Consider the following 72,089-nt stretch of genomic DNA (forward strand, 5'->3'; position numbering starts at 1 on the left):
TAATTCTTCCAATCCATGAATGTGGTATATGCTTCCATTTGTTTGTGTCTTTCTTAATGTCTTCTTCAGTGTTGCCTAGTTTTCTGAGTACAGGCATTTTACCTCCTTGGTTAGGTTTATTCCTAGGTACTTTATTTTTCTTGTTGCTATATCAAATGGAATTTTTTTTCCTGATTTGTTTCTGATATTTCATTGTTGGTACAAAAATGCCTTCAGTTTCTGAATATTGACTTTGTATCCCACTGTTTTGCCAAATTCCTTTATTAAGTCAAGCAGTTTTTTGGTGGAGTCTATAGGATTTTCTATGTACACTATCATGTCATCTGCAAACAATGACAGGTTTGCTTTCTTTTTTCTCATTTAGATTCCTTTTATTTCTTTTTCTTGTCTCATTGCTGTGGTTAGGACTTCCAATACTATGTTGAATAGAAGTGGTGAAAGTGGACAACCTTGTCTTGTCCCTGATCTTAGTGGGAAAGCTTTTAGTTTTTGCCTATTGAGTATGATGTTGGCTGTAGGTCTTTTGTACATGGTCTTTATTAGTTTGAGGAATGTTCCCTCTAGTCCCACTTTGCTGAGTGTTTTAATCATAAGTGTGTGCTGTACCTTATCAAATGAGTTTTCTGCATCTATTGATATATCATGTGACTTTTGTCTTTGCTTTTGTTTATGTGATGTATTATGTTTATTGATTTGCAAATATTGTACCATCCTTGCATCCCTGGGATGAATCCCACTTGGGCATGGCATATAACCTTTTTAATGTATTGCTGGATGTGGTTTGCCAATATTTTGTTGAGAATTTTAGCATGTATGTTCATCAGCGATATTGGCCTGTAATTTTCTTTCTTTGTTGTGTCTTTATGTACTTTTGGGATTAGGATGATGCTGGCTTCATAAAAAGAGTTTGGGAGTCTTCTGTCTTCTTGGATTTTTTGCAGTAGGAAAGATAGGGGATAGCTCTTCCTTAAATGTTTTGTATAATTCTCCTGTGAAACCATCTAGTCCAGGTCTTTTATATGTCAGGAGTTGATTGCTGCTTTAATATCGTCAGCTGTTATTGGTCTGTTCAGGCTTTCTGCTTTTTCTTCATTGAGTTTTGGAAGATGGTATTTTTCTAGAAATTTGTCCATTTCACCTAGGTTTTCAAACTTCTTGGCATATAGTTCTTCATAGTAATTTCTTACAGTCCTTTCTATTTCTGTGGTATCAGTTGTAATCTCTCCTCTTTCATTTCTGATTGTGTTTATTTGGATCCTCTCTCTGTTCTTGATGAGTCTGCTTAAAGGCTTGTCAATTTAGTTTATCTTTTCAAAGAACCAGCTCCTGGATTTATTGATCCTTACAATTCTTTTAGTCTCTATGTCATCTAATTCTGCTTGGTTATTTCCTTCCTTCTACTTGCTCTGGGCTGTCTTTGTTGTTTTTCCTCCAATTCTTGTAGAGGTAGGGTTAGGTTGTTTATATGAAATGTTTCTATCTTTTTTAGGTAGGCCTGTATCACTACAAGCCTCCATCTCAAGACTGCCTTTGCTGTGTCCCACAAGTTTTGGACTGTCATGAGTTCATTTTTATTTGTTTCCAGAAACTCTTTGATTTCTTCTTTGATCCCATTCTTAACCCATTCATTGTTTAATAGCACGCTCTTCAATCTCCATGAATTTGAATGTTTTTGAGTTTTTTCCTTGAGGTTGGTTTCTAGTTCAGTGCCTTGTGGTCAGAGAAAATACTTGATACGATTTCAATTTTCTTGAATTTGTTGAGACTTGTTTTGTATCCTATCATGTGGTCTATGTTTGAAAATGTCCCATGTGCATTGGAAAAGAATGTGTAGTTTGCCTCTTTGGGATGAAAGTTTCTATATATATCAGTGAAGTCCATTTTATCTAGGATACTGTTCAATGCTGCAATATCTTTGTTGATATTTTGTTTGGAAGATCTATCCATTTTTGACAGTGGGGTGTTAAAATCCCCTAGTATAAGTGTGTTGCTGTCAGTATCTTTCCTAAAGTTCTCCAAGATTTTATGTATTCAGGTGCTCCTATGTTGGGTGCATATATGTTTATAATGTTCATGCCTTCTCAATGGAGTCTTCCCTTGAGTATTATGAAGTGTCCTTCTGGGTCTCTTTTTATGGCCCTTGTTTTGAGGTCTATTTTGTCTGATATGAATATTGCTACCCTGGATTTTCTTTTCTGTCCTTTGGCATGGAATTTTTCCCCCAACCCTTCACTTTCAGTCTGTGTAGTTCTTTTGTTCTGAGATGGGGCTCTTGTAGGCAGTATATGTGTGAGTCATGTTTTCTTATCCATTCAGCTACTCTATGTCTTTTGATTGGAGCATTTAATCCATTAACATTTAAGGTTATTATTGGTAGGTATTTGTTCATTTTTCCCTTTTCTACCTGTGTTCCTCTCTCTTTCACTCTTTTCCTTTCTCTTCTTATAGTAGTCCTGTTAGTAAATCTTGTAGTGCTGGTTTGGTGAAGATGTATTCTTTCAGCCTTCTTTTGTCTGGAAAACTCCTTATTTTGCCTTCCATTTTAATTGAGAGCCTCACTGGGTAGAATAATCTTGGTTGCAGGCCCTTGTTTTACATTACTTGGAATGTCTCTCACCATTGTCTCCTGGATTGGAGTGGTTTTTTTTTTTTTTTTTTTGAGATGTCAGATGGTAGCCTTATCAGAGCCCCTTGTATGTTACTTCTTGTTTCTCCCTTGCTGCTTTTAATATTCTCTCTTTGTCTTTAACATTTGGCATTTTAATTACGATATGGAAATGGCCTCTTTGGGTTCATCTTGATTGCGACTCCCTGTGCCTCCTAAACTTGTATGGTTTTTTCCCTCTCCAGGTTTAATAAGTCTTCTGTCATCATTTTTTCAAACAGGGTTCTATCCCTTGTTCCTTTTCTTTTCCTTCTGCTATTCCTATTACTTGAACATTGTTCTGTTTCATGTTATCTTGGAGTTCCTTTTAGCTATCATCATATTTTCTTAGTCTTTTTTGTGTGTGTGCAGCTGCTGTACCTGGGTGTTTCTTTCCACCTTGTCTTCCAGTTCACTAATTCAGTCCTCTGCTTCATCCAGCCTGATTGTAATTCCTTCTAGTGTGTTTTTTATTTCCAAAATTTTATTTTTCATTCCTTCCTGGGTTTTGTTTATAGTTTCTATTTCCTTTTTCATATGTTGTAGTTCTCAGTTCCTTGTAGTTGTCTGTGAGTTCCTTGAGCATCCTTAGAACCATTATTTTGAATTCTATATCTGATAGTTTGCTTACCTCCATTTCACTTAGCTCTTTTAATGGGGAGTCTTCCATTCTTTTTAATTGCAGGGTTTCTTTCTCTTTTTTTGTCTCCCCATCATCAGGTGGCTCTTTTTGTGTTTCTCTGCTTCCTGATGTTCTGCTTTGCTGGCTATCTTTGTAGGGTGAACTTCTATGGTAGGAATTCTATGGGACTCGGTGATGTGGTGTCTTTGATCTCCTTGTCTGGATGCTCTAGGTTTGCCCTTTCTCCTGCCTGTGTGGACTCTCTTATAGTACTTGGGTTTTTACCTTTTGGTGGTTCCTTTGTTTGTGGGTTCTCTACCCCAGCAGGTATACTGATGTTCACAGCTCCCACCTAATCTTGTATGTGATAAGTGGCAGTGGGTAGGCAAAATGGATTAAGACAGCTGGAGAGTGTTCTATGGGATTTAAAGTACCAAGAAGTAGAGAAGAGATAGGAGATCCTTTAGATAAGTATAATGTTATACTTATCCAAAGTATAAGGATACTTTGGATACTTATATTACTATAAAATTAACTGTGATTGTTCTCCCAACTAGCCACTTTTTATAAAAGGTGAAAGAGAGATAAGACTCTTGTTAGAGGGGAGAAGGATTGTAAGCTGAACCAGAAAACAGAGCACTTGTGCAAGGTTAGACAATGAGATATAGTGAGAGCAAAGGATAGAAAGTAGGCATAGTGTATGAGAGAATAGAGTTAACCACAATAATAAAGCTCAGGAATATAGTGAAGTGGGCTAAGATCAGGGAGGGGTGCTGTATAGTATTTAAAATTGTATGGAACAACAATAATATACAAGAAATATATGATTTGGATAACAAGAATAGAAAGTACACTATAAAGAGTAGTGTGTCATTGGAACACAAGTGAAGTGAAAGAAGGAAAATTAAAATACAATATGAAAGAGAGAATAAGGAAAATCAGTCAAACAATGCAATTGAACAAAGAAATAAAATGAAGAAAACTAAACAGAAAGAAGTTAAATTAAAAATAGTAATAAAATAAAAGAAGTACAAATAATGAAAAAAATAATAATATAAATAAACAATAAAATGCCAGTTCTGTGGGATAACAAAGTGAAATTTGTCTGAGTTTCTCAGTTGTTTGGGTTAGCCTTGTGTTTCCTCTTTGGATCCGTCTCTGGACCTTTCATTGCTCCAGGTCTTATTGTCTCACTTGGGGGAAGGGGAAAAAAGGAGAGGAAAGAAAAAAATAAAAGCCTCCTGCTGACTTTAAACCCACTGAGTGAGTTCTGCTGGTCTTCCTGGATGCCACTGGAAGAGGGGAGCTGGGCTTCACTTTTCTCCCTTCCTATGGTTTTGTGAGGATGGGGGCCAGGTCTGGGGGCCAATATTCACAGTTGCCAAGCCTCCAGCCCAGGTCTTCTGTGAGCTGCCAGGTGCCCACTGTCCATCTGTGCCAGGCCAGTGCCTTTAATCCACCAATTGTTCTGAGGTCCATGCATTGTGCCTCCTCCTTGCTCTTTGTGAGCCCACCATGGCTGGAGCCCACCATTAGGTAAGTGGTACCAGTCAGCCACTGGGCAAGCGGCTTGAATCAGCCTCCAGGTGAGTGGCTTGAATTAGCTGCCAGGTGGAGCAGTGAGAGCCAGCCGCTGTGCAAAAGTTCCTTAAAGTGTAGCTGAGAGCCTTTCTTTCCTTCCTTCCTTCCTTCCTCCCTCCCTTCTTCTTTCTTTCTTTCTTTCCTTCCTTCCTTCCTTTCTTTCCTTCCTTCCTCCCTCCCTTTTTTCTTTTTCCTTTCTTTTCTTTCTTTCTTGCCTTTCTTCTTTCTCTTTCTCCTTTCCTTTCCTTTCCTTCTTCCCTCCCTTCCTTCCTTTCTCTTCTTCTTCTTTTTTTTTGTAAAAGCCTCTTGTTTAAGGACACCATTCTTAACAAGTGTCCACCTTTCCACACAGTCAACTTTCTAACCAGGCCAGAGACTACCCAGGGCAGGGTCCAACATGGCCCAACTCCTCCCTTCTCCAGATGTCACCCGGCTTGCCAGTTTCTCTAGTAATGACCTAGCCAGCTTCCACAGTCCCGGTGGGTGTATACCACCTGTGTGTGTCTCCCACTTCTCTATTCCCCACAGTGACTTCAAGCATCCAGGTCCCTCCTGGTGCTGGGTTGCCCTCCCTGTTTTGGTAGGGAAGGGAGCTGGTGATCTAACTTTCTGAGTATCCTGAAGCAGACGCCTTGGTCCCTGCACAGATCCTAGGGACCTCAGCATCCCAATACAATGTCTTTACTGTCTGTTTTTCACTGTCCTCTACAATTTTTGGCCTCCAAATTTCATATAAACTAGGATTCCCTTGGCTGTTCACTCTGTTCCTCAGAAGATCAGCCAGGTGTTCCAGCAGGGCACAGGGAGAACTGAGATCTGCTCCCACCTACCTCACTGCCATCTTCCCCAGTCAATCTTAGTTATTAAAACCATGATTTGAAACTGGTCTTGTTGATTTCATGCAAAATAAATTTTATATCCTTACTCATTAAGAATGTCAAATTCTAAAGGGCCCAGGTAGGGACAAAAAAAATACAAAGCAAAAAGGAAAATCCTTGTCCTTCCAATATCCACCAAAATTGTATTTCCATGCCTTAAATCTTTCATTACTTTATGACTTGGTGTGAAGTTTTAATTCTCCCTGGGAAATGCCAATTTCTTTTAAAAACAGAAACAAAATAATATCCAGAGGAAAACAGAATTCCAAAAATAAAAAATAAGAGGGGACGAAAACTAGCCTTAGAATCTTGTCTGCCAAGAAACTAGCCTTAAACCTGTCCCACTAACTGATCACAGAGATGATCTTTCTCAGGTCCCAAATAGCACGAAGCACCAATGACATAGACATTCTCTCACCCCAGCTGGCTCCAACTGGCACCAGACAACCTTTCCTAGGTCTCAAATGGCATGAAGTCCCAAATGGCAGAGATACAGGATTCCCAGTGTAAACAAAAAGTTAAGGTTCCTAAGTCCCCAAATGATAATAAGGTAAGAAACAAAACAAAACCTAAAGCAAAGAATAACTCAACCCAATCATTGAGGTTTCTTTCCTTTCAAAAAAAAGTATTCCACACTTTTCTGTGTCCTCTACAACCTTCATAGACCTTCTTACTCACTTGGGGATAATCATAACTCACTTCCTTTTTTTAAAATGGACATTTTTGTCTTTTATTTTAATCATATTTTATTGATTACTGTAATACAGCTGTCCTGATTTTTCCCCTTTGCCCCCCTCCACCTAGCACCCGCTACTCCCTCAATCCCCCTATCATTGTTCATGTCCATGAGTCATTCCACATAAGTTCTTTGGCTACTCCATTTCCTATTCTGTACTTTATATCCCCATGACTATTCTGTAACTACCTATTTGTACTTCTTAATCCCCTCAGCCCTTCAACCATCCTCCCCTTTTCCACTCCCATCTGGCAACCTTGTGGTAACTAACTTCTTTTCTCTTGCTGATTTCAAGAGTCTCTCAATATCTTTAACCTTTGGCACTTTAATTATGATGTGCCTTGGAGTGGGCCTCTTTGCATCCATCATAATTGGAACTCTGAGCTTCCTGAACTTGTATTTCTTTTGCCAAATTAGGGAAGTTTTCTCTATTTTTTTTCAGATAAATTTCCAATTTCTTGCTCTTTCTCTTCTCCTTCAGGCATCCCTGTGAGGCGAATGTTGGACCTCTTGAAATTGTCCCAGAGGCTGTTTATGCTATCATCATTTTATAAATTCTTTTTTCTTCTTATTGTTCTGTGTGGTTGTTTTTTGCTTTCTTATGTTCTAAATCATTGATTTGATTCTTGGGTTATCCATACTGTTGTTTCCCTGTAAATTGTTCTTTATTTTTAAAGTATTTTTTGTTGATTATATTATTACAGTTTTTCCAATTTTTCCCCTTTATCCCCCCTCCACCCTGCCCCCCAACCTTCCAGCATTCCCCTCCCCTCTTAGTTCATGTCCATGGGTTGTACATATAAGTTCTTTGAGTCTTCTGTTTCCTATACCATTTTTCATCTCTCCCCATCTATTTTATGCCTACTAATTATGCTTCTTCTTCCCTGTACCTTTTCCCCTCTATTCCTCCCTTCCCCTTCCCCACTGAACTCCCTCTGTGTGATGTCCATTTCTCTGGTTCTGTTCCTGTTCTGGTTGTTTGCTTAGTTTTTGTTTTCATTGTTTTTCTTTTCTCTTAGGTTCATTTGTTGATGGTTGTGAGTTTGTTGTCATTTTATTGTTCATATTTTTTATCTTTTTCTTAGATAAGTCCCTTTAGCATTTCATATAATAAGGGCTTGGTAATAATAAACTCCTTTAACTTGACCTTATCTGGGAAACACGTTTTCTGCCCTTCCATTCTAAATGAAAGCTTTGCTGGATAGAATAATCTTGGATGTAAGTCCTTGCCTTTCATGACTTCAAATACTTCTTTCCAGCCCCTCTTGCCTGTAAGGTCTCTTTTGAGGAATCAGTTGATAGCCTTATGGGAACTACTTTGTAAGTAACTGTCTCCTTATCTCTTGCTGCTTTTAGGATTTTCTCTTTGACTTTAATCTTGGCTAACATAATTATGATGTGCCTTAGTGTGTTCCTCTTTGGGTCCAACTTCTTTGGGGCTCTCTGGGCTTCCTGGAAGTCTATTTCCTTCAACAGATTAGGGAAGTTTTCCTTCATTATTTGTTCAAATAAGTTTTCAATTTCTTGCTGCTGTTCTCCTTCTGGCAACCTTATAATTCAGATATTGGTACATTTCAGGTTGTCCCAGAAAATCCTCAGCCTCTCTTCATTTTTTTATTCTTGTTTCTTTGATATGATCCAGTTGGATGTTCGTGGAGTTTTTTTTTTTGGGGGGGGGAGCAAATACCTGCCACATACGCATGATCTTTATTCTATATGTGATTTTTTCCAATATATTTTATTGATTATGCTATTACAGTTGTCCGATTACCCCCTTCGTTCCCCTCCACCCTGCACACCCTCTCCCACCCACATTCCCCCCCTTTAGTTCCTGTCCATGTGTCATACTTATAAGTTCTTTAGCTTCTACATTTCCCATACTATTCTTGCCCTCCCTCTGTCTACTTTCTACCTACCATCTATGCTAATTCTCTGTACCTTTTCCCCCTCTCCTCCTCTTCCCACTCCCCTGTTGCTAACCCTCCATGGGATCTCCATTTCTGTGGTTCTGTTCCTGTTCTACTTGTTTGCTTAGTTTATTTTTGTTTTTGTTTTTGTTTTAGGTATGGTTGTTAATAATTGTGAGTTTGCTGTCATTTTACTATACATGTTTTTTATCTTCTTTTTCTTAGATAAGTCCCTTTAACATTTCATATAATAGGGGCTTGATGATGTTGAACTCTTTTAACTTGACCCTCTCTGAGAAGCACTTTATCTGCCCTTCCATTCTAAATGAAAGCTTTGCTGGATAGAGCAATCTGGGATGTAGGTCCTTGCCTTCCATGACTTGGAATACTTCTTTCCAGCCCCTTCTTGCCTGCAAGATCTCTTTTGAGAAGTCAGCTAACAGTCTGATGGAAACTCCTTTGTAGGTGACTGTCTCCTTTTCTCTTGCTGCTTCTAGGATTCTCTCCTTATTTTTAATCTTGGGTAATGTAATTATGATGTGCCTTGATGTGTTCCTCCTTGGGTTCAACTTCTCTGGGACTTTCTGAGCTTCCTGGACTTCCTGGAAGTCTATTTCCTTTGCCAGATTGGGGAAGTTCTCCTTTATTATTTGTTCAAATAAGTTTTTCACTTGTTGCTCTTCCTCTTCTCCTTCTGGTACCCCTATAATTTGGATGTTGGAACATTTAAAGATGTCCTGAGGTTCCTAAGCCTCTCCTCATTTTTTTGAATTCTTATTTCTTCATTTTTTTCTGTTTGATTGTTTCTTTCTTCCTTCTGGTCCATTCCATTGATGTGCGACCCAGCTTTCTTTCCATCACTAGTGGCTCCCTGTGCATTTTTTCTTCATTTCTTTTTGTAGCCTTCATTTTTTTCATCTAATTTGCAACCAAATTTAACCAGTTCTGTGAGCATCCTGATCACCAGTGCTTTGAACTGTGCATCTGATGGGTTGGCCATCTCTCGGTTGCTTAAAAGTATTCGTTCCTGGGCTTTCATTTGTTTTCCTGTTTGAGCCTTTTTTTTTTTTTTTGGTCTTGTCATGTCTGTTTCATATGAGGGGCACAGCCTTAGGTGTTCACCAGGGCAGGGCAACCGAATGGCTGGGTTGTGACGCTATATGTGGCGGCAGGGTCCGAGAGGGAACAATGGCGCTTGCTCTGCTCTTCATTCCCTTCTGCCACTCCTCCCAAGCAAACTGGGCTTTTCTGGTGCCAATTCCCATTGGGTGGGCTTGTGCACCCTGTGGGTCTTTCCAATGACCTCTCCTGTGAGGCTGGGAGTCTCTCCCTGCACCTCAACCCCCATGGGTGTTTACAATCAGTGCCCCAAGGCTCTATTTCCCAGTGCTGGGGCCTGGGACTGCCCGGTCAGCCAGCCGCCTTGCCCGCAGTGCCTTGGTTCACAATCGCCGCCTCGCTAGGTCTGCTGGTTGCTAGCCCTCAGCCAGGGTCTGCCAGCCACTGCTTGCATGCCCAGGGTCTGCCCGCTGCGATCTTGTGTGCCTGGGATGGCTTACACCGGTCCCAGCATTCTTTGTTTCTTGACCTCCCTCCACCCAGCTGCCCGACTCTGCCCCTCCTATGGGTCTGGATGAACGTGTCTATTTTAACTCCTTGGTTGTCCGACTTCCATACAGTTCAATTTTCTGTCAGTTTTGGTTGTTATTCTGTTTCTAAATTATTGTTGTCTCTATCCTGGTTGTGCGAGGAGGCACAGTGTGTCTACCTACACCTCCATCTTGGCCGGAAATATCCAGTTGAATGTTTATTTCTTCCTTTTGTTCCAAATTGTTGCTTTGAAATCCTGGTTTCCTTCTTGTCACTGCTGGTTCCCTGAATATTTTGCTTTATTTCATCCCGGGTATCTTTCATTTGTTCTTTCACTTTTCGACCAAGCTCAGTCAGTTCTGTGAGCATTTTGATTACCAGGGCTTTAAATTCTCCATCAGATAGGTTGGCAATCTCCTTATTGTTTACTTCTCTTTCTGAGGTTTTGCTGTGTTCTTTCATTTGGGCCATATTTCTTTAGCTGGCACAGCTGATAGGTTGTAAGGGGGCAGGGCCTTAGGTATTCACCCAGGCAGGGGAACCCTCTTTGCTGCACTGCCTGTGTGGGAGGACCAGAGAGGGAACAATGCAGCTTGCCTGTACATCTCCAGTGCACTTTCCAACAGACTCTCATGTCAGACTGGAAGTATCTCTCACTGCGGCGACCCCAGCCCTAGCCCACAGTGAGCTCTGAGTCTCAGTTTTCCCCTTAAGTCAGTCCCTCCCACACAGCTCTTCCAAGCTTGGAGATCAGCCCTGCCCCCAGCTGCCTCGCCACAGTTTTTCTGAGTCAGCCCATGTGGTCCACCTTACTGGTCTGGTTATTCTGATTGATTTTTTGCTTAATTTCTTGGTTGTCAGAGTTCCATGCAGTTTGATTTTCTGGCAATTTCGGTTGTTTATTGATTTTAGATTGATTGTTATCCTCCTTTTGGTTGTATGAGGAAGTGAAGGGTTCCTACCTATGCCTCCATCTTGGCCAGAACGCAAATTTGTTCTTTATTTCAGTTAGTGTATCCTTTGTTTCTGACACAGTCTTTTTTATGCTGCTGAGGTCCTCATTAAGTTCCTTAAGCATTTTTATAACCACTGTTTTGGACTGTGCATCTGATAGATTGCTTATCTCCATTTCATTTGGCCCTTTTTCTGGAGTTTTGATCTGTTCTTTCATTTGGGGCATGTTTCTTTGTCTCCTCATTTTGTCAGCCTGTGTTTGTTCTATGTATTGGGTAGAGCTGCTTTGGCTCCCTGTCTTGCTAGTGTGGCTTAATATAGTACGTGTCCTGTAGGGTTCCATAGCACAGCTTCTCCTATCACCCAAGCTGGGTACTCGATGTGCACCCTTTGTGTTGGCTGGGTACACTCTCCTATTGTATCTGAGCTTTGGTTGCTGTTGGTAGATCAACAAGAGGGATTTACTCAGGCCAGTGAGCTGCAAGGACTGGCTGTGACCACTGACCACCAACCTCCATCCTCTGTGGAGGATCAGCTGTGTAGGGACAGGGTGGTGGTGCTCTGATGTGGTCTGTAGCTGTCCACTGTGTACACTGGCCCTCGGGTTTCCCAGGTGGTGCAGGCCATGGTCAGCCCCCACCTGTGTTTTGTCCAGGGCACCCTGCCAGAGCTGTAAAGCAATCTGAGATGGCTGCTACTTGTGCTGGGCTTGGAGATGCCCAGGTGAAGCCAAGCTGTGACACTAATCTGGCTGCTGCTAGGGCTCACTGAAGCCATCTGTGGCCTGTTTGGTAAGATTTAGGAGCTAAGATCAGCCATTCTTTTGGAAAAGCAGCTTGGGTGGGCCGGTAAATTGGGTGAGGCAGAGCTTCTGTGGATCTCCAACACTGTAGGTCACATAGTGTTAGCCAGATGGAGCCTGATGGAGTCTCAGCTATGGTACCAGCCTACTGGCTCTATGGGGAAGGAGAGGGCTCAGCAAAGGGACAATGACCCCTGCTGGCCACAATGCCAGACACTTCAGTCTCTTCCCTGGTGCTGGGGTTCAGATGGAGCAGGCCTAAGTAGGTGAGTCTGTGTGGGTTCTCTAAGAACTGCTTAGGGCTTCAGCAGCTTTTTTCACCGAGTCAATCCACACTGATTTTCACAGCTTGTGGTGACTTATCTTCCTGGCTCTGGAATCCTGGGTTAGGGGTCCTGGTGTGGTTCTCGGACTCTTCACTCCCTAGATATCCCTCCTGAATTTTTGTCCATGTGGGTGTGGGGCCAACCCATTCCATGTCCATTCCCCTCCTACCAGTCTGGATGGATGTGGTTTCTTCAATTCTGTAGTTGTCAGACTTCCATTAACTTGATTTCTGACATTCCTGAGTGATGGTTGTTCTATATTTTAGATGTAATTCTGATGTTGTGTGAAGAGGTGAGCCATGTCTGCCCATGTTGCCATCTTGACTGGAAGCCACAACAATTTTTCAAAACTCACTTTCAATCCTTGTGCTTTTTAATGATGGAACAGACCACATTCAAACTCAGTATTTGGCAGCTATAAGTCCCTAAATCTACAAACACATTAAGAAAGGAAAGGAACATTTTTCACTCTGCATTTGGGCCTGCTCTCTTCTTCCAAAATAGAAATTTCGTATCTCCTTCTAGTACAGGGCCAGCTTTCCTTTTCAGCATCGACCACAGCAGCAGGGTTCAAATTCTCCTCAGGAGGTGCCCATTTCATTCGTGTGTGGTGGATCTGAGGCTTAATTCCCATGAGCTTCAGGGAAAAAAAGTGTTGTCAGTAGGACATCATAGGGGCCAGTCCATTGCTCATCTAACTGCCATTCAGGTCCTTGAGTCTTCCAACTCTTTAGTAAGACTTGGTCCCCCAGTTGGAATGGGTGTAAGGGCTCATCAGATGGTAGGTGGACCTGCAATGAGCAAACTGTGCAAAATGGTTAGTGTTTGTCGCAAATGTTGTGCATATTGCTTAATTTTCCACTCATGCTCCAAATCTGGGCGGGGGGCATTCCCAGAACCAAGATTTGGAAGGGTCTCATAAAGTATTTCAAAAGGACTTAACTTAAGCCCACTTCTGGGTGTTATCCTAATCTGGAGCAAAGCAATGGGAAGTGCCTGGTCCCATTTCAAATGCATTTCCTGGCATATTTTTGCCAGGGTTTTCTTTGTTGTGTGAATCATTCATAAATGGATTCTACCAATAACCGATAACAATATACCAATACAGCAAAATTATTCATTATGCATCAAATCCATACTAGATGCCAACTATTATAGTAGGCCTTGCAAGAACAGTAATAATGACATCAAGGCCAATGATGAGTCATTAATGTTTCTTTTTCCTATAAAAGATTATCAGAAAATTCAGTCTATTCCTTGTGTAACCACTTTTCCAATATTAGACAAAGAAAAGTATTATTCAGTAAGTCAAGGTTTTTATGAATGTTACTTCACTGTGACTTTAGTAATTTGAGGGATGGGATAGTTCTATTATTACTCTGACATCACTTAGAACCGTAATCCATTCAGTAGAGAAAACACAAAGCCATGGCATCCAGTCAAGCTCACTGGAGAGTTACACATGGTGCAAAAGGTTATTAGAAAAATATGACACATATTTTCTGCCATCCTACAAAAATAAGAAAATCAGTATCATTGTAGTAACTTATTCTCACAGTAATCACAAATCACAGTTTTAAAAAAACCCTGTATGATTTCTCCTTGTGTTCAGTCCAAGTCACAGAAAAGAAGTCTCTTTCTTTCAAGTTTGGGCTCCTCCTTCACTCAATTTACCATGGAGAGTGACTCTGACCTGACCTGTATCTATATTCTTCAGCACTTCCAAAGGTAGAAAAACCTCAACTCAAGTGGCTCACTTTCAAAGTTTGTAAGTAAACTAGACAGTCCACTGGAACACCATTCCCATAGAGGAGTATATTTACAAAATAGCATTTGATCTCAATAGCAAATATAGGCTGTAAAAAAGGGTATTTACAGCCAAGTTATAACACATATTTTGAAGTTTCCCCCAGAAAAGAGGATGACCAAAGAGCATGATCACTGGTGTTGCCAGTTTATGGCCCATTTAAAATGATTCAGAAGTGGATGCTTAAAACAAACATATGTCTAAATGCAAAGTTATGCATGGTTCAGGGACCAACACAGAACACCAACTGGAAATAATAACACTCCCTTACATAAACTTACTTTTTTTGCTGCAAAACATTTAAATTTGTTTACTATTTTAAAATAGTATAGGAACAACCAATAAACATGAGACATTATGTTTCTGTTTCTCATATTCAAGTAAGGAAGTAATCAAATGCATGCACCAAAAACCCCAGAAAGAAATCTCAGGTATTCAGTTCTTTTCTCCCCCCACCCCACAGGAATTGTTAGCTCAGAGAATACTGGCACTTAAAGGAAAACAAATCTTCCATTGCCATTTAAAAATAAACATTCAAAATAAAAGCTAACAGGTTGGGTGGTGGAGAAAGAAAATTAGGTAATGCTAAAACAAATACTAATAATTTAGTGTAATATACAAAAATTGCCACTTTTACTTAACTATACTTTTTAAAAAGTACAAATTGTATTTACATAATCATATACTATGTCTTTGATTTCTTTTTCTTTTTACCGTCTTTGCTCATTTCCTTTTCATGTTTCTGAATTTCCTACTGTATAGAAGGCATTGTCAATACCCTGTCTTGTCTTTGCAGATGTTTCAATAAAAGGAATCCTGTAACTTCTTCCTAAGTCCTGAGCCTGTTTTGTGTCTACTGTTGTAGGAGGCAAATCACATTTATTTCCTACCAGGGCCATGAGGACATCTTCAGAGTCTTTACTCTTTTCACTTCTCTATAATAGTGAATATCTTCAAATGATTTAGCATTATTTAAGGTAAACACACAAAGAAAGTGCTCTCCAGTCCTTGTGTACTGGTCCCTCATTGCACTGTACTCCTCTCGACTTGCTATGTCGAGAATATCCAAGGAACAGGTTACTCTCTCACTTATTACTTGTTTCCTTTAGGAATCCTCATTGTAGGATCATATTCATCCACAAAGCAATTCTGAATCAGCTGTATCATCAAGGCACTCTTGCCTAGCCCACCAGCTCCAACTACCACAAGTTTATATTCTGACATTTTCAGCAGGTCTGGGAGCTGCTGAGGCTCTAACCCCCACTACTACCTTCAGTGCCTCCTCCAAATTTGGCCAATCCTCACTCAGACCCCAGTTCTCAGTCACAAAACTCAGCTGATCCTTCCTCCTTTCCAGAGTCCATTCCCTTCCCAGACTAGTTTCATTTTCACCACCAGGTGTGTTTAAGCCACAGACACCCCAGGGGGTGTGCAGAGGAACTCTTAGCAACTGGGAAGCCCCACCATCCCACTCCCTCATGGTGGGGGTTGACCTGCCACAAGGAGTTAGGGACCCACATTGGGCACCACTGCTGTAACCAAACAACCAGTGGGGTCCCATTGCCTGCCATCCATAGGCAATAACTCTACAGACAGATTCCAGTGAAAAGGAAAATGTAATTTTTGTTTATATATATACAATAGGTTACTTGATGCTTACCCCATCCCCAAAGAGACTGGAGGAGTGAGCAGGCTGCTGGCTGGTGGCCACCCCAGCTTCACCCACAGCTTTGCCTGCAGGGGAATGGGTGCAGGGCTTGTCGCCAACCACTTCCCCAGACCTATCCATGAGAATCTCCTCACCCCACCCCGAGATCCCCTTCTTACTGGCCTTGCTCCAAGCACTGGCAGTGTTCCTAGTCAGGCCTGAAGAGCTCAGGGAGGGGCGTGGGGCCTGACCCTTGCAGACAGCAGCTATCACAGCTTCCCAGCTAGGAAGGGACACAGACTTGCTGGCTCACACATCTGGGCTGTAGGAGGGCTGCAGCCAAGTGATTTCCCACCTCGGGGAGGGTCTTAAGACTTATCAGCCAGAGCCTGAGGCAAGGCCTCCCTGAGCCTTTGCACCCAACCCCACCCTCCTATCCCAAGCTCTCTGTGCTCCAGGCCTGCCCTGGGCAATCAGGGAGGTGCTGCAGTAATGTCCCCAGGTATCCAGGACACAATCTCTGGGCCCAGGAACTCCAGTCTGTGCCTGTCCAGAGGAGGGGAGGGGAGGGGAAGGGAGGGGAGAGGGTGAGAGAGGGACGGGCATTTCTGCACTCTCTGCTCTTAAAGGATCTCCCCAGAATCTCCACCATAACAGAAGTGGGTGGGAGGGTATGTTCCTCCCATTTAATCACCTGCCTGACTTTTGTCACCAGAGCAGTGTGCCCCCTTTTTAGTGTTATGCGAGTGGCATCCTGGTGCCCAGGGCAACACACATGTCCCATCTTCCATGCATCTTCACCCTTTGCCATTTCTGGGAAGAAGTTCCCCCCAGTTACAAAATAACACCATGGGATGCAGTCAGCAAATTCCAGAACAAAGCTACAGGACAAATGCTGTACTGTTTTCACAAAAACATTGCAAGGAACAAATTCTCCTCAAGATGGCAGAGTAGGTCAATGCTATGCTCACCACCCTCAGCAATGCATCAGAATCACAGCTAAACTGCAGAACAATGCCCCTGGAGGACAGCCTAAAGACTGGCTCAACAGAAGTCCTATAAGGATATTCAAAAGAAGCTGCATTGATCCTGGTAGGATATTTGGAGAAGGGGGAACAGGCAGGCCCCACACTCAGTGTGGCAGTTAAGAAATGGTGGGAAAGGTTAGTATCTGGGCTGCAGAGGTTTCCAATGGAAGAGCAAGGAGAGAAAGGCCCCAGCCCCTCTGGACGCCCTCAGCCCAGGATCCCAGTGCCAGGGAGAGCACTCCCTATGCTTTCTGGCTGTGAAAACAGGCAGGGACTGCGGCTGAGTGAAAGGGAGGGCTGTTTGCTGGAGTCCCAGGTGCTCCCCTTAAGGGGCTGATGCACAGATTACTCAACTGACACTCACTTGCTCTGAGCTCCAGCGCTGGGGCAAGAGCTTGAATGCCAGCAATTTACAGGGAGGACCTGCATTGTTGGGCTTCAGAGCACAGGCAGGAGGAGCAGCTTTCTCCCAGAGAGAAGTGCAGGCAGAGCCCTTGTTTTCTTCTTGACCCTCCCCCACCCAGCTTGTTACCTGTCAATAATTCCTTCCCATGTAAATGGGTGAAATGCTCCATTCAAAACATGAACTTCCACTAATCCACAAATAAATAAAGAAAACATGGTCCATATTTACAATGGAATATTACTCCACCAGAAAAACAAATGAAATCTTGCTATTTGTGACACATGGACAGATGGACGTAAAGAGTATTATGCTAAGTGACATAAGTCAGACAGAGAAAAGCAAGTACCATATGGGTCACTTACAGGTAGAAGGTAAAATGGAAAATAAATGCACAAGGAAAACAGAAACAAATTCATTGATACAGAGAACTAATTCACGGTTACCAGATTTGGGTTGGGGGTGGGCAAATGGATGAAAAAGGTGAAGGACTTGAGCAGTAACAAAGAAAGTGCCCATTACAAGATTAGTCAAGATGTAAAGTGTAGCCTAAGGAATGGAGCCAGTAGCATTGTAAAAACCGTGAGTGGCATTTCAAGCCCAGAAGGAAATAGCCTGTTTTCAAGTGATTTCAACTTGAAGGAAAGAATCTGTCAACCACGAATTTAATAACCAGTGAAACTATCCTTTGTGTATGAAGAGGAAACACAGACATTTTCAGATGAATGGAAACTAAAAGAATTTGTCGCTTAGCAGACCTACCCATAAAGAATGGCTAAGAGATGTTCTTTGAACAAAAAGAGAAATGATGAAGGATGCAATCATGGAGCATCAGGAAGGCAGAACAATGAAAGAGCAGAAATATGGCCAAATGAAAGAGACTGTACTTCTCATGAGTTTTACAAGTACATAACATACCTCTTTTGTCCATTATGTTTTTATCCTAAATCTAATTTTATTAATATTATCTGGTCATTCTTTTAGTGCATATTTATCTGGTATGTCTTTTAGTGTCACTTTGTTTTTAACCTTTCTGTGTTGTTTGGTTAACAATATATCTTTGTCAAGAACATAGTGCTGCATCTGGTAATTTTGCTTGGATTGGTTTGGGTTGCTTGTTTGTAATTCATTTAGAGATTGTCTGACTTTGATGTGTGGGTTTGACATTTATTGGGATAAATGATATAACAGGTCTTAGCCTGTTTTTTCTTTACCATTCTTTCTTGTTGTTTCTTGTTTTCCTGTTGTCTGGGTTTCCACTGAATAATTAGTTCTTTTCTTCTGGTTTGAATGTTATACACCCTATGGTTATTCTCATGATACTTGTACCTTATTAAAAGACACACCTATATTTTCTCCCTGCCCTCCCTCATCCATCTGTTAAACTTGTGAATATGTACATCCTCTCTCTAATAAAGACAACTAACTTAGCCATGTTCACTGTCTCATTACTACTTCCCAATGGCATCCCCAAAAGCATCATTAAGTTTTAAGTTGGATTTCTGTACATTAACTGATGTCACCCTGTCTCTCTACCTCTGCTCCTCATTATTAAGATCATAATAAACTCTTTACTAGATTATTTCTTATCCTTATTTCTTTATATCTTAAAGCATCATCCTGATTATTTCTTCTTGCTGAAATAATTCCTCCAAAGAACTTCTAAAAGTATTTTGTAAGCATGCATAAGAGTATTTTGCCTCATTTACAAGATACTTAAGTAAAATATGAAGTTCTAGATTCAAAGTTTTATGTTTTACAATTTGAAAATAACATTACATTTCCTTCTTGTACTCACTATTACTATCGACAAATCAGATTCATTTATTCAATTATTATTTACTGAGGGACCACAAAATGCTAAGCATTGTTTTTGACACTGGGGATTGAGTTTTGAACTATGTTTCTTCTGACAGGTTTTAGAATTTCTTGTTGTTTATTATTTTTTAATCCCCACCTGAGGGTATGTTTATTGATTTTAAACAGAGAGGAAGGGAAACAGAGAGACATCAATCTGTTGCCTCCTGTATGCTCCCCAACCGGGAATCAAACTCACAACCTTTTGGTGCACGGGGCAAGGCTCCAACCAACTGAGCTACCTGGTCAGGGCTTTGATTTGTTTTTGAAAGCAGTCACCTACCTGTGACTGCTGGTTGACCTGTGAGTTGGATCCAGGCAATTGGAGGCTAATCATCCCGTCATTTCCTGCGAATGTGTTTTCTGCCCACCATTTCCACACTAGCAGCCATTTCAAGGATGCAGCCTGGAGAGAATGTTTCATTGAGACCATCTGAACTGAATATGTGACTGAACCCAGTTAAGGACTCTATATAAACTTTTAAGATTCTGGTGGACATTTGCAGATTTACCCATCCCTCAGCCACCGAAGACAAGCCATGTGTGTAAGTTCCCTTGCTTATTAAAGTTGTCACCTACCAATCTGGATTGTTCTGCCTCTTTCTGCAGTCTCTCACTGCCACCCATAGGTGGGAGCCAGGTTCCAAATTCACCCAGGGAACTCTCAAGACTCTGAACCAATACTTACATTGTTGGATTTTATCATTTGTGGTGTCTTTTCATATTGTTTCTGTTTGACTTTCTAGGAGCACCTTCAATCTAAGTTTTTTAACTTTTTTAATTTCTCCGTAATTCTTGGTTATTATTTCTTAAAATATTTTCTCCTCTTTTTATTCTTTATTTCATTTTAGGACTCTCAATACCTAGTATGTCTCCATATTGCTTAACATTCTTTACATTTTTCACCTTTTTGAAATTCCCTCCTGATATCTGATTAAACAGTAGTGTTTTTTGACTGATAGTCTGGCTTTCAAATTCACTATTCAGTTTTACACATTCTGCTATTCAATGAAGTATTAAATGACTTATTCAACCATTATATTTTTCATAGTGTTTTTATAAGTTCTTGCTTAATGTCTCTTATGTTCTCCTTTGTCTCTTTTAAGATAGCTTAACAGTGTGTGAACTGACTGTGGGAGTAGGGGGTGGGATGGGCAGAGAAAAGCAAAGGGGGAAAATTTGAGATGACTGTAATAGAATAACAATAAAAAATCTGAAATGAAAAAAGAATACATTTTATTCACCTGTTATAAACTGTTCAGTTTATGTTTATTTAATATAATAGAATTCTTCTGATATTTTTTCCTTGTGAGTCCATATTCCCTACGCCCAGGTTATAAGCTGGTAATGTGGGGAGGTAAGGGAACCAAAAACCTCAAGGTGTTTCCTGTACTTCCTTTGACTTACCAGGAATGGCACTAGTTGTAGATGAAATATATGTATGTATGTGGGGAGAGGAGGAGAAACTTGGGGAGATTTTAGTTGTTTTCAAAGCAGAGAATCTGTGGTGTTAGAATTTGGCATGCCACCCCGTTTACCATCCTCTTTCTACCAGGTGATTTTATCCCTCAGGGATAAAATCTCTATCACTATCTCCTTTTTGCATTGACCATCTGACTCACTGCAAGTATGTGTGAATATGTGTGTATCAGAGTGGGAAAAAGGTGAATAAACCCTTTGAAAAGGGTCCACTTTTATCTATTAGTATCTACTCCTCTCCCAGCCCAGCTCTAAGGCTACGCTGCGATGGTGCTAGAGTGGGAAAGATGTACCTAAGGCAATGCAGGAATGAACAGAAAGTAGCACAATAAAATGCTAAAAACCCGCACTCCCTATAGCACTTCCCCACAGTCCCTTTGTGGCATCTAGGAGTCTTCCACTGTGGTTGTCATTCTCTTATAATCTATACACACACACACACACACACACACACACACCCTAGGACCAACTGTAGCCATGTGTCCCAGAGTTTCCAATGAATTTTTCAACAGTTTTGCAATCCAACAACCTCCCCCTTCTAGAGGATCTCTGGGTTGGGTTTGGAGAAGGGAGGTGGCAACTTAAGTTAGGATACTGCATTAGTTATCTTTTTCTACATAACTATTACTATACTTAGTGGCTCAAAAAAGCACACATTTATTATCTCACAGTATCTGAGCAAAGGTCTGAGCAAAGGTCTGAGCACAGCTTAACTGGGTCCACTGAAGCTGGCTATCAAGATGTCAGCCAGGATTGGGTTCTCATGCAAAGGCTCTAGCAGGAATGATCCACTTCCAAGCCCCTGTGGGTTGTTGACAGGGTTTAGGCTTTTGCTGGCTGTTTGCTGAAGGCCACCCATAGCTCCTTGCCATGTGGGCCTCCCAAACCTCACGACTTCCTTCATCAAAGCCAGCAAGAAGTCTCCTAGCAAAACAAGCATTAGAATATGCCACCTTTGCTGTGTTCTATTGTCAAAAGTGAGTGCCAGATGCACATTGGCTGAGTAGCTCAGAGCATCACGCTGGGTAGAAAAAAAATGCATGTCTGTCTGTTTCTCTCAAGCACTCTCCCCCCTCTCTCCAAAATCAATCAAATTTTTTTTCTTAAAATAATGAGTCAAACATCCTACCCACACTCAAGGGGATGGGGGTGCAGGGTGAAATTAAACAAGGGTGTGAATACCAGGAGGCTCACATAGTGGGCACTAGATAAGGGGTGGCATCTCATGAGAACTAAAAATCATCTTTACCTAAATTTTTTGAAAGCCATTAGAGGGTTTTAGGCAGTAAAGTAACATTATATTCTTGTTGCATACCACTGGTCAGAAAGTGTGGAGAATAGATTAGTGGGAAAGAAAACTTGAGTCAAAGAAATCAACTGAAATGATGGTGGCCAGAACTAAGATAATGCTAATATGGGAACAGAGGAAGATGGACAAATCGGAGAGTTATTTAAGAAATAATAAATAGGACTTAGTGATAAATAGACATTGAGACAGAGAAGAGTTGAGGGTATTCTCATTCTTGCTTTTAAAATGGGTTTGTGAAGAGGGGCAGTTGAAACACTATGAGTTTGAGGGGGGTACGTTTGTCCACTAATAGGATGAGATTGACTATGCTCCTTTGAGAAAACCACCTCTTTTCTTTAATTTAAATTAATGGTTATGCCTGCTTAAAAAGAATCTCTTGCTCAAATTTATTGAAACTGGTTGAATCTTTTCAACTTACCTATTTCATAAGTGAATCTTCAGTATTACAGTAGTCCATGGATGGATGCATTAACATCAATTTGCGTACACAACTCCGATGTTCCTAAAAACACACCTTCCACCTCACTTGAAGGCAAAGGAATTTGGGGAGGTAAAAAATATGGAAAAGCCAAAGCTCCTCTAATATATCTCACATTTAGATTAATTTAGGTTGAACTCTTCAGCAGCCCTGAGCACTGGGCTGTAGCCTCCACGTGCAGAGAAGCGCGGCTACTCGCACCAACACTCCGCTCAGTCTCCGTCCTTAGCGCGCTCTCCCGTTGGGTGGATCTCTCAGAGGGGGGAAATGAGGCACATGCTCTCGCGAGAAGGAAAGAGAGGGCTGCACGAGAAACGGAGTGCGGCAATTCCCAGAGACTTCTGGGAATCGTAGTTCTGGGGCTTCGGGAGGCTCTCCAGACTTGCTCCCTCCTTCTTACGCAGGCGCGACAAGAAGCTGGCCCGAGAAGTTCGTAGTCTTTGTCGAGCGTGGATGGGAGGTGAGTTGGTGGTTCTGAGGCGGCTTTTCTCCGATTGGCTTCGGTAGTGGCCCCTGGGCATCGATCCATGCAGAGTCGGGGCTGGAGTGCACAATGGTAAAAGGGGCCTCGAGGGCGGATCATGAGCCCCTCCCCCCTTACGCCCTCCTGCGGGTGCCGCCTCCTGGGGACTCGGGTGCGAGCGCGGTGCCAGCTGAGCATGATGGGCGGGGCGCGGGGCTGTCGCGGGCCTTGCAAAGAGCCCCGAACACAGCGGGATTTTTCTACGCGCCTTGCACCTCCGCGGCAGCCCCAGCACCATCTCTCCCAGCAGATCGGTTCCCTCAGGTACAGCTCCGAGCGGCAGAAACAGCCATCTGAGGATCCAGTCTCAGGGATGCTGTCCCCGGGCTTCCAGGTGCCACCCTCGTAGGACCGAGGAGAAACCGGATCCGACTTGATCCAAGCCTCTCCGCGGAGCCCCCAGAGGGAAGGCGGGAAAGAGGACTGGGAGGCCCCTGTCCAGGCAGGTCTGAACTGAAGGGACAGGGAGATCAGAATCTTCAGAACCAGGCGGATTGGTGATCATGGAGAGAGATTTGGCCGAAATTCCGGAGAAGAGAGGTGAGAGTTGCTGGATTGTTGACTCGTGTTGTGGCAGGGTGAAATTCTTCCAGAAGAGAAATCATTGTTGCCTCAGGGAGGTGGCTCTTGGCAGACGGCCCTGCCAGTCTCCTTTGTCTGGGACGTGGATGGGCTCCTTGAGTGAGAAGGGAGGGTTTGGTATGGGAGCATCCCCCTTTCCACTGCAGCTTAGTGCACAGCGATCCTTCAAAACCACCCCCAAATGTGAGCGAAATGTTAGCTTCTAAGGCATGAGCAAAGCCTCAATTACTGTTCCTCACACGTTCTTTTTGTCAAACTATCAGTGAGTCTGAGCATTTAGCTTCTTGGTTGGCCAAAAAAAAAAAAAATTCCCTCAACTGTTATTTCATTTGGCACAATAATCTTATGATTTCAGAAGTGCAAGTATTTTTGTTTTGTGTAGTACAAAACAGGCATAGAAGTCAGTAACTGACTAGCCCAGTCTTTCTTGAGGTTTGGTCTGTGACCTCATGTCAGAATTACCCCTGGGTGCTTATTAGATGTCTGGATTGCACCTCAGACTTAATAATATTTAGAAGCGGGATCCAGTAATCTACGTTTAAATAAGCTTGTTGGGTGTTTTTTGAGAAGTGAGCCTATTTTTCTTAATTTAATGTAGATTAAATTTGGAAATAAATTGACTTATTCTAATTTGTAGATTAGAGTACTGCCTACAAGTAGGTGTTATGATTATAGCAACAATGAATTTAAGCCCCCGAGTAGCAACATTCTTGGACATTCTCAAGGATCCATTTGGGCTCCCTCCAAGTTGTAGCGTTTGTAGGGAGCATCATCAGTATGGTGGAGTGATTTTTACCTTGTAAATCTGAATCACAAGGTACATTTGGATCTCACAAGGACTGCTTTCTTGCCCTTAGCTCTGTCTTCGCAGGATTCTTTTTCCCAAGAGAAGAGCACAGAAAAAGGAGAAGTGGCAGCTCTGCGCCTCACAGCCAGATCCCAGGTGAGTGGGAGGCTACTGATTGTTGAAATTCCACCCTGTTTCTTAGAGCACAAACACACTCCCTTCTCTCTGATGTGGAGTTTCTGTGCCCACCAGAGCCATCTGGAGAGCTGAGTTCTAATTCTAAGACTACTCAGGCGGCTAATGGACTCACTAGAAAATGTTTTCTGCTGACTTACGGTGTCTTCTTCATCTAGTATAACAGGCATGTAAGGAGCCATTAGCCTTCTTTAGACTATTATGCTGATTTCTGAGCTTGGTAACTTAGGAAACTATTTTAAAAGAAAATGGACATATCTTAAAACTTATTTTTCTCTAGGGGAAACAACATACACACGACTGTTAAGTAAGAATTTGAGAAAGCACCTTTTGTGCTGAAGTGAATTATGAAAATAATAAATACTCAGAAGTTCAAAGGAGTGCTTAAAAAGGAATGCCTATGGAAGGCTTAATTTAAATAGTTAAAATCCAGCTCTTCAAGATGATGAATGCTGAAGTTTAGAATTGAAGCATCTTACTTTCCAATCTGTCCTACAAGAACAAATATTAAGAATTTTTAATTTAAGTTCTGGTTGTACTATATGGGTGATTAATATATTATTCACTTCATTTAACTATTTATACGTTTGAAATTTTTATTAAAAGAAGTTGGGTAAGAGGAAAGGATTCTTTATGATGTGTATGGCATGCTACAACCCAAAGATTCCTGAATTAGCCTTTTTCTTTGCTACTGTGATCCCAAGTGTAAAAAATACACATTGAACACTGGTACCATTTGTAAAATTGACTTCTCAGGATCCTTATATACTTGCTTGTCTTCATGTTTCTTAGCTGCTTTACGTTAGTATTGAAGACTTTATTAGTCAAGAAGCTTAAGTTGCAGCTGATAAAAGCTCAATTTAAACTGATGTAAACAAAGAAAGGTGTTTATTGACTAACATAACTGAAAAATCCAGGTCTCACTAGAAGTAGTTCTCAGTAGTAACATTAGAACCTATTTCCCTGATTTCACTGACCTTTTCTTTTCTCTCTATGGGTTTCCCTCTTAAGTAGGTTTTTCTCCTAGCATTGGCCCTTACCAAATCTAGGCTTCCATCTTCCCACATTGAAGATCAGAGACAAAAGCCAGCTTCCCTCCCAATCATTCCAGCAAAAGTCCGGGGATTAACTCTTTAATGGGTATTAGGCCATTCTTGGGCTGGTTATTGTCCAGATCTAAGTGTATTTCTCTAACTGGGCAGACTTACGGAATATACCTGCACACACAGATAGAAACACACATACCACCCATGAGTCAAAGATGGAATTAATACTATCTGAACTACACTGGCCAGGCATGGCAGCAGAATACAAGTGCCAGAGGACACTTTGATACTGGATTCAACACAGTTAGAGCCTCAGGGTAGGTTAAAACCTTTTATGGAAATTTTTAAAAATTTTCTTTGTCTTTTTTGCATTGCATTCGATTTGGTGTGATGCTAATATTACAACTACCTTATTAGATTTTCCTGGACTATTTTTGTTGACTTCTTAAAATATTAAAGTTTTAATTTTTGGTTATTATAACCAAGTGGACAGCATAGACATAGATAAATATGAAAGTAATATTACTCCCCTGCCTTTCCCTAAGGATAACAGTTTGATATATATTCTTCCATATGCTTTTGTTGAACTTGCACTACTGTATTCAGACATGTGATATTTCCTTTAATTTTTCCCACACCCTGTCCCCAATTTGGGGGTATTTTTAAGAGTGTCTTTGTGTAAACAGGATTTGGCTTTTTTTCCAGTTTTTAAAGGGAAACTAACTCATTCACATTAATATGATTCCTTGTATGTTTCAAATTTGTCTTGCCATGTGATTTTTATAATTCTGTTTACTATGCTTTCTTTCTTTGTATTTTCTCTGCCTTTTGTACAATGGTTTGCATTTTTCTGATTTTTTTCTTCTAGTGGTCAAATTTCTGTTGAGTGTCAGTTTAGTTGTAGATGTGCAGATTGTAAGATCACAGTCATTTTTCCTCAAAATTTCTTGCCCACTTAGTGGCTACTTAGTAATTTACATTTTATTTTCCATGGATGATTATTGTATGTTTTTAAGTCTCAGATTATTTCCTTTTTTGGAAACTGTTTTTGAAATAATTTAAGGCTTATAGGATGTTATAAATCTTAAAAAGATTTCTTCTATACTCTCCATTCATATTCTCTAAAAGTTAACATTTTACCTTGCTTTATTCTTATTTTCCAAAATTAGGAAATTAGCATTGATATAGTACTATTTTTCTTGTCCCTCCTTCAATTTCTGATTTTATCCTGTAATTCTTTCTTTTTTCCTTAGTTGTTTGTTTTTTCTCTAACTTGACTTGTACGCTTTGTTCATTTATTTACATTATTTTTTAATGAAATCGAAGTGTTTAAAGCTGTGATATTACCTATGAGTATGGTTTTAGCAATTTGTCATTGGTTTTGCATTTTATTTTATTATTTTGATATTCTGATGTGTTTTAAATAATCAGTTATTGCTTTGTTCTGATTATATTTTGGGATTTATTTAAATTTACTTTGTTACTTTTGCAAATGCTTCATGAATTTTTAAATAGGTGTTTTCTATCCAGTTGTAACATTTCATATATATTCATTTCAACAACCTTAGAATATTATTCCCATTCTCTGTGGTTTTATTTTAAAAGGCATGTAATATTTATATGTATCTGCCTCCTTACAGTTTTGTATTTTTTCTGTCTTATGTAAACTTAATTCTATGATATTTACACATAAACATGTGTGAGTTTTACCTGTCCCCTTAATCAATTTGTTGTCATCATTTTTCAGTTAATGTTTTTGGCCTTAAATTCATTCCATGCATAATTGGATGTGGTGCTCAGTGTCAGTTTTTTCATTCCATGACTTCTCCATTCACAGCACTTGTACTGCAATTCATCTTCTGATTAGTTAGATTGATTCTACAAGTTTTTAGTGAGGATTCACAAGGAAAGGTATACAGACATGTCTTTTTTCCTCCTCTCTGTATTTTGTTTACTTTACCAAACTATATTGTTGAGTCATTGGTTCATGTTTTAACTCTTTATTCCCCAGAAATATTATAGTGTCTAGTGGAAAAACTATAGTTGTATTTCTCTTGGTTCTCATATTGAACCTAGCACAGCATGCCTGGCACATAACTGATAGCCAGTGACTTTATAGAGAATATTTAGAATTTGAATACTGTTAGGACACTTGTTGTTTTCCTTTTGAATGTATTCAATCCCTCTGCTCCAGGGCCACCAGCAATGGGGAGAGGTGGGGGCGTGAAAGGGATGCTGAGTGAAAGATGGTGAATGAAAGTATGTTTTGCGTTATAGGCATCCATGACATTCAAGGATGTGGCCATGGACTTCACCCCAGAGGAGTGGGGGAAGCTGGATCCTGCACAAAGGAATGTGATGCTGGAGAACTATAGGAACCTGGTCTCACTGTGTAAGGATGGGTTTTTTCTGTGACTCTGCAGTCTGCTAATGGGGACATACTACTTTATTGGAAGTAAAATAACTTAACAGAGTCTTTACTTTTCTGTTCAGGAGTCATAAATGTTCATCCCTTAGCCCCAGAGAAAATCTATTGCTGTATTAGGTTCTTGGTGAACTGACTATGCTTGTTTTGTATTAGGATTCTTTGGATTCAAGTGACAGAAACCTAATTCACATTAGCTCAAAGAGGGAAAAATCTCTCTTTTCATTGATTTTTTAAAAAAAACTCTTTATTGTAAGTTAAATAAATTTATCTATTTTTAAAGAAAGATAAGCTTTTTCCCGACTAGCTTCTGGAATTGAGTAACAGTTGATGGCCTTGATCCTGCCTGATTGTTGTTGAGATGGTTCTGTTTCTGCTTTCCCCTTATTTCTAAGGTACAGTGCTTAGCCCTAGGGAGGGGAAATTACTTTTAAGGTATTTCTCTTCTTAGAAATTTTGTTCGACCTTACGGGTTTTCAACTAAAAGCCCACATTAGCAGTTTATATTGATATGGAATAAAGTACAACCTCGATTTCTAGAAATCTAGTTTCTAAATTCTCTCTTCAGCATTTTATCCCCCTAACTGTTGTGTTCTACTGGCTAACTTAAAGTTGTGATTTTTGTATGTACAGCTCAGGACTCAAAAAAATTAAATGGTATTTGCATATAGATTTTAGTGGTCTTTCTCTGTAGGTACTTCCTGTATTGGCTGTGTTTCTTAAATCACAGTCATTTGATAGAACTACATTGCAGTCTCTCCCTGCAGCAGTAAGACTGTTGCTTTTTACTTGAACTGTACTGTCCACACCATGATTTGCAAATATCAAGGTGAATGTGAGTACTATATATGTTTGCTTCTGTCAAGTACTGTAGCCCAACAGTTACTGCCCATTTATGCCTTCAAAATGTGGTTTTATGAAGTTAATTTGGTTATTTACTTATCTTTCCACAAAAGAGTTAATCTGTTAGTATGTTGATGGGAGGTGGAAAAAAATGGAGTGTTTTTTTATCTGATTAAGCTCGCTCTTACCTGAGCATTGTGAATCTAGATTAGAAGGTGTGGACTTTATAAATATTTCTTTCTTCCTTCAGTCATAATGCTGGGCCTAGTGTGTATTCCTACCCTTCCCACAGGGGTAAATACTTCTTTTATTTTTCCATTCCCTTCTCCCAGCTGCCCTGGGTTTCCGCCACTGTGCCCAGGTAGCAGTTTGGCAGTCCAGCCCCTGGTGGTGAAGGCTTCTGCTAATTAAGAGAGATGGGTCTAGGTAGATGCTAGATTCTGTTTCTCAGGGAGAACAAAATCTTCATTCAGGGAATCAAATATATTATCAGGAATTTATTTATTTTAATCACATGGTTTGACTTTGCCCTGAATTGGTTTTATTCCTAGGACTGCCCCATGTGGCAGAGATGGCCACTGGCAGCTCTATGCTTATATTATCCTTCCAGTTAGAAAACTAAGGGAAAAAAGGTAGTGTTTTTGTCCTGGGAGTTTCTGTAGATAGGGTCACATATTGATCAGTGAAACACAACTACTAGAGCCAGGGAAATAGGGTACTCTGGCCAGTTTGGACCCTGTGACCACCTGCATGTGTGTTTGTATGGGCATGGGAAGTTCTAGTAACTAAAGAAGGAAGGAGGAAAAAGCAGAAGACAGTTCTAGTCACCACAGTCACAACTTTGTGGTGCTGCCACTGAGGTCCTTTTTTCTCCAGCTTCTTCCCTAAGCTAGGGATTGATCTGCAGTGTCTCCCTGGAACTTCCTCAGTAAAGAAAGATAAATTCTCTTCTTTTTGACAGGCAAAAACAGACTCCTACTGCAGATATTTTAAGCTTCGTGGAGAGGTCCATCTTCTTTCACTGCATGTCTTCCTGTAATCCTCTGTCCTCTTTGCATATCAGGGGTTTGGCACTATGCTCTAGGATAGATGATTGTGCCCACCACAAAAACTAAGTCCCACTTCTTTCTCTCTTTCTTTTAACTTTTAATGAGCAGGGCTTCCAGTTTCCAAGCCTGAGAACTACAATTTGGAGAGTGGAAAGGACCCATTGATGCTTGAGAAAAAAGTACCCAAAAGCAGCTATTCAGGTGAGTTAGGTATATGGGAATCTTTAGAAATAAAAGCCCCTCAGGACAGTGAAAAACTGGCACTTTTCAGTGCTTAAGTAAGACTATTAGAAGTGCCTACATGCTTTTACTTTTAAAATATTTTAAATTTCATAGCAATTTAAATATATACAAAAGTCAAGAAAAAATATATACATATGTTTTACATTAAACACATGCTAATATTTTGCTTCATTTGCCTCTTTTTCTTCCTTTTTTCAATATAAAATAAAGTTATAACTGGAGAGGTCTGTGAATTTTCACAAATTGAATACATTTGTGTAACTAGCACCCAAATCAAGAAACAACCTTACCAGCACCCCTAGAAGCACCCTTATGCCCTCTTTAAGTCACCTTTTTTCTTAGAGTAACATCCTAATTTCTAATACCTCAGATTAGTTTTAACTGTTCTTGAACTTTATGTAAACAGAATCATATTGTATGTATTCTTGTGCCTGGCTTCCTTCACTGAAGATTACTGTGAGATACATTCATGTTGTTACATTTAGTTGCAGTTCATTCATTCTTATTGTTTTACAGTCTTTCATTATGTCATTATACTAGTTTACCTGTTCCCCTAAGATGGATATTTGGGTAGTTCCAGTTTTTACTTATAGTGCTGCTATGTTTGTTCTGTCTTTTAACAAACACATATATGCATTTCTGTTGGATATATACATTAGGTAGAATTGCTGGGTTAGAGGGTAGGTCCTTGTTCACTTTTGGTACATACTGTCATAAGGTTTCCAAAATAATTATACCAGTTACATTTCCACTAGCAGATTATGTGAGTTCTAGCTGCTCTGCATCCTTACCTGCACTTAATATTGTCTGCCTTCTTAATTTTAGCCATTCTTATAGGTGTGTGGTATCTTTTACTCTTTATGAAATAAGAAACATTACAGGTTTAGTTGAACTTCTTTTATTCTTTTTCTCCTAGACATAATCAATTTGTACAGTTGGTATAAAACATCCTAATGTTTGTGTGTGTGTGTGTGTGTGTATACACATATACATATGTGTGAAAATGTATATATAGTACATTATACTTTAATAATTCAGTTTTTAAATTTCACATTGTATTTGATATTAATCTGTGTTAATACATATGAATTGTGTTTATTCATTTTAACTACTATGGAACAAGTCCATTGTGTGAATAAACTGAACAGTTTATTTTTACTTTTTTGCCATCAATAAGAGAATTGCAGTGATCATCCTTTTATTGATTCCTTACGTTCATCTTAAGAGTTGGTTTAAGATGGATAACAGAATAAGAATAACTAGGTCTTAATGTATCATGTGTTTAGCTTTATTAGAAACTGCCAGTGTTCCACCACCATTCTGGCCAATAGTTGACACTATTAGATTTAGTAATTTTTGTCAGTCTCATGGATATGAAATGATATATCATATTTTTAATTATATTTTATTGATTATGCCATTACAGTTGTCCCAGATTTTCTCCCTTTGCCCCCCTCCACCCAGCACCCCCAGTCCCTCAGGCAATACCCACACCTTTGTTCATGTCCATGGGTTATGCATATAAGTTCTTCAGCTTTTCTGTTTTCTATACTGTACTTTACAACCCTATGACTGTTCTGTAACTAAATTGTGCTTTTTAAAATATATTTTATTGGTTATGCTATTACAGTTGTCCCGTTTTCCCCCTTCACTCCCCTCCACCCTGCACACCGTCTCCCACCCACATTCCACCCCTTTAGTTAATGTCCATGTGTTATACTTATAAGTTCTTTAGCTTCTACATTTCTCATACTATTCTTACCCTCCCTGTCTATTTTCTACCTACCATCTATGCTACTTATTCTCTGTACCTTTTTCCCCTCTCTCTTCCTCCCACTCCCCTGTTGCTAACCCTCCATGGAATCTCCATTTCTGTGGTTCTGTTCCTGTTCTAGTAGTTTGCTTAGTTTATTTTTGTTTTTGTTTTAGTTTTAGGTGTGGTTGTTAACAATTGTGAGTTTGTTGTCATTTTATTCATATTTTTTATCTTCTTTTTCTTAATAAATCTCTTTAACATTTCATATAATAAGAGCTCGGTAATGATAAACTCCTTTAACGTGACCTTCTCTGAGAAGCACTTTATCTGCCCTTCCATTCTAAATGGAAGTTTTGCTGGATAGAGTAATCTTGGATGTAGGTCCTTGCCTTTCATGACTTGGAATAGTTTCCAGCCCCTTCTTGCCTGCAAGGTCTCTTTTGAGAAAACAGCTGACAGTCTGATGGGAACTCCTTTGTAGGCAACTGTCTCCTTTTCTCTTGCTGCTTCTAGGATTCTCTCCTTCGTTTTTATCTTGGCTAACATAATTATGATGTGCCTTGGTGTGCTGCTCCTTGGGTCCAACTTCTTTGGGACTCTCTGAGCTTCCTGGACTTCCTGGAAGTCTATTTCCTTTGCCAGATTGGGGAAGTTCTCCTTTATTATTTGTTCAAATAACTTTTCCACTTGTTGCTCTTCCTCATCCCCTTCTGGTACCCCTATAATTTGGATGTTGGGAGGTTTCAAGATGTCCTGGAGGTTCCTAAGCCTCTCCTCATTTTTTTGAATTCTTATTTCTTCATTCTTTTCTGTTTGATTGTTTCTTTCTTCCTTCTGGTCCACTCCATTGATGTGAATCTCAGTTTCCTTCCCATCACTGTTGGTTCCCTGTATATTTTCCTTCATTTCACTTAGTGTGGACTTCATTTTTTAATCTAATTTGCAACCAAATTTAACCAGTTCTGTGAGCATCCTGATCACCAGTGCTTCGAACTGTACATCTGATAGGTTGGCTATCTCTTCGTTGCTTAGTTGTATTTTTTTCTGGAGCTTTGATCTGTTCTTTCATTTGGGCCATTTTTTTTATATCGATGTGCCTTTTATGTTGTGAGGGGCAGAGCCCTAGGTGTTCACCCGGGCGGGTCAACCCAGTCACTGTGCTGTGACGCTGTATGTGGGGGAGGGGTCCAAGAGGGAACAATGGCGCTTGCTCAGCTCTCTGCCAGATTTCAGTCACTTCTGCCGCTTCTCCCAAGCAAACTGGCCCTTCTAGTGCTGATTCCCTGTTGGGTGGGTTTGTGTACATTCTAGGACCACGTGGGCCTCTCCAACGAACTATCCTGTGAGTCTGGGAGTCTCTCCCTGCACCTTAACCCCCACAGGTATTTTCAGCTGGTGTTTTGAGACTATATTTCCCCATGCTTGAACCCTGAGTTGTGGGGCCTATCTCACTCCCCAGTTTTACCTGGTTTATCTGTACGCAAATGTGGGACCACCCAATTTTCTAGCCACCTTGTGTACTGCACAATCCGCCACAATCTGCCACAATCCGCTGCCTCCACAATCCACTGCCTTGCTGGGTCCACCGGCTGCCACCTTGCATGCTTGGGTCCACCAGCCACCACATTTTTTTTGGCTCGACCCCTCCCCACCTGGCTGCCTGACTCTGCCCCTCCTACAGGTCTGGATGAATGTGTCTACTTTAACTCCTTGGTTGTCAGATTCCATACAGTTCAATTTTCTGTCAGTACTGGTTGGTTTTGTTTATTTATTTATTTATTTTTGTTTCTAAATTTTTGTTGTCCTTATTTTGGTTGTACAAGGAGGCACAATGTGTCTACCTACGCCTCCACCTTGGCCAGAAATCCTAAATTGTGCTTCTTAATCCCTTCACCTTTTCACTTCTTCCAATACCCCCTCCTATCTGCAGCCAACAAACTATTATCTGAATCTGTGATTCTGTTTCTGTTCTGCTTGCTTAGTTTGTTTTTTAGGTCCCATTGTTGATAGAGATGTATTTATTGCCATTTTATTTTTCTAAGTTTATCTTCTTGTTCTTAAATAAGTCCCTTTATCATTTCAGGTAATGATGGTTTGGTGATGATGAACTCCTTCAGCTTTTTTTTTTAGTCTGGGAAGCCCTTTATCTGTCCTTCAATTCTAAATGATAGCTTTGCTGGATAGAGTATTCTAGGTTGTAGGACCTTGGTTTTCATCACTTTGAACATTTCTTCCCAATTCCTGTTAGCCTGCAAAGTTTCTTTTGAGAAATCAGCTGATAGTCTTATGGAAACTCCCTACTTTTCTCTTGCTGCTTTTAAGATTTTCTCTTTAACCTTTGGCATTTTGATTATGTGTCTTGGTGTGATCCTCTTTGCATCCATCTTGTTTGGGACTCTGTGTACCTCCTGGACTTGTATGTCTATATCCTTCACCAAGTTAAGGAAGTTTTTCCTTTTTTTCAAATAGGTTTCCAATTTCTTATTGTCTCTCTTCTACTTATGGCACCCCTATGAGGTGAATGTTGGTGTGCTTCAGGTTATCCCAGAGGCTCCTTATACTGTACTCATTTTTTTTTCTTTTTTTCTTCTTGCCATTCCTGGTCAGTTGTTTTTTGCTTCCTTGTGTTCCAAATCATTGATTTGATCCTTGGGTTCATCCACTGTACTGTTGATTTCCTATAAATTGTTCTTTATTTCAATTAGTGTAGCCTTTGTTTCTGACTGGATCTTTTTTATGCTGTTGAGGTCCTCACTAAGTTATAAGTGCATCCTTATAACTAATGTTTTGAACTCTGCATCTGATGGATTGCTTATCTCCATTATGTTTAGTTCTTATTCTGCAGTTTTGTTCCATTCTTGTATTTTGGCCATATTTCTTTGTCTCCTCATTTTGGCAGCCTGTCCTGTGTTTGTTTCTATGTATTAGGTAGAGCTGCAGTGACTCCTTGTCTTGGTACTGTGGCCTAATATAATAGGTGTCCTATGGTGTCCAGTGGCACAGCCTCCCCTATCATCCAAGCTGGGTACTCAAGCTGTGCTCTCTGTGTGGGCTCAGCTTGTAGTTGGGCCTTGATTGCTGTTGGCAGGTCAATGGGAGCGATTTAGCCAGGCCAGTCAGCTGCAAGGACTGGCCGTGACCACTGACCACCAACCTCTGACCACCATGGAGGATCAACTATGCAGGCACCCACTCCACAGAGCCAGACCTACTTCAGTGGGGCTCTGGTGGCCGCTTGTATTCCATCTGGGGCTACTTGACACAAGCTATAAAGCAGTCTGCAACTGGCTGCTTCTTATGCTGTGCTTGAAGGTGTCCCTGCGAGGACAAATACGAACCGAGGCCAGCTACTGCTAGTGCGGGGCCTGGGGCTTCTTAGCAAGGTGTGAGTGCTCGCTGAGGCCAGCTGCTGCTTGTTTGAGAGGATTTGGGAAGATCAGAAGCATGAATCAAGGCAAGTAATTCATATGGAAAAGCCACTGTTAACCACTTCGGTAGGCCTATAAGTTGGGTGGGATGGAGTCTTAGGGAATAACCAAGGTGAGGCAAGCAGTGTGAGCCAGGTTGATGGAGTCTCAGATATGTGCTCTGTGGCTCTGTGGGAGGAGGGATCAGAAGAGGAGCAATGGCCTCTGCCAGCAATTCTGTCTTGGAGAAAGCTGTTCCCCAGCTCTCACCTTGATGCCAGTTCCTTCCTGCATTCCACTGCTGCCTTTCTTTTTTTTTTTTTTTAAGATTTTATTTACTTATTTTTAGGGAAGGGAGGGAGAAAGAGAGAGAGAAACATCAATGTGCTGTTGCTGGGGGTCATGGCCTGCAACCCAGGCATGTACCCTGACTGGGAATCAAACCTGCGACACTTTGGTTCGCAGCCCACGCTCAATCCACTGAGCTATGCGAGCCAGGTCCACTGCTGCCTTTCAAGCTGCTGTCCTAATGATGGAGCTGAGCGGGAGTGAGTCTAAGTAAGTCTCTTTGTGGTCCTTTTAACAGAAATTGCCCTGGAATCCAAAAGTTTCTTTCACTGACTCTATCTCCATTGGTTTTTATAGCTAGAAGCCACTGATTTATCTTCCAAGAACTGGAACCCTGGGTTGGGGTCCTGGTGTGGAGCTGGAACCCCTTGCTCCCAAGATATCCCTCCCGATTTTTATTTGCTACACGTGGGTGTGGGACCAGCCCATCCCATGTTTCCACATCTCTGTCCACGTCTCCACCCCACCTGCCAGTCCAATGGATGTTATATATTTCATACTTTTTAATTATGTGTCTCTGGTTATGAGTGAATTTGAGTATTTTATATGGGTATTAACTATTTTGGTTTCTTTGTAAGTTATCTTTTGATATCCTTTGCCTGTTTTCTTAAATTGGGCCATTAATATTTTTTGATTTGTTGGGTTCTTTATATTTTAGGTGCTGATAAATGACAGAAGTACCACTATAAATCAGTGAGAAAAAAATGGTTCTTTATTCAGTGGTTTGTTTTATTTTATTGTGTCTTATGCATACAGAACTTAAATTTTTTAATGTTAGCAAATTTATCAATTTTTAATACTTTGTGCTCCTTGTGAATTATCTTCCTTATTCGAGTGTTGAAGGTAATCTGTACTTTATCCTAAAATGTTCAAGTTTTGTTTAACAGGTAATTTTTTTCCATATGTAGCGTCATAAGGAACAAATTTTATCTTTTTTTCATGCTTACAGCCAATAGTCCAGCATTATTTATTTTAAAATTTTATCTCTTATCACTGATTTGTAATGCTAATTCTGTGCTAAATTCAGGTCCCATATAAACTTGTGTCTGTTTCTAGGCTGTCTGGTATACTTGTCTGTCTGTTCCAAAAATGTACTGTTTTAATTATTATACTTTATAGTATGTATATCAAAGAAAATCTTACCTTAATCTTCTTTTATTGAATATAGAGAGAGTTTTAAAATCTTCCCTGTGGGGCGGGTATGTCTGTTTGCCCTGTAGGCCTGTTCATTTTTGTGATTTGCCTACTAACTTCCATTATCCTTTTTTTTTGTGGAAGGTATTGCCATTGTCTTAGTAATATATAAGAACTCTCCATATATGAGGTATTTATTCTTTGTTATGTTACAGATATTTTTCTAGTTTTTGCCTTTTAGTTTTGTGTTGTACAATCTTTTATTTTCTGTGTCTTGATTCGTTTTTAGAAACACTCCAAGATTATAGAAATATTCGCTTTTCTTCTCTTCTAGTATATTTGTCTTTTAATTTTTTCTTTAAATCTTTAATCCATTTGGAATTGCCTCTTACTTTTCTGACTGTATCTTCTTAGCTTTTCTATTCTGAACAATTAAGTTTGGGTTGCTCAATGTTTGGTTTGAATCTCCCTTCCCTCTATAACCTGGGATTGTAAACCTGAGTGCCTGCATGGGCCAAGGTAATATAATTGAGTGAAGCAAGCAAACTGGAGGAGCATATGTCTCAACTGAAAGGGGTAGCCATCACTCCATTAGCTTTACCTCAAGAGCTGGCTAACTTTTTATGTAAACAGCTATATGGTAAATAATTTAGGCTTTGTGGGACATATGTTATCTGCTGCAACCATTCAATATGCCATGGGAGGATGAAAACAATCATAGACAGTTTGTAAATGAGTGGGTATGGGTTTGTTCCAATAAAACTTTATTTAGAAAAATAGTGGGCTGTCATTCAGTATGCATCTAGTTTTTTAGGTCTTTTCCAAGAGAAACCCAAAATTTGAACGTTTATATGAAATCTTTCTATTTTTAACTGTTGGCAGCTAATCTCAAAAATTTGTATAACAATGTGGACCAAACATGTCTGAGGGCCAGATTTATCCAGCTAGTCACCTTTTGAAGCCTTGGCTTTCTTTTTCAGCAGTCTCATCTATTTCCATAGCCAAATTATTATCTCTTATCAAGATGAATCCCAAATTTGTATTTCTATCCTAGACTTCTCTTGGGGCTCCTATTCTGAACATTTATGCAACTATTTGATGGCTCCATTTGCTTATACCAAAGACACTTCAAAAACAACATATTTAAAACTGAATGCCTGATATATGCCCACATTTTCCTTGCCCAGTAGGGATCTTTTTCCCGATAATTGTCTTAATGATATTCACTGTTTTATCAAATTTTACAAGCCATAAATGTATGAACAAACATACATGTATGTACACTTCCCTCTCCTTTACCCAGTTCTTCATTGTATTTGTCTAATTCTATTTCTTTGTTGTTAACATGCCTCCATCTCCCTTTTGTTTATCTGGACGACAGTGATAATCTCCCTGATTCCACCTTTGCCTCCATGTACTTTATTCTTTATATCGTTACAGTGATGTTTTCAAAATACAGACCTAATGATAGTACCTTTTTTCTTAAACACCATTTCTTAAAAGCCATTTCAGTGGCTTCCCATTGCTCTTAACATAACAGCCAACATCTCTGATATGTTCAATATCTTGAAAAATCTTTTACTTAATTATTCCAACCTTATCTTATACCTATCCTCCCCCTGTTTTTGTACTCTGTCTTAGTGGTTCTTCAAAGTTTTGGCATCATAGGACCTAATTTAACTCCAAAAATTATTGAGGACCCTAATGGGCTTTTGTTCATGGGAGTTAGATCTAACAATACTTAACTGTCTTAGAAATTAAAACAGAATTATTTTAAACCATTAGATAATTCACTTTTAAATACTCATTATAAATCCATTACATGCTAATACTGACAACAGTTTTTTAAAAACAGCATCTTCTATAACAAAAAGATGTTATTGAAGAGAATGGCATTGTTTTACATTATTACAAGTCTCTTTATGGCTTAATAGAAGACAAGTGTATTGTCACATTTGTTTCTGAATGCAGTTTGTTATGATATATTGTTCTGGTTGATGTGTATGAAATAAATCCAGCCTCACACCAAAAAATAGTTGGAAAAGGGAGAGTATTTTGTAGACTCTTCCTGTACTTGTAGGTGTTCTGGGCAAAACTGGGCAAGTGGTAGTTTCTTAAAGATTAAATAACTGTGGCAGCCAAAAGCAAATCCATGAGTTTTTCATAGCCTTAAATTAAAATCTATTAAATATTTTGGAAAATAGTAGTTCACTGAGTTATGCAGATCTTCCAAAATGGATACATTATATTACACATTAAAAATAACAATTTTTAATATCACCACTGACTTTGTCAGAAAAGTCATTAAGTATTAGGAAGACCAGCAATTGGGCCCTGGAATAGCTATCATACTATCGATGGTAGTTAGGTTTTGCAAAATTCTAATTTTTTCCTGAAAGCTCAACTTTTATGAAATACTGTCAGTCATTTTTCTTGAAGTGACAGGCTCACTTTGTTCATTTTTAAGAAAATATATGGCAAATGTCCAACATGAATAACATAATTTGTCCATTAGTCATTCTTTCAAGAAAAATTGCAATGCATGAAGAAAGTGGCTAGTTCAGCTTACAACTCAGACTATCTCATGAGTGGTTATCTTCAAGACCACCGTCATACTGTGATATGGGTGGAATTGTTTTATGAATGTCCAGAACATTAAAAAGGAATATACTCAAGGTTTGAAGTTTAATAAAATTAATAATGTTTACTCAGACATTTTTAAGTGAAACTGGCTTTTCTTTTTAAACTAAGAGTACGTAGTGGGAAGAATACAATAACTGCTAATAAATTTGGTGGCATTGTCCTGAATCATGCTAAGTCATGAGCAATTTTACTACCATTACTTTTGTAACATCAGTGCAAATGTAATGACAATGAAAAAGGTAACATTTAAATATTATTTTGAAAATAGTTTTGACCCTGGCCAGTGTGGCTTAGTTGATTGGGCATCATCCTGCAAACCAAAGGGTCATGGTTTTTGATTCCCGGTCAGGGCACATGCTTATGTTGCTGGTATCCCTGGTTGGGGGGTACAAACAGAGCAACCAATTGATGTTTCTCTCTCACACCGATGTTCCTTTCCTCTCTTTCTCCCTCCCTTTCCCTCTCTCTGAAATCAATAATCATGTCCTCTGGTAATAATAATAATAATAATAAAGAAAATAGTGTTTAACTTACACTCCTAGAGGTCCATGGGCCACACTTTGAGTTCTCTATCTACTTATACAAACCTCATATGAATATTTTATGTGTAGCACTTATGCTGTGTCCGTTTTAAATGCTTTATAAATATTCTCATTTATGGCTTATTTAGGTTGGTGTTATTGCTCATCTTACAGATAACTGAAGTAGAGGGGTTAAATAACTTGTCCCAAATATGCAACTAATAAGGGGCAGAGTTGAGATTAAATCTGTGCCTTCTGATCCCAGAATCCATGCTCTCAACAACTGTGCTTTTCTTGAATGCTCCTCTCACTTCAGGGCTTCTGTACATATTGTTCCCTCTACTAGAAGCACTCAAGTCAGTACTTTTATACCTATTACGTAGAATACTCCCTTGAACCACAGCTGAAGTGAAACTTTTACTTCCTCAGGGAAGCCTCCCCTCTTCCCTCTAGATTCCCATTCTTACATTCTTTCATAGCATCACTTGTTTATTTCTTACTACTTACTACAGGTACAATTTTATATGTATTTGTGAATGTTAGATTAAATTCTCTCTTGTGCATAGGGACTGTGTGTGTTTTCCCCAGTACCCAGAATAGAGCCTAGTAGATGGTAGGTATTCAATAGATAATTGCTGAATAAATGGATAGAAGAGTATAGAGATGAGTGAATAGAATCATTTTGCTATATGGAATGAGGGACAGATTTAACTTAATTTTTCCTAAATGTGTAATCAGTCATGGCTCCATTTATTGGAAAAACAAATTATCTTTAGTTCACTGACTAAAATACCATCGTTATATTGTCCTTAATTCCTATATATACTTGACTTTATTTCTGAATTTATATCCTTTGCTTCTGACTGGGGTCTTTTTTATGCTGCTAAGGTCCTCACTAAGTTCCTTGAGCATCCTTATAAACAGCATTTGGAACTCTGCATCTGATAGAGTGCTTATTTCCATTTCATTTAGCTCTTTTTCTAGAGTTTTGTTCTGTTCTTTCATTTGGACCGTGTTTCTTTGTCTCCTCATTTTGGTAGCCTCCTTGTGTTTGTGTCTATGTAATAGGTAGAGCTGCTTTGACCCTGTGTCTTGGTAGTGTGGCCTAAAGTAGTACATGTCCTGTAGGGTCCCATGGTACAGCTTCCCCTATCATCCAAGCTGAGTACTCAGGGTGCACCCTTTGTGTGGGCTGAGTACACCCTCTTGTAGTTAAGCCTTGGTTGCTGTTGGCAGATCAGTGGGAGGGATTTACCCAAGCCAGTGAGCTGCAAGGACTGGCAGTGACCACTGACCACCAACCTCCACCCTCCATGGGGATTCAGCTGTGTAGGGTCAGAGTGGTGGTGCTCTGATGTAGTCTGTAGCTGTCCACTGGGTACACTGGCCCTTGGGTTTCCCAGCTGGTACAGGCCAAGGTCAGCCCCCACCTGTGTTTTGTCCAGGGCACCCTGCCAGAGCTGTAAAGCAATCTGAGATGGCTGCTACTTGTGCTGGGCTTGGAGATGCCCAGGTGAAACCAGGCTATGACTCTAATCTGGCTACTGCTAGGACTCACTGAAGCCAGGTATTGCTTATTTGGTAGGATTTAGGAGCTAAGACCATTCATATGGAAAAGTAGCTTGGGTGGACCCATTAGTTGGGTGGGGTGGATTCTCTGGTGATCTCTGAGGTAGATCAGTGTTAGCTAGGTTGTTGGAATCTTAGATGTGGCACCAGTCTGCCGGTGGGGGTGGGGCCTAGAAAAAGGATAATGGCCTCTGGTCGACTTTATGCCAGACACCTCAGCCTCCCCCTGCAGACCACTGGTGCACTCAAGCCACCACTCCATTGCCAGAGCCCAGAGGGAATCTGAGTAGGTGAGTCCGTGTCTCGGTTCTTTAAGAGAAACTGCTTAGGGCTCCAGCAGTTTCTTTCACCGACTCAATCTCCATTGATTTGTGCAGCCAAACATTGTGGGGCCTTATCTTCCTGGCACTGGAACCCTGGGCTGGAGGGCCTGGTGTGTGGCTGGGATTCCTCACTCCCGAGATACCTCTCCTGAATTTTCATCTACCACATGTGGATGTGTAAACAGCCTGTTCGATGTATGCACCCCTCCTAGCAGTCTGGATGGATGTGGTTTCTTTAACTCCATAGTTGTTAGACTTCCATTCAGCTCGATTTCTGACATTCCTGAGTGATGGTTGGTCTATATTTTACTTCTGATTTTGATGTGGTTGTGTGAAGAGGCTAGCCATGTCTGCCTACGCTGCCATCTTGACCGAAAGATTCACTGTTCTGTTTTATTGATCTCTTTATTCCTTTAAACCACACTTGTTAAATTGTTTTAGCTTTACAGTTTTATATTGGATATAAAAATTCTAATTTATTTATATTGGATATATTTAAAGAAATCTAGCTCCATCCCTGCCCTCCTCTGTTCTGTTACTTTCTACATAAGTAACCATTTTTATTAATATTTTATTTGTGGTGTTGGTTTTGGTAAATATAACCAAATATGTCTATATATTTCTATTTCCCCTTTTTTCTCCACACAAAAAGTAACAGTCAATACACATTAATTTGTAGTTTGCTGGGTTTTTTAATTTAATATATCCTGAAGATTATAGCAGTTAGACATCTTTCTTATTTTTTAAAAGTTGCAAGGTACTCCATTGTATGTATATACCATTGTTTATTTAATCAGCACTCTAGAGTAGGATATTTGATAATGTTACCAGTTTTTGCTACCCTAGTTAGTGTAGTAATAGATAATCTTGTGCATATATAATCTCATATATTTACCATTTTGTCTTTGGGAGCTCATAGGAGATTTTGACCAGGGGCATATTATTAAAACATTGTTAGGGAAAATGAAACTGGAAATAGAATGCAGAGTTGGATATAAATAGGATTGGATGACTGAAAGTTTATAATTTATAGTTGTCTTCAATACTAAGGTGATAACTGGCTGGATATTTATTACTACAGTGGTATTTTAGTACGCTCATTTCCTGTTCACCCAGTGATAGATTTTTTTATCTGCATCCTTCCTTTATTTCTGGTTTTTTTCTCCCCCTATTCACTTTCCTAGATATGGTCTGTTTATTTTCTCTTAATTTCCCTCCATTTATCCCTCTTTGTGAATCATTTCATGAGTCAAATCCAATTATTCATTGAAGGCATGCTTTTCACCTTCATTAGCTCTTACCTATTACACAACCACCTTTTTGTTGAGCACAGAAATGAAGGAAATATGTATTTCCTGTTTTTTTCAGAGTTGGAAAGTAGACCTGAGAGCAAAGATTCAACTTCAGAGCAAAATTTTTCCAAAGAAGAATCATGCCAAATTGCAATAATAGACAGACTGACAGGGAATAGTGTCTATGACACCAACTTGGAAACAACTCTTGAATGTGAAAATTTGTTAGAGAATCAGCAAGGAAATCAGGGGAGACACTTGAGAGAAATGTTCACTTACATGAATTCACTCCCTGAAGAAAGAGCTCACGAGCATCATATATATTGGAAAAACTTTAGTCAGAAATCTGCCCTTCTCCATCAGGACAGAGTTCCAAAAGGAACCTATGCCTTTCATACACTTGAAAAAAGACTGAAGCAGAAACCAAACTTAAGGAAGAAGCAGAGAATCTATAAAGAGAAAAAACCTCATAAATGTAATGACTGTGGTGAACTCTTCACTTACCATTCAGTGCTTATTCGACACCAGAGAGTCCATACTGGAGAGAAACCCTATAGCTGCAGTGAATGTGGGAAATCTTTTAGCCACAGAGCTAATTTAACTAAACATCAGAGAACTCATACTAGAATTCTCTTTGAATGCAGTGAATGCAAGAAAGCCTTCACAGAAAGTTCCTCCCTTGCAATACATCAGAGAATTCACATTGGAGAGAGACCTTATGAATGCAGTGAATGTGGGAAAGGATTTAATCGAAGTACCCATCTTGTGCAGCATCAGTTGATTCATACTGGAGTGAAGCCTTATGAATGTAATGAATGTGATAAAGCTTTCATTCATTCATCAGCACTCATCAAACATCAAAGAACTCATACTGGGGAGAAACCCTATAAATGTCAGGAATGTGGGAAAGCTTTTAGCCATTGCTCATCCCTTACTAAACATCAGAGAGTTCATACTGGAGAAAAGCCATATGAATGTAGTGAATGTGGAAAAACCTTTAGTCAGAGCACACATCTTGTTCAGCATCAAAGAATTCATACTGGAGAGAAACCTTATGAGTGTAATGAATGCGGGAAAACCTTCAGCCGGAGTTCAAACTTTGCTAAACATCAAAGAATTCATATTGGAAAGAAACCATACAAGTGTAATGAATGTGGAAAAGCCTTTATTCATTCATCAGCTCTTATTCAACATCAGAGAACTCATACTGGAGAGAAACCCTATAGATGTAATGAATGTGGGAAAAGCTTTAAGTGTAGTTCATCCCTCATCAGACATCAAAGAATTCATACAGAAGAGCAACCCTGAAAATTACTAACTGTGAAGAAATGTAAGTTGGTTTTATCACTGTGTTAAATATAGGAGTTATAAGTGACCCTTAAAATGCTGCTTATGGACCAATTTTGTATGCATCTAATTTTACTTGCATAGTATGTATTTTTGAGCCGTAAACAAAATGTTCCTTATATCCATTGATTTGATAATTATGAAAGATACTTTCCAGATATTTCAGGTTTTGATCCCTAACCCTTCCCCAGTACCCTTTTGTGAAATTCAAGAAATCCTTAGTAGTGGGTAGCAATATAATAAATCTGGAATCCAGTTTCTTTCTCTGTTTTTCACATTATAGCCCTGTTAAAGCTTTTCACTTTGCAAGGAAATTCTTATTGGGTATGTTAGGCAGAGGGTTCATATCCTTATCATCAGAAATACAGAGTTGCTCCTCTTTGAATCCAAAGTAGAAATCTACATTTACAGATACTTTCATTTCTCCAGTGTCATTTCTTTAATATTAGCTATAGAAAGTTAAAGGTTAAAAGTTGAAATATGCTTTGAATTTCCTCTCTCTCCACAAAGGCTATTCTCTAATTTGATTAACAGAAATAGAATGTATTTACAGCTGGCTGTATGTTACATTTACATGGGTTATGCTGGTCATAGATTTAGATAATTGCTGGGTAGAACTTCATTTTCTACTTGCTTGGAAGTTACCCTGAAGTAGTATGGGTCAGAATCTTAAATATAGTTTTGATCAAGTCCCTCTTTTCTTATCCATGGCATTCATTGAATAAATCATTGGTTTTCTATAATGACAGTATTAGTGAGATTTCATTCCTTTACATTATTCTGCTTTCTGTAATCGATGATTTGTCACTTTGAGAAAAAGTCACTGGGATATTGAGGATCTGAAAGTTGATGGGTTTAATGTGTTAGCATATTTAGGATCCTAGTCCAGAAAAATAACTGGAGCAACTGTAAGATAGAAAAGGAACTGAAGGAATGAGAGAAATACCTTCCTGTCAGCTAGGTTAAATAGTGACTCACTTGACAATAAGCAGCTTCTCTCTTTGAAGAAGTTGCCGTTTTTGACCTTCATGTATGCCCACATTTTTTGTTCTTGTTCTCTCTGTATGTTAGTTAGTCTTTGCTATATCCCAGAGCCATAAAGAACATTGAAAAGGCATGAAACCACATGATATATTGATATACTTACATGGGTGACCAAAGACCAGTAATGTGATTGGGAACACAAAAGCAAAAGTTCAGATAAATATTTAGCAAAACATTATATAAAAGTTAAGATTTTTTGTTGTTATTCTACTAATACATATTATGTGAAAAGATTATAGAAAAAGTAGAGGGAAACAGTAGTTATAGATTTCTTCTTCTAATTCTACCTTTTATGAACATGCAGCACCAGTCCATGTTTTGCTCCTTTCTTGATATGCCTGTGACTTATAATTCCTTCTCTGTAGACTTTAGTTCTATTATTGAAGAAAAGTAGAATAAAGTTTTAAAGTGGTGGTAGTGGAGAGCAAGATCATTAAGGATGGATCAAGTATAAATTCAGCAATGATTGAAATCCAACAGTATGAAAGAAATGGGGCTGAAAGGACTTGGAAAAGGTTTTGTAAAGAATTTTTAAAAACAAATTGAAAGGGGTAGAGATGGTTGGGAAGGCTCAAGGTCTGAGAGGTCAGGGTAGGAGAATGGCTGATGAACAAAATAAAGGAAAGGGAGCTCAACCCTTTTCATCACCTTAATCAATAATGTTCTAAAGCAGGAATTGACAAACTGTGGTCTGGACCTGTAGACCAAGTATTTCTACTACTATTTCTGTAAGTAATGATTAATTGGAGTTCAATCACACATTCACTTACATGTTGTTTGGCTGTTTTATACTAGAATGACAGAGATGAGTAGTTGCAGCAGAGAGTATATATATATATATATATATATCCTGAAAAGCCTAAGGTACTTGCTATTTCTTAATGTGCCAAATGCTTGAATGACAGTAAATGCATCATTTGGGGGCCAAAATTTGACTAATAAAATAACATCAGCATGGACTTTTCAAAGCTGGGTTTTAATACTGCCACCTCTGTTTAGCAAGTCTGTGACCTTGGAAGGCTACTTATTTTCTGAGTCTCAGTTTTTTTAGAATAAATCATCCCTCATATGGTTGTTGTGAGGACTAAATATGAAAATGCAAGTAAAGGACCTGGTACACAATAAATTATATAGAGTCTTTTCCCCTCCCCCTCCCCTTCCCCTTCCCTTTCTCTCCCTCTCTCTCTTAATGTATGTATACACACGTATTTTAATGAAGTGTTATCTTAGTTCATTTGGGCTGCTATAACAAAATATCTTAGACTGAGTGGCTTATACACAACGTTCAACATTATCACAGTTCTGGAGAGTAGGAAGTCTAAGATCAAGGCCCCAGCAGATTCATTGTCTGATGAGGGGATTCATGGTTCCCATCAAAGACGGCCACCTTTTCACTGTATACTCACATCCTGAAAGGACAAGGAAGCTTTGTGTCCTCTTTTATGAGGTTACTGACCCTGTTCATGAGAGTTCTGCCATCGTGACCTAATCACCTTTTAAAGGCCCCACCTCCTAATACCATCACATTGGGATCAGGTTTCAACCTGAATTTTGGGGGAACACAAACATTCTTGTAATTTAATTATAGTTTAAGTGGTGGTAAAGGATTTGCTGTTAATTTTACTGAGAACTCTGGCCCTTTACATTTCAGTATTTGTTCTTTTTATACTTGGTGTTAAATCTATGGGTTTGTATATTGACATGAATCCTGGAAGTTTTAGCGGTCTGCTTTTCAAATGTTTTTGGTTACCTATAACCCAAATTTGACTGTTCATATTAGCCCACTGTCAGTAAAAATATTTATATATTTATTGTCAGAAACTTTTGTAAATTGCTCTTAAGTTCTCCTAATTTAAGCATATTTTAAGAGGTAAAAAAAAAAGACCAACCATGAAAATACTCTCATATCATTCAGGAAACCAATCGCATTTCTAATTATTCATATGAACTTCACAACTTCTTGAGACATAGATTGGGGAATACTCTCTACAACCCGTGTATCTGTGAGAAGGTTAGAGTAGAGGAAGGATATTTCTATGAAAGAGTCCTTGGGCCAAGTACAGCACCACTCACTTAGGGGAAATAGTGGGGGAGGAAAGGAGGGAAGAATGAACTTCATGTAAAACATACAGTTAAAGCTAGGCAAGATAGGGTAAAAAATTGATCTAATAAATTTTAAATTATATCTGGCTTTCAGAAGAACAATATCATATCACTGAAAAGTGCAAAGTGGTAACATAAGAATACCAAACATTCAGATTCTTGGCAATTAACTAGTTCAATTGTCTATTAAAAGTGTCATAACTGTTTTATTTTCTCAGGTAAGTTTTCACTTTTTAAAAAAAATATGTTACAACAGGACTCAGGTTGGAAACTCTTCGTCCCTGCCTTCTCCCTTTCCTTACCCAATTCTTTTCTAGGCCTCAACGGGACAGTCTTGGAATCCAAAGCCAAATGAGCTGTCCTTCGCCATAGGTATTGTTGGCAAGGCAAAAGTTGTGTTATCCTGTGGTAATACATATAATGTGACACATATGGATTACCTTGTACTTTCTTCCAGTTAATGTCATCAGATAATCACATATTTTCACTGAATTGTTGTTTACATTTTTCACACTGTAACCTGTTGTTTTTTAACCTCTGTTCATCCATAAACCAGATAATTTGTCCTTACATTGAGTTGACTATACATAAAATGTACAGTCCATTCACCTATAAACAGATTGTCATCATGTCAGGAAGTTCACATATCTGAGAAACCTAAAGGGTGAAGCCTGACACTCAGACAATGCTAGATCAAGGACTGGTTACCTCCATCTCTGCTGTGGTTTCCTCTGTATTAGCTATACTTTCATCAGTCTCCTCCAGTGATGTTAAATCCCTCTACTGGCAGTTGCAGGTTAGTATGGTTCTTAATATTTGCAATCTCAAGAATACTTCTTTGTAAATAGTTCCAGCAAAATCTCTTAAGACTACTTCCCAACTTTGTTTGAGTAATGCTGATCATTGAACTATTTACTGCCTTGAATTGGGGTCCTCATTGACCAGGCCTGCCTCCATTTAAAACCCCAGGGAGGGTAAAGTCCACCCCTAAAAGAAATCCAGGGTTGCTGGGCAAATAAAATAATCATGTCAACTGTAATTGAATGGCAAAACAGCATAAATAAAAATATCCAGTCTCTCCATATTACTCAAAAGAAAGAAAAAACTTTTCCAAAAATCAGTGATAAACTGATAGAAGGCCAAAATCTAAGAAAATATTCACAACATTGACACAACAGGGTCTCATGGTTGTGAGCAGCATAACAGCAATGAGTTATGCTGACAACTGTTGATTCCAAAGTAAAGAGTATTTCATTGTTCATAGTGCTGAGAGTTGCAGGATGGATTCTGAATAAATGACTAGAACCGCATACCCATCTTTAAACCAATACTATGGCCAAGGGAATTGGGTACTCTGAGAAGGGTAGAAAAGAAGGGGTGAAGAGAAAACGTGCTGAGCCAGAAAAAAAAAAAAAAAAAACCCTGAGAATTTATGCCTACCTAGTCAAGGGATGGAGACTGTACTTACTAAGATCTTACAGAATGAAGGCATGCCTTCTATAGACCTGGAAAACAGTAGAGTGAGAAAACAAATAATTTGAACATGAATTACTTATTCATCCATCTTCAGGAGTTGTAGTTTCTCTCAGATTTATAGCAACCCAAAAGGGTAATAAGAACTTTGCCCTTTATTCTCAGGGATTTCATTTCAAAGTTTCATGTGCACATGAACATAAACATTGAAACAAGATCTGTGAAGCCTTCTGGAAAAGAGGATTCTAGCCCCTCTGTTAGTTTCTAAGTCCTTAATTTCCATCTGCTTTACATTTAGGGCCAGGTATATGTAGCAACTCAGTTTCATTCCCATTCTGTCATCTGTAGTCGACATAAGTGAAAGTAGGAGAGAGAAATCCTCTAAAGTCTACCTGATGGTGGGGGAGTTTGGCCACATCAGTGCCCAGATATCCTGAAGTAGTAGGAGTCCTAAGAGGAGATAAAAATGTGAGAAACAGAAGGTGGTATGTGAATTTTTTCCCCTGCAGTAAGATTAGAGAAAGATTATTTAGTTAGCAAACCACTACAATGTCATCTGCCTTGTCCTTCTCACTGGGTTCCAATTCTTGATGCTCATTTGTGTGACCTGTTCATTGTGGATTGGCAGAAAGGTTCTGATAGTTGCTCAGGGACCCAAGCTGGTGAAGCAGCACCATCTCAAATACTGCTTCCACTGTGCTAGAAGGAAAGGAAAGATCTAGAGTGTCTTGCCTTACACAATTCACTTCACAATTTTATGCACCAAGACAAGTCACAGGCACTCATCCATCTTTTTATTAGATGCTGGTCACATAGGCATCTTCTCTCTAAAATGTACCCAAACCGCAGAATTCCAGAAGGAAAGCAGGTGTTTAGCAAAAACCACATTGTTTGTATAAACAGTTTAGGCACAGTGACCACTCTCTATTAGTTCTGGGAATGGGAAACATCCAAAGTCAAAGCTCTTAGATGCCATGTTCAACCTCCTCAGCAGGCCTTTCTAAAGATAGCAATTGTAGGTTTGCTATATTAGTTCTTTTATGCACAATTTTTTTTTGCCACCACTGTTACAAAATAGTCTCTCAACCACTCATATTAATCACAACACTTTGCTAGCCAAAGTAATTAACTAGGACATATGTGATTGAGAACTCTTATACACAAGCAATTTAGCAGATGAGTAAAGATCACAAATGCATAATACGACATCAGTCACAGACATCCCTTTTACACTTAACATGGCAAAAGTGAACACATATTTGTATGTATACATGTATATACATACTTGTTTTCCCTAGCTCTATCTACAGAAAGGGGCTAGAATCAAATGCTTGAGTTGCAATAAGCTGAGATCTTGATTTCCAATACCATTTTCCACTAAAAGGAACCAAGGTTCCTCAGAGAAATGACTAATTCCAGGTAATTGCAGTTGCAGTAAGAGCCTGAAACATCTCATTCCAGAAAATCAGATAGTACTCAAAAAATGGTTAGAGTAGGTCACCAAGGCAATGGAACCAGCTTGAAGTAGACCTAACTGACCAAAGCTAGGACAATTTGAGCACCAAAACATTTAAGGCAGCAATGAATTACTAAAACATTGAAAAAAAGTGCATGAGTTCACACTGATAATTAGAAGAAAATAAATAAGGAAGAATAGAGGGCCCTTGCTTAGAGCAGCAGAGTACTGGATGCAAACTGGGAAAAATGATGCTGGAAAATTACCATTTTCTGGCCATCAGAGTAAAGATCCTGGCAAGAATCATCCATGGATGATAAACCTAAGGGGAAATTTTGATGAGAAACAGGGTGTGTGCATAGTATTAAAGTATCTTCATAGATTGCTTGTTACAATTGTCAATCAAGAAAAAAATATGTAATAATTTTAAATAATTATATAATATATAGGTAAAACCTTGATTGCATGATCAAACTTAACATAATGAACAAGGGTCAGGTGGCCATTGTGTGCCTCAGATTTGATCCCATGAGAAAGACACAGTGTAATGTGATGTTAGGGAGTGCATAACTAGAATTCAGTCACTAGGAAACATTCAACAAACCCCAAAATGAGGACTATTAAAAATGAAAGGACTGCATTCTTCAAAAATGTTAATTTCATATGAGGCTGTGGCAATGGCTGACAAGCAAGGTAGCTGTGAGCCCAGGGACCCGCATCTTGGCCAATGCTGCTTAAGTGCAGCCTGCATGGTGGCCACCTCCTCTGAGCAATTTGAGAAGCTGCAGGAAATTTTCTGTGCCTCCATGTAGACCTATAAGGAGTGCCAGAGCAGCTCATGGGGACTGGAGGGACAAAAGAGAAGAAATTGATCATTTTTTTGATGAAAAGTAACAGGAAGCAAATGAAATGTTGGCAGAGATGGAAGAGGAACCACTTATGCACCTCTATCTTTCCATAGCCCTGTAATGTCTAAGCTTCAAACATACCAAAAGGACCTTGCCAAACACCACTGGAATGTGAGAAGCACATCTTTGATAGCCACACCTGGAGAACTCTGGCACATACACTGTAGGGAATGAACATATAACTCAGCTACTGTCTCAAAGGGTGTTGCTTTTACAAGGCACTGACAGCCTGAGCCAGGCCACCCAGAGTACTTAGCATTCCCATTGGATGGCCACAGAGGCTGGCCAGATTGGCTCAGAAATCAGAAGAGTTGGGGAGCAACATGGCCAGTTGGAACATACCAAGAATAGAATAGTAAACACATGTGAAAACTTGATCAAAAGTCAGAAGGTTCTTCAGCCAATGTCCATAAAAGTGACAGCCAAAAACTGCTACTTTCCATTGTCATCTTACTGGAGGTAACTGTTCTGGCAGGCCTGCTTTATAACAGATTCTTCTACAAGTATTGAACTTCCTGCAGGGAAGGGTTTGTGGACTAGAACTTCAACTGTGTGAATGAATGGTGTTACAAATGTGGAATAAGCATATTGTTGCTGTGAGCTAATGGTTCAAGGATGCACTGTGTAGCCAGACTGTGGGAAGAAGGAGGGAAGACAGAAAACCAGTTAAATGTGAAGGAACAGCAACAAGACCAGTGTAATATGCCACTATAATAAATGCTATTCATGACTTTTTTTAATTAAAAAAAAGTAATGTGTTAAAAGACAAAGACTGAGTAGCTGTCCCACATGAAAAGAGAATAAAGAGATGAGAACTAAATACAAATATGACCCTTGACTGAATTCTATATGAGAAGGAAAATACTATAAAGGTCACTATTGGTTTAGTTTTTCAAAATTATAATGCAAGCAGTAGAGTGGATAAAAGTATTGCATCAATGTTAAATTTACTGAAGTTTATAACTATCGTGGTTATGTAAAATATTATTGAGAAATGTACATTGAAGTATTTAGGGGTATAAATGTATAATATATGCATTTTTTTCCTCAAAAGATCAAGAAAATGTACGTGTATATAGAGGGAGGACAAATGGTAAAACAATAAATGCTAACAAGTGAATCTAATGGGAACATGGATATCTATCAAATCACATATTCTGTAAGTTTCAGGTTATTTTCAAATAAAAGTTTTAAGGCAACAGATACATTAATATGATCACAAGTTAGACCCATTCTATATAACATATAAAAATGAGAGGCAAAGGTGTACATAATACAAATATGTTAAGTGACTCTTTTTTTTCTATTTTACTTAAAACCTATCCAAGTATCCAAAGCTTATCTATTAAGAAAAAAAAATGTTTTTGCCTCAGAGCATTATCCTAATATGCCAAGTTGCAGGTTTTATCTCTAGTCAGGGTACATATAAGAAATGACTAATGAATGCATAAATAAGTGGACCAACAAATCAAATTCAATTTCTCTCTCTCCTCCCCTTCCTCTTTTTCTCTCTCTAAAATCAATTAAAAAGAAACTTTTTTAAAAGGGAGAAGATATTTTCACATTTAACTGAAAAAAGTGCAAGAATTTATATCAAGAGTTTGTTTAAAATTTCTCCAAATCATTTAGAAAGATTAACAGCACAGTAGAAAATGCAAATAAAATTAACCAACCCTTAAAAACAGCATATAAGAAAGTTTTATTTGTTTATTTTATTTTTAGAGAGGGAAGGGAGGGAGATAGAAACATCAGTGTGCGGTTGCTGGGGGTCATGACCTACAACCCAGGCATGTACCCTGACTGGGAATTGAACCTGCAACACTTTGGTTCACAGCCCACGCTCAATCCACTGAGCTATGCCAGCCAGGTGGTAGTATATAAGAAATTTTAATAAATACATATAACTGTGTGCTCAGGCATTTTAATAATTAAAATGTCAAAATAAATAAAGATGAAATACCATCATGTGTTAACCAGAATAGCTAAAATGAGAAAGTAAAGATCATTCTATCCAGCAAGGCTGTCATTTAAAATTGAAAGAAAAAAAAACACCAAAAAGAGCATGTCTGAGACAAAACAAAACAAAAAAACAAGGAGTTCATTACCACCAAACCAACATTGCAAGAAATGTTAAAGGAGATGCTGTGAGAAGAAGAAAAAGAAACAGATGAGCATGGACTTAAAGAATAAAAAGGGCAATAAATAAGTGCCTATCAGTAATAACCTTAAATGTAAATGTATGAAGTATTCCAATCAAAAGACATAGGACAGCAGAATGGATAAGAAAACATGATCCATGCCCCAGTCAGTGTGGCTTCGTTGGGCATCATCCCACAAACCAAAAGGTCACCAGTTTGATTCCAGTCAGGGCACAGTGACTGTGTTGCAGTTTGGTCACTGGTCAGGGTGCCTAGAGAAGGCAACCAATAAATGTTCTGCTCTCACACCAATGTTTCTCTCTCACTCCCTTTCCCTTTCTTTAAAATAAGAAATAAGATACCTATTAAAGTACCAATGGAATATTTCACAGATATAGAGCTAAAATTTAAAAAATGTACAGGAACCATAAACAACCCTGAATAGCTCCTGAAATTTTGAGAGAGAAGAAAAAAGTAGGAGGGATCCCAATACCTGATATCAAACTATATTACAAGCCCACGGTAATCAAAACAGTCAGGTACTGGCATAAGAACTGACACACAGACCCACGGGACAAAATAGAGAGCCCAGAAATAAACCTAAGTCTCTATCGTCAATTAATATTTGACAAAGGGGGCAGAAGCATAAAATGGAGTAAAAATAGCCTGTTCAACAAATGGTGTTGGGAATCTGGACAGCTACATGCAAAAAAATGAATCTTGACCACAAACTTACACCATACACAAAAATAAATTCAAGGTGGATAAAAGACTTAAATGTAAGTCGTGACACCATAAAAGTGCTACAGGAGACCATAAGCAGGAAAATCTCAGATATTCCACACTGCACAGCAATATTTTCACCAATATGTCCCCTAGAGCAAGGGACATAAAGGAAAGAATAAACAAATGGGATCTCATCAAAATGAAAAGCTTCTGCACAAGTAAACAGCATTAAAATGAAAAGAGAACCAACCATATGGGAAAACATATTTGCCAATGATACCTCAGACAAGGGTTTAATCTCCAAAATATATAAAGAACACACAGACTCCACTCTAGGAAGACCAAAAAAGAAAATTAAAAAATGGGCAAAGGACTTGAACAGACACTTCTCCAAGCAGGACATACAAAGGATCCAGAGACATATGAAAACATGCTCAGCATCACTAGCCATCATAGAGATGCAAATTAAAACCACAATGATATATCACTTCATACCAGTAAGAATGGCCATCATAAACTAAGCAACAAACAACAAGTGTTGGAGAGGATGTGGGGAAAAGGAAACCCCAGTGCACCGTTGGTGGGAATGCAGACTCATGAAGCCACTGTGGAAAACAGTATGGAATTTCCTCAGAAAACAGAAAATAGAACTGCCTTTTTACCTGGCAATTTCACCGCTAGTATTATATCCTAAGAACCCTGAAACACCAATCCATAAGAACCTATGCACCCCAATGTTCATAGCAGCACAATTTACAATAACCAAGTGCTGGAAGCAATTTAAGTGTCCATCAGTAAATGAATGGATCAAAAAACTATGGTACATTTACATGATGGAATACTACACAGCAGAAAGAAAGAAGGAGCTCCTTCCCTTTGTGACAGCATGGATGGAACTGGAGAACATTATGCTAAGCGAAATAAGCCAGGCAGTGAAATACAAATACCATATGATCTCACCTCTAAGTGGAACCTAATCAGCAAAACAAACAAGCAAACAAATTATTACCAGATACATTGAAATTAAGAACAAATGAACAGTAACCAAAGGGGATAGATGAGAGGGGATAAATGAACAGATGAGAGGGGATAATGGGGGGGGGGGGGAAAGAGTGAAGGGTTTTCAGGAACAACTATAAGGGACACATGGACAAAATGGAGAGGGGCGTAGAATCAGGGCAGGGAGGTGGGGATGGCTGGGGTCAGGGGGGAGTGGTAGGGGGATAATGCAGACAACTGTACTTGAATAAAATAAAATGAAGGAAAAAAGAACTGTTGGTAGACTTTAAAGGAGAGATTGGCAGCAATACAGCTGTAGTAGGGGACTTTAACACCCAAACGACATTAATGTGTTGATCCTCCAGACCAAAGATAGCACGAAGGAAACAGCAACTTTAAACAATAAACAACATGCTAGGTCAGAAGGATTTAATTGATGTTTACAGAACATTTTATCCCAAAGCAGCAGAATATACATTCTTCTCAAGTGCACATGGAACATTTCAAAGATATACCTCATATTAGGACACAAAAAGTCTTACCAAATTCAAGAAGACTGAAATATCAAGCATCTTCTTGAATCACAACGGCATGAAACTATAAATCAACTACAATAAAAAACTCAAAAATATACAAACACATGGAGGCTAAATAGCATGTTATTAAATAATGAATGGGGTACTAATGAGATCAAGGAAGAAATAAAAAACTATGTGGAAACAGATGAAAATGAAAACACAACAACCCAAAATCTATGGGACACAATGAAAGCAGTCCAGGGAGGGAAGTTCATAGCATTACAGGCCTACCTCAAGAAGCAAGAAAAATCTAATCCTATACCTAAAAGTATTTAGAAAAATAACAAGGAAAGTGCAGGTTAAGTAGAAGGAAGATCATAATAAATATCACAATAGAAATAAATGATATAGAGGCCAAAAAAAAAAAAACCCCACAAAAGATCAAGGAAACCAAGAGGTGGTTCTTTGAAAAGATAAACAATTGATGAACCTTTAGCCAGACTCATCAAGAAATAAAGAGGACCCAAATAAATACAATCAGAAATGAAAGAGGCAAAGTAACAATGAACATCACAGAAATACAAAGGATTGTAAGAAAACACTATGATCAGCTAACTGTATGCCAACAAATTAGACCAGCTGGGTGAAATGGACAAATTCCTAGAAACACAATCTTCCAAAACTCAATCAGGAAGAATCAGAAAACCTGAACAGACTGACAACAACTAATGAAATTGAAACAGTAATCAAAAAATCTCCCAGCAAACAAAAGTCCTGGACCAGATGGCTTCAAAGGTAAATTTCACCAAACATTGAAAAAAGAACTAACACTTCTCTTCCTCAAACTATTCCAAAAAAATCAAGAGGAGGGAAGACTCCCAAGCCATTTTATGAGGCCAGCATTATCCTAATTCCAAAACAAGATAAAGACACCACAAAGAAAGAGCACTATAGGCCAATATTCCTGATGAACATAGATGCTGAATCCCCAACAAAATATTAGCAAAGCAGATCCAGCAATTCATTAAAAGGATCACACACCATGATTAACAGGGATTTATCAAGGGGATGCAAAGTTGGTGCAATATTTGCAAATAGGAAAAATATCACATGATCATATCAATAGATGCAGAAAAGGTATTTACTAAAAACCAACACCCATTTATGATTTAAAAACTGTCAGCAGAGTGGGAATACAGGGATCATGCTTCAACACAAATAAAGGCCATATTTGAAAAACTTACAGCCAACACCATACTCAATGAGCAAAAACTGAAAGCATTTCCCCATAAGATCAGGAACAAGACAGGGATGTCTGCTTTCACCACTTTTATTCAACATAGTACTGGAAATCTAGCCACAGCAATCAAAGAGATGAAATAAAATGCACCCAAATTGGAAAGGAGGATATAAAACTGTCATTCACAAATGACATGATTTTGTACATAGGAAACCCTAAAGATTCCACCTAAAAACTACTAGATTTAATAAATGAATTCAACAAAATAGCAGAATACAAAATTAATATTCAGAAATTGGTGGCACTTTTATATACCAATAATGAAATCTCAGAAAGAGAAACTAAGAAAACAATCCCATCTACCATTGCAACAATGAGAGAAAAAAAATGTACCTAGGAATAAAGTTAACTAAGGTAGTAAAAGACCTGTACTTGAAAAACTATAGGTCATTAAAGAAAAAAATACAAGACACAATTTTGGAAGTATATACATGTCCATGGATTGGAAGAATTAACATCATTAAAATGTTAATTCTACCAATTAACATTTTACCAATCCTACCAATTAACATTTAACATATTACCCAAAGCAGTCTACAGGTTCAACACAATTCCTGTTAAAATACTGGTGGCATATTTCGTAGACCTAGAACAAATATTCCAAAAATTCATATGAAACCCCCAAAGACCCCAAATAGCCTCAACAGTCTTGAAAAGAAGAACAAAGTTGGAGAGATCACAATACCAGATACCAAACTATATCACAAAGCCATTGTAATCAAAACAGCCTGGTACTGGTACAAAAACAGGCAAATAGATCAAGGAAGAGAACAGTGAGCCCAGAAATCAACCCATACCTTAGGGTCAATTAATATTTGACAAAGGAGGCAAGAGGACACAATGGAGTAAAAACAGTCTCTTTGATAAATAGTGTTAGGAAAATTGGACTGGTACATGCAAAATAAATTAAAATAGACCACCAACTTACAGCATATACAAGAATAAATTCAAAATGGGTTAAACTTTAACTTAAATTTAGTAAATGTAAATGTAAACTTACATTTAATGGGTTAAAGGCTTAAATGTAAGTCATGAAACCATAAAGATCCTAGAAGAAAACATAAGCAGTAAAATCTCAAACATCTCACATAGCAATATTTTTGCTGATATATCTCCTCAGGCAAAGAAAACAACAACAACAACAAAAATAAACAAATAGAACTACGTAAAATAAAAAGCTTCTGCACAGCAAAAGAAACCATGAAAAGTGGAAAGAACCCATTGTATGGGAGAATGTATTTACCAATGTACATCTGATTGGGGTTAATTTCCAAAATATATAAAGAACTTATACAACTCAACACCAGGAAGGAAAAAAACCCATTTGAAAAATGGGCAAAGGACCTGAATAGACACTTCTCCAAAGAGGACATATAAATGGCCAATAAACATATGAGAAATGCTCATATGTTTATGAGCATTATGTGAGTATTATCACATTATCAGAGAGATGCAAATTAACACCACAATGAGATATCACCTCACACCTGCCAGATTGGCTACCATCAATAAATCAACAAAGTGCTGGCAAAGATTTGGAGAAAAGGGCACCCTGATGCACCATTGGTGAGAATGCAGACTGGTGCAGCCACTGTGGAAAACAGTATGGAATTTCCTCAAAAAAACTAAAAATGGAACTGTCATTTGGCCAGGCGATTCCACTTCTGGGAATATATCCTAAAGATCCCAAAACACCAATCAGAAAGAATATATGCAACCTATGTTCATAGCAGCATTATTTACAACAGTCAAGATCTGTAAACAGCCTGAGTGCCAATCAATAGATGAGTGGACATAAAAGATACTGTACCTTTACACAATGGGCTACTTCATGGCTATAAAAAAGACAGAACTCTTATCCTTTTCGACAGCATGGATGGACCTGGAAAATATTATGCTAAGTGAAATAAGCCCATCAGAGAAAGACTAATACCATATGATCTCACTCATATGTGGAATCTGATGAACAAAATAAACTGACAACGAAATAAGACCAGAGGCATGGACACATGGAACAGCCTGATAGATCTCAAAGAAGGGGTGGGGGGACTGGAAGAAATTAGCCAAAGAACGTATATGCATGTAAGCCAGGCCCGTGGACACAGGCAAATTATTTGGTGAAGGCTGGATAGAAGGGAGCCAAGAGGAGGAAAATTGTAGGAAATCTATAATATTGCAAACAATAAAAATAAAATAAGGATAAAAAATAAAATGAGAAACTAATATTTTACTTTTAAGTAATTCCCAATATTGTGTGGAAGGTATAACTATGACTATCATGGTTTCTACTGTGGCCAGCAACACAAGAAGAGATGTAACAATTAGAACTCTCTTAAACTGCTAGGTGAATTGCATATTGGTCAAACATCTTTGGAAAACGTTTTAGTGACATGTTTTAAATTTGAACATATGCAGTCATTATGACCAAGTTATTTTATTTGTAGGTCCATACTCAACTAAAATATCTGTGCATGTGAACCAGAAGAAACTAACAAGAAGGGTAATAATTGCATTATTGCTAATAGCCCCAAACTGGAAATAAACCAAATGCCCATCAACAGCAGAATTGATCAATGTGGTGTATTCATACAAAGAATACTGCAGAGCCACAAAAATGAATGAATTTTTCCATGATGGAGCAGTTACAAAATAGATGAATGTCACAGATTCATTAAGGGGAAAAAGCCAGACACAAAATAATTCCTACTGTATGGTTCTAAATACACAAATTTACATATAATAGGTGATACTAACTTTTATTGTTAAAAACTGGATTGTTAACTTTGGTAACATGCAATGGGTAGTGATGGGGGATTATCAGGAACTGAGCTTCTGGGTTACTAGTTTTGTTTTATTTGATTTTCTTTAAATATGTTGTAGTTAAAAGGATGTATTCAGCCCTGGCTGGTGTGGTTCAGTGGATTGTGTGCCGGCCTGCAAAGTGAAAGGTCCCCAGTTTGATTACCAATCAAAGCACATGCCTGGGTTGCAGGCCAGGTCCCCAGCTGGGGGTGTATGAGAGGCAAACGATTGTACTTCTCTTCCTTTCGTTCTCCCTCCTTTCCCCTCTCTCTAAAGAAGAGTAAATAAATCTTTTTTTAAAAAGGGTGGATTCACTTTGTGATAAATCATTGAGTAGTAAAGTTGTGATTTCTTTTTGGTGTGTATGTTAAACTTCAATAGATGCATTTGAATATGTTTTTGCTATTAAGACAAATAGTGTAAATTAAATAAGACTTTGCAGTCTAAATATTATTTCCATCTGATGAAAAATAGTCACCCAAAAAATGTAAACTTAAGCGCTTCAACTATAGAGCTTATATTTACAAATATATGTAATTTTTGTAGAGCCACACTATCTGATTTAATTGTAGATTAAGTTTTAAATGTAGAAAAGCACAATTATATTTACAGTTAGCTGAATCTGTAATCTATTAGATGAAAGCTGAACTAGTTATCCACACCTATCAAACTTCTTTCATGAAAAATCTGACCCATGACAGTTGATAGAGACTTCAGAAAAGTTATTTCTTCCTCTTTGTAAAACATCACATTTATTAGGAGCACAGCCCATCAAGCTCTCACTTCAAGTGTTGTGTTCATTACTTTCTATGATTTTGTTATCAAAAAAGAACTTTATGCTCCGGTATTACAAAGAGGAACAAGTATGACTATCATGGTCACCCCCATGGCCATCAAAACAAGACACATGATTCCCAAGATCCCAGCAATAAGCCTTCCTGGATGTAGTGGAGGGGAAATCTGCCATCAACCAAAAAGTCATGGATCCTCTGTTGGGGAGGCTGGGTTACTGTCTGAAAAGAGGCCTGCTCTAGGAATTGTGGGGGCTGTGTAACAGTCTCTGCAAAGCTGTCTGTGCCTGAGGCTTGAAGTCTGCAGGCAGTAAACAAAGGGAGATCACAAACAAGCTGAGATCCCATGAGCACAAACTAGATCTGATAAAGGTGGACTGAAACCCGTGTCTGTTCTTGATGCCTCTGACCTTGGTGTGTCCTGCAGAAGCCAGGAACCTTTGTCATGGAGTGAAAGACACACTTGTAATCCAGGAATCAGAGAAACTGAAGGAAAAATTCAGGGGAAGGTAAAGCAACTGTAGGTCCAGCTTCTACTCCATGCCAGTGAGTTGTCAGCAGATCAGCAACAATTGCATGCGTATGTGTGCTTGTGCTACAAAATATAATTATGGTACTTGATTTTATTATCAGTTCAGGAGTTCTTTTATCTTCACCCAAGGACATGTTTATTGATTTGAGAGAGAGGGAGGAAAGGAGAGAGAAAAACATCAATGTGAGAGAGAAGTATGGATCATTTGCCTCCAGTATGTGCCCCAACCAGAGGTTGAAACCCGATGGAGGATCAAACTGCAACCTTTTGCTTTACAGGACACTTCAACCAGCTGAACTACCTGGCCAGGGCTATCAGTTCTAGATCTTAAAGTTAAGTATGTTCCTTTGGAAATTATGTACTGTGTATAAGCTAACTACAGAGCAATAAAATTTTGGTATTGACAAGTCTATCACAAGTATAATTCAATGCAATTAAATGCATAGTCTTAAATTTTTTGTAATCTTAAAGATAAGGGATTAATATAATTTAGCTGATAAGTAAAACTAGAAGCTTAGGTTAAATAAGGCCTCATTGAAAAATGGGAGCTGGTTGCCAGGAGACCCCACTATGTGATTAGAGCATTGGAACTTTCAGTCCAAGAGGGTCTCAAGCTTGAATCAATAACCAATGACCAGTGATTTAATCAACCATGCCTCTGTAATGAAGACTATAAAAACCCAAAAGGATAAGGTTCACAGAGTTTCCAGGTTGGTGAATATGTGGAAATTTGGGGAAAGTAGTATACCTAAAGTGGGCATGGAAACTCCACACACCTTCCTCGTACCTTGCCCTATGCACTTCTTCCATCTGGCTATTTCTGAATTATATTCTTTTATATAAAATAGTGGTTTAGTAAGTAAAATGCTTCTTTGAGTCCTGTGACTCTATGTAGCAAATTAATTGAACCCAAAGGGTGGGAGGGGGCTCATTGAAACCTCTGATCTATAGCTGGTGGGTCAGAAGTACAGATGACAAGCTGAACTTGCAATTGTGGTCTGAAATGGGGAGTGGAAGTCTTGTAGGAATGATCCCTTAACCTCTAGGGTTTGACACTGTCTCTGACAATGTCAAAATTGAGTTAAATTATAGAACACCCAGCTGGTGTTAAGAATTAATTGGATGTATGAGAGTAAAATCACATACATCAGAATTGGTAGTCAAAAACATGCCAAGTCTTACCAAAAATAGAATGCATATTGATAAAATTCAGGAAGAAATGTCTGTCTGTTTTTAAACTAACATTATCAAGCCAGTCTGACTTGTTCACATATCCATCTTGATTGCACACACTTGAATTCTCATATAAAAATACCTCTAAATTAGTGTTTCTATGAGAAGTTTTAGTTTTGTTTTCCTTAAAAGGAAATGCAGCTTTTTTTGCTGCATTTGGAGTATTAGAAGTTTAGTTTCTTTCTTCTCTAGGAATCTGAGAGTTTCCTTATATTAGATTTATAGAAACCATTATTTTCTAGAAATTAATCAGAACCTTTTTGCTGTAAGAATCTTTATAAGCTAATTATTACTCCCTCCCAACTGTAGGAAAATATTTGAAAAGCACATAAATACTATGTCTCATTTACACAGATACACAGATAACTTGCAGCTTCATTTGACCAAATTTAACCACAGGTCAAAGTAAAGAGTACAAAAGCTCACCTGTGCAGGTTTATAGGATTGTTCTCTGTTTTGGTAGATCTGAGCTATTTTCTGGAGTTATATGAAATAACATTTTTTAAAAAAGAGATTTTACCTTCTACCACACACGTCAGAGAATGTGTCAATTCCCTATCATTTTATCCAACAGAGATCTGATCTGAGGAACTTTCTAAAACAGAAAAAAAAAAAAACCCTAGAGGGCAAGAATGGAAAAATTTATAAATAATGCTATCATTAGCCCATTATAAAAAAATTCTAGGAACATGAACACTTGTTAAAAAGGTACTAGCAAGACAAGTGGTATCATCTGGTGTAAAGGTGAATTTTATACAAGAAAAGAAAATTCAGATGGAAGTTTATCTTCATGTTACTACAGAGCCTGCAAGAAAAAGTCCACATATGAATAAACATGGAATGAAGATCAAAAAGAATTTTGACTTAATGACCCATCAGAGAAGTTACTTAAGAATGATAGTTTTAATTAATGTTAAACTTAGACTAGTACTGACACTTTATTTCATATAAGAACATTATGTTAGAAACTGTAATGGTTAATTTTATGTGTCAATTTACTGGGTGTCCAGACTTCTGGTCAAACATTATTCTGGGTGTGTCTGGGAAGATGTTTCTGGATACAATTAAAACTTGAACCCAGCCCTGGCTGGCATAGCTCAGTGGATTGAGCACGGGCTGCGAACCAAAGTGTCACAGGTTCAATTCCCAGTCAGGGTACATGCCTGGGTTGCAGGCCATGACCCCCAGCAACTGCACATTGATGTTTCTCTCTCTCTTTCTCCCTCCCTTCCCTCTCTAAAAATAAATAAATAAAGTCTTTTTAAAAAAAGATTCAATTAAAAAACCTGAACCCATAGACTGAGTAAAGCAGATTGCCCTCCCTAATGTGAGTAGGCCTTATTCTATCCACTAAAGGTCTGAATAAGAACAATAGGGCTGAGCTAGAGATAACTCCTCCTCCCTGACTGAACTGGGATGTTGGTCTTCTCCGCCTTGAAACATGGACTGAAACATCAGGTCTTCCTGAGTCTCAAGCCTGCCGCTTTCAGGCTGGCATTCAAACCATTGTCTCCCCTGGTACTTAGACTTGGACTGGGACTCCAGCTTGCTAACTACATTTTGGGCTTTCTCAGCCCCCATGATTATATGAGCCAATTTCTTATAAAGTCTCTCTCTCTTTCCCCTACACTTCACCCTATGCCTGTGTGGCATATGTTCCTATTGGAACTTTAACACCCTATTGTTTGTGTTTCTCTAGAGAACCTAATTAAAACCAAAACCTTACATTTGACATGTAAGTCTCTCTACATATAAAATTAAAAAAATATGGACAAAATCTGTGCAAATATAATAAATGTGAAAAACTTTTCTGTGATTCTATAACCCTACCATATAACAAATTTTGTAGAGTTTCCATTTCAGAATATAGCATATTGTTCACAGTCATCCAGTAGGTACATTCATATAAAAACAAGTCCCCCTCCAGAAGATAATATCATTGACTGCAATTAATAAAATGGAGTAAACATGTATGGTAGAGGAAGACACTAAGTTCATTTTGGGACAGCTTCAATTTGAGGTGATCAGAGGGGCCTTGGACACCTGTCTGTCAGTACCACCTACACTGAAAAAAAACGAAATGAAAATATACATATACTTCACAGGCTGTGAGGTTTAAATGATTGAATGTGTATAAATTGCCTAGAACTGTGCCTGGCCCATAATAAATATTATACATGTCGATCATTATTATGTACCTAGAGCTCACAAGTTTAGTTTGAACTATTAATAGATAGCATTTGGGAGTCATTAACCATTGTTGAAGACATAAGAGTGGGTCATCATACTCATCAGCAATGCATGAGAATGCCTGTGTCCCCACATTCCTGCCACATTTGCTATTGGCAGACTTTTTTATTTTGTCATTCTTTAATTAATCAATTATTAATGACATTGATGGTTTATTTTCATGTCACTGATAATTGCTAATATTATCTTTTTATATTTATTGGTCATTGTGTTCCTGTTGTGAAATTGTACATTTTCCCATATTCTTATTAAATTTTGTACAAGATACAAATAATACATACATCAATTTTCAATTAAATAAAAAACAAAACCTCATACATTATAGATAAAACTAAAAACTCCTTTGCTCACAACCTTAATATCACTTCCTCTTCTTTCCTCACTGATAACCACTGTTGTTACTGAAGTATATATTTTTAGAGTTTTCAAAAGTAGTTTTACAGGCTGAACCCCACTGATCCATCGTAGCACTGAGGAAAGACAATCAGAAATGAACTTCATGATATTTGGTAGGAAGCCCACAGTAGCACCTAGGAAGTATTCTTGTCTAAAAAAAATTGAACTGAATCTAACCAAGCCTCTAGAACAATTACAACTTTACAGGAAATATTGGAAAGCAAAGGAACAGGTAAAACAGTAAGAAAAAGTAATATCAACCAAATCAGAATTTGGCACATTCTACTGTACAAATAGCTCTCTCCAGCAAGTCAATGTCAAGGAGGGAAGAAAGGAGGAGGGGATGATTACAGAAGAAATGAAGCTTGAGAGGCATAAAAAACCAAACTCAATGTGTGAACCTTGTCTGGATTGTCTGAATAACCAACTATAAAAAAGATAGCTTTAGAGACAATCAGGAAAAGATATTAAGATGGTTAAGACAACAATATTGGTGATATTAGTGATATTAATGATATTATTGATTTTGGCCCTGGCTGGTGTGGCTAATTGGTTGGAGAGTCATCCCATGAATCAAAAGTTCACAGGTTTGATTCCTGATCAGGGCACATGCCTAGATTATGGGTTTGGTCTCCAACTAGGGCATGTATGGGAGGCAACCAATCGATATTTCTCTCACATTGATGTTTCTCTCTCTCTTTCTGTATTTGTGGAACTAAAAAAAAAAGCCAATAGAAAGAATTACTGATGCTGTTAGGTGTGATAATGGCATGGTCATTATATTTTAAAATTTTTAGTCTTTAAAAATTCATTCTCAGTTATTTACAAGTGAAATGGTAGAATGTCTTACCAAAATAGTGGGAAAACAGAATGTTATTGTTGAAGCTGGGTTATGGGTAGATACATGGAAGTTCATTAGATTATTTACTCAACTCTTGTACAAAATTAAACTTTTCTATAATAAAAAGTTTAAAAAATATTTAACAACTAACTATAAAACAGGTAATATCACATAGTACATAAGGATATTTTTACAAAATGGTATTGTAATTTATAATTTATTTTTCTTTTCGATATATTTTGAGATCTCTTCATGTTGTGGCATATAATTTTAGTTTATTTCTTTCAGGTACAGTATAGTATTTCACTGTTGACTATACCACACTTATTTACTCACTCGCCTATTGACAGGCATTGAAGGTGTTTCCTCTTTTTCCCTGGTACAAACAAAGCTACAATGAACACTAGATAATGTTTCTGTGGAGATAATGTCCTTCTAGATGTAGAATTGAAAATTCACTGTGTATATACTTATGTTTGGTTTTAATAAATATTACCAAATTTCCCCTAAAATGACTAACCAATTTACAGAATGAGTAGCTGCCTACACCTTTGCTAAACCTGGTGTTACCAAACTTTCTAATTTTTCCAGTGAATGAAATTTTGTTTTCTTTGCATATATTTGATTATTAATGATATTTAGCATTTCTTAGATATTTATTGCTTATTTTTCTTTTCTGTTATGAATTTAAATAACTAAACATAGCTCCTTTCTTATCTTCCCCAGAACTTTAATGGTAGCTGCAGATATTCTCTATCAACCAAACACATGAACAAAAAAAATTTTGGAACGGCAATATCATACATTGTAGAATTTAAGACAATATACTAAATTAAAAGGCATCTATTAATAGAATATATAACCAATAATGAAGATATTATACTCTTAGATGCACTGAATAACTTCAAAATCTATACAGCAAGAGTTGTCTGACATACAAAGAAAATAGAAAGGCATAGTTACTATGGGAGACTAATTATCATCTATCTATAACATAAGTTAGATTTTTTTAATAAGGCCAAATTTGTAAATATAAATGTATATCTTGAATTTTGTAATGCATGGACAAGAATATATTTTCTTTTTGAGCATTCATGAGCATACACAAAATGTATTACATATTTAGCCCAAAACTTTAGTAAGCTACAAACATTAGAAATTATGTGTGTGAGAAGGTGCATCCTTGTTATTTTAAATAATTATACATTGCATCATATGGCTGTAACGTAATTTATTCATCCATTCCCCTTATGATGTGATGGATGATTTACTTGCTTTTGCACAGAGTGCTACAGCAAGAATTCTTGTACAAATATTTTATAAACTCATGTTAATGCCATATAGATCATAAGAATTTCAGTTAAAGATTTTGATATATTCTTCAAGAATGCCTTTCAAAAGATAGCACAACTTACATTCTTACCACTAGTGAATGTAAATTGTAAATTACTATTTTATTCTTCTTTCCTTCCCAGCCAACCTTTAGAAAGATGTCTATCCTTCCTTATCCCCATTCATTCCTCTGCCATCTGCAGTTTGTTTTCCAGTCCTACTATACCACCAAAATTATAAACTAAAGTCAACAGCCATCTCTTTTTTATTAAAGCCAATGGAAGCCTTTCATTTCTTACTTTACTCAATCTTCTCAACATCAGACACCATCAGTGACTCCAAACTTGAATTGTTCTGTGTTCTTGCTTTCTTGCCCTCAAGTTTTACCCCTGGACTGGTCCAGTCCCTTGCCAGTTTCCCTCAGTCAGGGTGTTCTTCTGCCTCCCTCATCGCTGAACTGTGAGCCCCTTAATGGTAGATCATGTTGTATCCCCATTGCTGTGCACTGTGTTTGGCACATTGTGGGACTCAGTAAATATATGTGGAATGTCTTGTTTAAATTAATTTTATTTGCATTGAATAACTTATACTCATAATTGAAACCTCAAATACTGCTAAAAGGCTTATGAATTTAAAAAAAAAAACAGAATTCTTTGGTACTCCATAATTAAATACTTTTAGCAGCATTTATCACTCCTTCAGCTTTTTAAAAAAAGAAATTTATGTCTGTATTTCTAACTAATATACTTATGCCATTCTTTCTTAATACATCAGTTTTAGGCCTCTTATAGTACTTCACTTACTGGTAATCTTTCTTTTCCAATCTTCTCGACATAGCTATATCACAATTGGGGAATAAATTATTAGTTGGCACTTACTTACGTCTGTATTTATTGTTAACTTCTGATAAGTACTGTGATTATATATGTTTCCTTTCTTGTGCATCATTTTATTCACCTTAAATTATTTGCTGACTTTTAAAAATTTACTTACTACTCATTTTTTCCCAGATTAGAAACTTTTTCCATGTTTGTCTTATATTTTCTTCTTTCAGTCCTTGTGAGTTGATTCCCATTTATGTTTTTACTGTCATTTTAATGGATGCACAGGAGGGACAGGAAGTAAACACCTGAAATCAGTACAACATTTGTAATGAAAATACATCCAGTTTATCCTGAAGACCAGCAATCCAAGAATTCTGGCAGTAGACCTGAACTACATTTTGCAATAAAAAGAAAACTTGGAGGAAAATTTATAGTGATCTTCAAATTAAAGGCTCTCTTGGAAGGTGACATAGCAGCTTTGATATTTATATAATCTCCTTTAAACACAGTGTGACTAAAAATTCTTCATGAAATGTATATAAGTATAAACCAAAATTATTTTAGACTGTAATAAGGAATAAAAAGCATTTATTTGAGAAAAAGGAGCCTCAAAAAGAAGCTGAAGGACACAGATTCAGGTTGCAAATTAAACTGTGCTCCACAGAGATAAAGGGAAGGTCACCTTTTGTAGAAAATTTTCCCACCCACGGTTCCCATTTTGGTAAACAAGAGAGCACAGTGCTGAACTGGAGAGTTCAGTCTGAGGTTCTTTTTAGTATAGAGAATACATGATGAGTGCCTGTCAGCAAATGTCTGTTAGACTCTTACTACTCATAAAATTTGGGCCCTCAGTTGACCATGGGGATTCCATCTCAGCAGATAAATTTCTTCTTGGGATTCACATCAAATGAATCTTCTTGGGGTTCATGAAAGAAATACATATAAAAGTAAATTCTCAAAAGAAAGATGAACCTGATAGAATCAGTAAGCATTGAAACTGATAGTATATGCCAGGACCTCATGGTCTACAAACTGAGTTTTAACAGAGAACAGGAGACAGAGCACAAAGCCCAGGACTTAAAAGACCTCCATAAAAAGCCAAGAACCCCTGAAGAGCAACATACCCAGTGATGAACCATAGAGGAGAAAAAAAAAGCACTTCCCAGAGATAGACCACAGTGACACTAGTTGTCTCTTTCTCTGGTGAAGTTTCTACAAATGTAATTATCTTCAAAGTTTTTGAGTCTCCTCTGAGTTGCATTGGGGTTCACATTAGACCATAGTCACATCCACAAATCTCTTCAAGATAAGCCCTTCTCTACCATGAGTATCTACTGAAATTGTTGAGGGCAACACCCTTAAAACTTACTAGAAGTCCTGTTGATTCTCTGAAGTACTACCTTTAGAGTTCCCTGAGGTCTTAGCAAAGGATTCCCCAGTCACCCCTAGGCTTTATCTTTATGCTGTGCCTTCCTGATAGCGTCCTGGATTTTATCTTTACCCAGTACCCATTCCTTAATGTTAACATAATTTGCTGCAGGGGAAGGCTATTAGTTTTCAAAACTTTCCGTTTATGGCTACCTCATATTTGGCATCTTTCCTTTAGTTTCTTTCTCTCCTTGCATTTTAGTGTAAGCAACAAGAAGAAACCAAGAGACATTTCAGTATTCTGCCTGGAAATCTCTTTTCTAGGTCACTAAGTTCATTAGATACATATTCTACTTGCCACATTACTGCTAGCAAAAGTGTTATTAAACTTTTTTGCCACTACATAGCAAGGATCTCCTTTCTACCAGTTTTCAAAAACACTTTCATCACTTTTCTTTGAGCATCAGCAGCAGCCTCCTCAAAGGCTATGCTACTTCTATTAATTACTCTGCAAGATGACATTAAACTTTCACTGACTCCTCAAAATCCTTACAACTCCACCTGCAGCCTGGTTCCAAGACTACTCCCACAAATCAGTAAGAAAAAGACAAGGAACCCAATAGGAAAAAAAAGCAAAGCTCATCGGAATTTCACTGAAAAGGAAACACAAATGTTCATAGCAGCTATATTTGTATTATCAGAAACCTGGAAAAAAAAGTCAACTATCATCAATAGTAAAATAAATAAATATATTACAGTATATTCATAAAATATAATGCAATTGAGAGGTAAAAATTAATTAATAACCATAGTTTCATACATCAACATGAATGAATCTAAATAACATATTTACCAAAGCAAGCAAAAATATATATAATATAATCTATTTATGCAATATTCAAAAAGAAGCACAATTGATCAGTGCATTGTTTAGAGATACATATACATTTGGTTAAACTGTTTAGAAAAGCAAGAACGTACTTAATACAGCATTTAATATAGGTTATTGTTCCTGCAAGGATAAGATTCAGGAAAGAAACACAGGAGATGTCAAAGGTATTGGCAATGTCTTATTTCTTAAGCTGGTGGGGGTACACTGTTGTTCAATTTATAGTGATTTTTGTATAGACATTCTTATGTGCATTATATATATATAAAATAAGTTTTAAAATAAGTTTTTTAATTATTTAAGAACTCACTAGTGAAGGAAGTAACTTATACTTCTTGGTTTCTGATAATAAACCAATGGTTAGATGTTACTTGTGGACAGATTTATATTTAAATTGTAAAAATGTATGGTAAATTATAAAACGCTTCTGAAAATGGAGTAGGCTGCCTTGTAAAATAATGTCTTAATTCTTGAAGCAGTTCAGGCAGAGATTAAATGACTCCTTGCTGAAAATATTAAAATATCCTCTTAGGAGTTACACTGGTTGACCTGCAAACCCCCTTCCAAATTAAGGATTTTCTGTTTACGTGAATCTCCTTGCCATCAGTATATGTATATGTATATGTATATGTATATGTATATGTACATGTACATGTATATGTATATGTGTGTGTGTGTGTGTGTTTCCTAATAGGCTATGTAATGGATAATTTTTGCATTATCCCATGTGTTTGATGTTTAGGAATCAATGACATTCAAGAACGTAGCAGGAGACTTTACCAAGAAGAACAGAACTTAGTGGACCCTGCACAGGGCCATAGCACTGGAGAACTGAAGGAATCCGGTCTCTCTGGATAAAAACATCTTCTCTCCAGCTTTCTTTTAGATCAAATGGAGCTGATGATTCAGAGATTTGTGATTTCTTATGGATACTTCATGGACTAATTATATCCCCATATTCAAATAAAAACTCTGCTCTTTGTAGAGTAAAAAATTTATATTTTCATTGGCCTATCTTGAAAACTGCACCTGGGATGTCCCCCAGCTACTTTTGTAATCATATGCAACTCGCTATTTCAGTCTCACCTTCCAAAAGATTGATGACCTTATTGAATTCTAGAATGGCTTTTGTCACCACCATGGAGAAGTCCCATTTCCTTTTTGCTGCTTTCAACCCAGACATGCTTTCCCAGTTGGATGGAGGAAGGGAAAGAACCTTGGATGGGGATGAGGCAGATTTTAAGAAACTTCTATCCAGGTAAGTGAATGAGAACCAAGATGTTAAGATTCATTTCAAGTACACCTTCACTTGGTATTTTTAAGTTACCTTTTGATATTTTGGGGGTTTTTAAAAATTTTATTTTAATCATTGTTCAAATACAGTTTTCTCCTTTTTACTCCCAATCCAGTCCCTCCTCCCACCCTCCCCACTTCCCTCCCATTACCACCCTCCCCTAAGTTTATGACCATGTGTCCTTTAAGTTTGTTCCTGTGAACCCTTCCCACTGTCCCCTTAAATTCCCTCTTCTCTCCCCTCCGGTCACCGTCAGCCTGTCCTCTATTTCAGTGTCTTTGGTTATATTTTGCTTGTTTCTTTGTTTTGTTATTTAGGTTCCTGTTAAAGGTGAGATCATATGATATTTGTCTTTCACTGCCTGGTTTGTTTCACTAAGCATAATGTTTTCCAGCTCCATCCACGCTGTTGCAAAGGGTAGGAGCTCCTTCTTTCTTTCTGCTGCATAGAATTCCATTGTGTAAATGTACCATAGTTTTCTGATCCATTCATTTACTGATGGGCATCTTGGTTGCTTCTAGCATCTAGCTATTGTAAATTGTGCTGCTATGAACATTGGGATGCATAGGTTCTTTTGAATTGGTGTATTAGTATTCTTAGGATAGAGTCCCAGCAGTGGAATTGCTGCGTCAAAAGGCAGATCCATTTTTACTTTTCTGAGGAAGTTCCATACTGCTTTCCATAGTGGTTGTACCAGTCTGCAGTCCCACCAGCAGTGCAGTAGGGTCCCCTTTTCTCCACAACCTCTCCAACACTTGTTGTTTGTTGCTTTGTTTATGATGGCCATTCT

At 38.3% G+C, this 72,089-nt stretch overlaps 1 protein-coding gene and 2 pseudogenes across 1 annotated transcript; 2 read left to right on the plus strand and 1 right to left on the minus strand.

The window, feature by feature from the left end:
• Positions 1 to 14,360: 14,360 nt before the first annotated feature.
• On the minus strand, positions 14,361 to 15,722 carry LOC114515239 (annotated as a pseudogene).
• A 6,657-nt stretch (positions 15,723 to 22,379) lies between these two features.
• ZNF286A (zinc finger protein 286A) lies at positions 22,380 to 47,216 on the plus strand. Its single transcript, XM_028534453.2, is given in 7 exon segments — positions 22,380 to 22,509; positions 22,907 to 23,065; positions 23,068 to 23,112; positions 24,012 to 24,097; positions 27,460 to 27,574; positions 29,608 to 29,700; positions 42,812 to 47,216. Coding segments are annotated over 7 exon segments (1,737 nt in total). The 5' UTR covers positions 22,380 to 22,502; the 3' UTR covers positions 44,044 to 47,216.
• Positions 47,217 to 48,451: 1,235 nt separating this feature from the next.
• On the plus strand, positions 48,452 to 52,550 carry LOC118502072 (annotated as a pseudogene).
• The last annotated feature ends 19,539 nt before the right edge of the window (positions 52,551 to 72,089 follow it).

The sequence above is a fragment of the Phyllostomus discolor genome, chromosome 8 (genome assembly GCF_004126475.2).
Source record: "Phyllostomus discolor isolate MPI-MPIP mPhyDis1 chromosome 8, mPhyDis1.pri.v3, whole genome shotgun sequence".
NCBI lineage: Eukaryota > Metazoa > Chordata > Mammalia > Chiroptera > Phyllostomidae > Phyllostomus > Phyllostomus discolor.